We start from the raw sequence: 68,017 nt of genomic DNA, 5'->3' as shown, positions 1-68,017 counted from the left end.
CTGTTAGTGCGTGCCTCCTCGGGGCCTCCTTCTTTGCTGTCTGTCCTGAACAGGCGGCCCCCAGTTCTGCACCTCTCTCTCCTGCACAGGGAGCCTCGGCCTCTCTGAGGGTTGCCAGCTTTTGACATCTCACCTGCCTCCCCATTGTCTGTGTTCTCCCTTACCCTCCCAGGCTTCAGCTTTCCCCACTCTCCTGACATTTCCTTCTCCCGTGTCCCCAGGGGAGTCCCACAGGCCCGGGTGACTTGTCATTGCATGTCTCTCTTCAAATCTTTGCTCAGTCCCATCCCTCAAAAAGCTTTCAAAACATCACCACACCCACCCCTGCCCATGCCCACAGCTTGCCTGTGGCAGCATCTCAGTGCTCGGTTCTGGGGGTTGGGGGGGTGTGGGTCCTTGAGACTTGAGGTGTTTCAGTGCTCTGTTATCCAGTACTGAGGGAGGCACCCCTCAGGTGCAGGGGACCGTGTGGGAGGTTGGGGAAAGAGGAGGTGCTGGGGGGGCACCCAAAGACACAGAGGACTCAGTCTTGCTTTCAGAAGGTTTGCAGAGCAATTGAGGGACCAGTACACACACACACACATGCACACACACAGTGAAAATGAGCCAATCGATACCTCAATGTGCACTTGATTTTGGTAGCAACTGAGATGAGAAAAAGAAACCAACGGAGCAGCTGAGTGGTGTCAATCAAGGTAAACTGCCTGGAGGAGCAGGCCTGTCCACAGCTGGCGGAGCAGAGATGCAGGCATTTGCCCTCAAGGCCTGATGGACTGACAATAGATTCAGGCCCAAGTGCTCAGGAACTGAGACCTTAGGTAGCCTGGAGCTCAACTATGGGTAGGAGTTTGAAGAGAGTTGCCGAGGCAACTGGAGGGCCTTTAGAGAAGAGCAGAGGAGAAGTGGGCTTGGAAGGCAGAGAGGAACAGAAGAGGAATGAACAGTCTGTGCAAAGCCTGGGAGTGGAAAGGTCGAGTGCAAGGCTTCGTGACGGGGATCAGGAAAGCCACAGGTGATGCAGGGGCCGGAGGCCGGCCAGCGGCAAGAGGAGGCCCACGGGAGGAAGGCAGGAGGCAGTTGGGGTCTGACAAGCTTGGGTGTCAGTGACCACCTGGGGGAAGTGGGGCACATATTTTAACCTTTATGAACCTACCTTGTCTTTTCTTTAAAACGGGGCTAATAACTACCATCACATGGGCTTAAATGAGATCTACTCCTAGCACACAGTTGGTGCTTGTAGATGTTAGTGCCTCTTTCATCTTCCATTTTGTCTTTATTTTATAAATGCAGAGCACACAAATAAGCCAGGAATAGGGGCGTGTGGTTAACACCTCTCTCCCATTCTCCATGTGCTTTTTCATATCACCATGCACCCACCACACTCCTAGGACACCGCAGGACACGATGCACTTGGATAGCTGGCAGCACTGCAGTTTCCGGCCCTCCTGAGTCCCCTCAGAAGTGAGCAATGGAGAGAGAACAGGAGTGTGATTCAGAAATTGGAGGATTCCCAGGAATTGATTGCATGACTTGGAGACATTTTTTCCTCTGTTGGGTCTGCCTGCTCACTTCTTCGAGAGGCAGGTTAAACAGGGTGGGGGGTGGGGGGTGGTCTTTCAGTCCCTGTACCTGGGAACATCCTGTGATTCTCTATGCACTCATTTACAGGAACCAGCTCCACTCGCCTGTCCTGGAGCCTCTTCTCCAGTTTGGGAGGAAGAACACTTGAAATGAAACCAGAAAACTCAGGTTCTAGTCCCAGATGTGTCTTTTCCTGGCTGGAGTGTCTAAGCCAGTCACTTCATCTCTCTGAACCTCGGTTTTCTGTTTTGTAAAGTGGGTGGGAAACAGCTTGACCGCCTAGTTCTCAGGGGCTCCCAGGGATCGTGTTTCTGTATGTTCTTGGTGAGGTGAACTGTGCCATGTAAGCTAATGGTGATTTTTATGCCTTCTTTTCCTGCTAGTTCCTGTGCAGCTAGAGAAGTTTTGCACCTCCGTAAATTGTCTATTAGTTTCCTGACCATCCACCTCTTTGATTTCTCTCTCTGTCACTTTCTTAGTTTGGGGATGGAAGCACTATGGCAGTGAAGATCTGTTGCTGGCTGGCAGAGGTGAGAGAATGAACACACATGCGCATGCACACACATGCGCATGCCCTCCAAAATGCTAGAAGGAATTGGTCATGCAGAGTGACATGTCCCATGGGGGAGTATGCTGAGCTAAAAGCATTTTGATCGCCTGTCAGAAGGTGATTAGGCAACAGTCATCACCACGCCAAGACGATCCCAGGTCCCATTGTTCCTAGTCAGAAACAAGATCTGGATTACTCATTCCCCACGAAGATGGTTGGTTTAGCAGCCCAGGGATGTCAGTGTCAGGACAGAGTCCCCGACAGCAGTGCCGTGGAGATGGGGTGAAGGAGGGGAGCAGTGGAGAAGCGAGGGGAACTTTCTGGAGGAGGGTGTGGGAAGTGTGGAGGAAGCGGAGGGACAGGCTCAGGGATGAGGGGTAGGCTGGAGAGGGCTGGTGCTGCTGGTTGGGAACCACAGGGCGACGGGCCCAGAGGGTCTTCACAGACTCCCCTCCTCCTGTGTATCTGTGCTCCACAGTGGAGACCTTCCACGTGGGTCTGACTTACACCTCAGAGTTGCTCAGAGCTGGCTACACTTGGCGCTGGCTTCTCCTCACTGTCTTCAATTCTGTGTTCACATGCAAGTGTGGAGAGCATGCCGGGCTTCTAGGAAGTCTCAGAATGGAAGTCTGTGTGGGGTTCAGGTCTTTCCAGATCTCAATGTCACTACTACCCAGTAAGAAGGATTGAGTGCTGCTCTCCAGGAAGGCCTCTGGGGTTTCCTGGTCCATAGTAATGCCTGCTGGGTACTCCTAGGGCTCTCTGCGGTGGGACCGCTCCCCACACTGTCTGCCTTTACACACAGCGGCAGCACACACCGAGGTCAGTTGTCGTGCTGCTGCACCACATGCTGGTTAAGATCTTGTGTACTGTGGCTCGGCGTTCTCAGTTCAAACCCCAGCCATGCTACTTACTATCTATGTAAACTGGGGCAGGCTATTCGACCTCTGGGCCTCAGTTTCCTCATTTTACAAATGGGTAGCATAAGGGGCCGGGCCCGTGGCCCAGTGGTTAAGTCCACATACTCTGCTTCAGTGGCTTGGCTTTGCGGGTTCAGATCCCAGGTGCGGACTTACCATGTTGTGAAGGCATCCCACGTACAAAATGGAGGACGACTGGCACAGATGTTAGCTCAGGGTGAATCTTCCTCACCAAAAAAATAAAAATAAAAAATGGGTGGCATCAAGCGAAATAAATCAGATGGCGAAACTCAAATATGATACTCAAATGTGAATACGATCTCATTCACAAGTGGAAGATAAAAACAACAATGACAAACACACAGATACAGAGACTAGATTGGGGGTTACCAGAGGAGAAGAGGGGAGGGGAGAGGGCAAAAGGGATAATAGGGCCCATGCGTGTGGTGACAGATGGAATTAGACTTCTGGGTGGTGAACATGACGTCATCTACAGAGAAATCAACATGTAATGATGTACACCTGAGATTTATATAATGTTATAAACCAACGTTACCTCAATAAAAAAATACAAACATAAATGGCCCTGTTTCAGCAGAACAGTGCCTGGTACACGGTCAGTTTTTGATGCGTTAGCTATTACTATTCTTTTTACTATTGCCATTACTATCGCCCAGAAACAATTTTAACTTCTCAAATCAGGCTTTCCAGGCCCCCATCACTATCCTCCCTTCTAAGTTGACACCCGTCTCTCCATTGAGTCTAGCTCGAAGCTTGACCACCCCCCACCCCCGCAAGTCTCACCTCCACCCCTGTCCTTTCTAAATGTATGAAACAGCTTCTCTCTGCTCAGCTCGCTGCTCCAGATGCTTTTGTCAACCAGCATGTGCCTGCCACCTGTTTGCACCTGTTTTCTGTTGCTGGTGCCTCTATCTTCCGCCCTGGTCTGTCTTTGAGGAAAAGGAACAACTGGAAACTCAGAAAAGAACATGTCTTTCCCCCTGGTCCTTCTCGAGCACCTGCCCGTCCATCCTGTCCGACACTAGCTTCTCCCCTTCTCATATTAAGGCAGTACACTTAGGAAGCTTACATTTAATAAAATAACTTCCTTTAATTTTTCACTTATTAAAGCGTTTACTCTCTATCAGGAGATCTAACTTGGTGAGCTCTGAGGTGAGGAGGGAAGATCTCAGAAACAGGCAGGAGAGCTCCGTTCTGAGATTCGAGGGTGGAGAATGGCAGCTGCTGTGCCTGAGGAGAGAACGTGCTGAGCAGCTTACCGGGCAAGGCAAGGATGGAAAAGTACATATCTTTGTGACAGGAGGTTATGAAATCCTGCCAAGAAACACCAGGGGTCCTATTTTCCTAAAGTCCCAAGCAATTGAAGAGAGATTTTGCCTGATAAAATGATTGCCACATGAGCGATCTTGCATGCACAGCAACTTGGAGAGGCATCCTGGGAGCTAGGTGTGTAGTGTTTACCGTATTGTTGAGGCTCGTAAAAATCTTGTATGGCTGCAGGCAAGCCAAACCCTTGAGAGGCGCTGCATCCCGCTGACTCGAGGACCAAGCCCAATTTGCTCCCTGTATATAAGGCGAAGTCTCTGTGCTTGGGGTAGAGGAGTGCGAGCTCCTGCCCTTCCTCGACTCTGCTTCTACTCTCTCTAAGTCAACATGAGCCGAAACTTTAGTTCCAGGTCTGGCCGCCGGATTGGAGGGGGCTTCAGCTCTGGCTCTGCTGGGGTGGTCAGCTTCCAGCGCAGGACCACTAGCAGCTCTGTGTGCCGTGGTGGGGGAGGTGGCGGGGGATTTTCAGGGGGAAGATATGGTGCTGGCTGTGCTGGCGGTGGTTTTGGAAGTCGGAGTCTTGTTAACCTCGGTGGCAATAAGAGCATCTCCATAAGTGTGGCTAGAGGAGGTGGACGTAGTGGTTTTGGTGGTGGTTATGGCGGTGGTGGCTTTGGGGTTGGTGGCTATGGCGGTGGTGGCTTTGGGGGTGGTGGCTTTGGCAGTGGTGGCTTTGGGGGTGGTGGCTTTGGCAGTGGTGGCTTTGGGGGTGGTTTTGGCAGTGGCGGTTTTGGGGGTGGCTTTGGCAGTGGAGGTGGTTTTGGTGGAGGTGGTTTTCGGGGTGGTTTTGGGCCTGTCTGCCCCCCTGGTGGCATACAGGAAGTCACCATCAATCAGAGCCTTCTGCAACCACTCAATGTGGAGATTGATCCTGAGATCCAAAGAGTAAAGTCTCAAGAAAGGGAGCAAATTAAGACCCTCAACAACCAATTTGCCTCCTTTATTGACAAGGTGAGTTGGTCTGCTCACTGCCCTGGGAGAGCTGCTCCTGGTTCATTTGAGATCAGTGCAGCCAAGACATGTGTGGGTTTGAGCCTTGAGTTTCAGTTCAGTGTCTGAATGACTAAAAGGATATTTTGTGGAATTGTCTTCAAGGAGATACATTAGAAGTGTGCTTGTGAATGATGCTAATAACTAAACTCTCTCTTGGTCAAAGGGGTCTGCTGTCTACATAAACGTGGTCGATTTGACATCACCTAGAAGTGATTTTTTATTCCGCCCTTGCGCTGAATTGGGACTCAGATATGTTGAATGAAGATAATAGAAATGGGATAAATCAACCTTTTAGGGTGCAAATGAGGACCCTGGAGAGGTCTTCCTAACCGTAAAAGGGAGCGGGATGTGCACAGATGCACGGGACATTGTGGCAGTGCTAGAGAACCTTTCGCTGTCAGAAGGAGAGCTCTCCTCTCTGAGACTTCTACGTTGGGACTAGATCAGGGCAGGGATCTTTTTCTACTCATGTTTCCGAGTATCTGCTCTGGAAAAACATGTAAACCACTTTTTATTTTTTTGCTAGGTCATCAGTACTATCAACTCAAGGTTATCCACCATCAACTTGGAATTCAACTTAGGATTTTCCCAACATACTTTTGAACTGTGTGTATGCTTAGGGAATGCAAACCAATTTTCATGGTAATCTACCAAAAAAAAATTGGAAGGCAAATCTCTGAAGTATCATGAATCTATTTCAAAGTGTAATTTCAGTAATTTTCTATGTGCTTTGCTCTTTGATATTCGTGTAGCTGATCCCTTCTGAAGTTCCGGCTGAAATAGTATGACAGTGACTGTTCTCAGAGAAATCAAAGCGTCTCTGAGTTAACAGCGAGTTGGGTTTTGTTATGATGATGATGCTAACTTGATCATCTTCTTCCTATTTCTCTGTTTGTCATGGCCAGGAGAGCAAGAATTGGAATTCTTTTCCAAATGAGGCACGGGCCTCCTGTGTGTGAGCCCTTGGCACTCAGTGGACTCCGTTTCTGCTCCGGTGGGTGATGGACTCTTGTGTTCTCAGGTGCGGTTCCTGGAGCAGCAGAACCAGGTGCTGCAGACAAAATGGGAGCTGCTGCAGCAGGTGGACACCCCTACGAGAACCCAGAGCCTAGAACCCATTTTTGAGGCGTATATCAGCAGTCTTAGACGGCAAGTGGACCAGCTGAAGAGCGACCAATCTCGGATGGATTCAGAACTGAAGAACATGCAAGACGTGGTGGAAGATTACCGGAACAAGTAAGGAAAGCTGCCCAGGCACTTCTTGATTTTCATTCTAAAATATTTCCAGAAAGTGGCAAGCTAAGACTAGGCACCGTATGTGACAATGTGTTTTCTTAGGTTAGAGGCAAATCAATTTGGCATTTTCAGACATCTTCATCTTCTCAGAAGCTGGGAATAGTTTAGTGGCTCTATTGCTCAGAAGAAAGGGGTGGCTGACATGTCCCAGGCTGGGAACAGGAAAGCAACGACAGGCAACACCAATTTTAGTCTAGAGAGCTGAACTTCAGGCCTCATTTTCTCTGAATCTCTGAATCACTTCTGATTTCCTTGCAGGTACGAGGAAGAGATCAACAAGCGGACAAATGCAGAGAATGAATTTGTGACCATCAAGAAGGTGAGCAAATTCTGTAGGATGGACCTCACATCTGAAATAAATAGGAGAAGAGGGTCTCCAATTACTAAACAGAACAAAGTCACGGTGAGGAGAACCAGGGAGCAGGCCTGACGAATATCTGCGGTAGAGGTTTCGCCCCACATTATGATGGACCTGGACTGCCCAGGCACTTGCCTCTCCAGATATCTCAGCACTTCATGTAGTAAGTGGGGAGGCAGGTTCTCAGCAAATCAGGCACCCTCCCTTGTGACTGTGATACCAAGGAGGGGGGCAATCCAAGGATTGTGATCCACCTGCAGGATAAAGGTGTAGAGTAGACCCCAACACCTCTTCTACTTGGAAAACCCCCTGTCAGCTGACGAGAGGGATTTGCCCTGGAAAAAATTTGACTTCATGATGCCCATTGTTCCTCTAGGACGTGGATGCTGCTTATATAACCAAGGTGGACCTGCAGGCCAAAGTTGACAACTTGCGTCAGGAAATTGAGTTCCTCAGAATACTCTACCAAGAGGTAAGTCCTCTAATTTCAACCAAGTTTACCCAAATGGAGAGCCTTCAAGCCCGAACCAACTGCTACCCAGAAGAATAGAGATATATCTTCCACTTCTTGACCCTTCCTCTGTCTAAGTTGTTTTTTGTCTTGCCACTGTAAGAGTCACTCAACTATTATACTCTGCAGGAGCTGTCTCAGTTGCAGACACACATCAGTGACACTAATGTCATCCTGTCCATGGACAACAACCGGCACCTGGACCTGGACAGCATTATCGCTGAGGTCCGTGCCCAGTATGAGGACATCGCCCAGAAGAGCAAGGCGGAGGCTGAGGCGCTGTACCAGAGCAAGGTGAATAGGCTGAATGCCTGGCCAGCTTTCTCGAAGTGTCTTGTTTTTCCATCCTATATTGTGTGCCTATATTTCCATCCTATAGTGTCTTCTCCGATATTTGTGTGCGTGAGCCGTGGTGCGCTCTGTCACATCTAATTCACTTGATCTTTAGTATGAAGAGCTCCAGATCACTGCTGGCAGCCATGGGGACAGTTTGAAAAGTTCAAAGATGGAGATTTCTGAGCTGAATCGGGTGATCCAGAGACTTAGATCTGAAATTGACAGCGTCAAGAAGCAGGTACTTGCTTCCTCCTCCTGTTGTTCAGCTCTATGGAATGGGGGTGGGGCATCCTCAGGTAACTGGAGGACACTTTCTTAGTTTTGCATCTTGCAATCCATACTAAGGTTATATCATTATCCCTAGTTCCTTTGGTGACTATGGTGATTCCCAGAATTCGGTCATTAGGCTGGGTTCTCTTTATGGAAACCTGGGAAAATGATCTAGTAGAGAAATAGATGTGATGGGCATGAGTGGTCCAGCCCATGATGCAAAGGGAGACTTCGGAGGCGGAGAGTGAGAGGACAGGCAGCCAGGAGGTTTCAGGGCAGGCGTTTAGAAGAGCGTCAAGTCTGTAAGGGGTGGAACAGCCTCAACTAGGGCCAAGAGAGGCTGCTGTGTCACCTTTAAGGGCTTCTAAGGAAGTCAACACAATTGAGATAAGAAGGCCAAGGTGAAACTGGATAACTGAGCGTGTAATGTGCTGGCGCCTCTCCTCTCAGATCGCTGCGCTGCAGCAGTCCATCACTGAAGCTGAGCAGCGTGGGGAGAACGCCCTCAAAGACGCCCAGAACAAGCTGAACGAGCTGGAGGATGCCCTGCAGAGGGCCAAGGAGGACCTGGCCCGGCTGCTGCGTGACTACCAGGAGCTGATGAGCACCAAGCTGGCCCTGGATGTGGAGATTGCCACCTACAGGACCCTCTTGGAAGGAGAGGAGAGCAGGTGGGGAAGGGACCCCAGGCAGTTTGGCCACCTCGTAAGGGCGAGTGTAAGGGCGTCCTCCCTTGTGAGCTGACTGCGACTGAGGAAGCAGCCATGTGCCTGCAGCTGGTCCTGAGGATCGGGAGGGGAAGGTCCACGGAGCAGGAGGAAAGACTTGGTTTCACAGTGGGAGCCGGGGTCCCCACTTTTATTTTCTGAGGACTGTAGCATCTGTGTGAAGCTCTTTGAGATGGAGTGATTTCTTCCTCATCTGGGCTGGCTCAGATGTCATCCAGGCCAATGTGAAGGCCTCTAGAGGTGGCCTGCATTAGCTGCAAGACTCTTGTCTCGTTTATATGGAGATTCCCTGTTTGTAGTCACTGTGAGAACAATGACAGAGGTTCAGACACCAGAGGGGACGGGATTAGGATTCAGAGGAAGTGGATTGGAGGAGCCCCAGATGGGGACAGGCCTGGACATGTCTGAGAGGGCCTGGGGAGTGGTTTGAGAAGCTGGAGAGTCAGGAGAGCTCTGCATTCCTTTCTCTTACAGGATGTCTGGAGAGTGCGCCCCGAACGTGAGCGTGTGTAAGTACAAGCCGATCTCAGGGGCCTGTGCGGGTGTGCTGGGTGGGCGGGGAGCTCAGTGCAGATCACTGAGTGTTCCCTTGCAGCTGTGAGCACCAGCCACACGAGCATCAGTGGAGGAGGAGTCCGAGGAGGCGGCGGTTTCAGCTCTGGCGGCGGAGGGAGCTACAGCTCTGGAGGAGGCAGTTACAGCTCTGGAGGCGGCGGTGGTGGCTTCGGCTCCGGAGGCAGCAGTAGGGGCCACAGAGGCGGCTCTGGAGGTGGAGGCGGCAGCTCTGGCGGCTGGGGTTCTGGTGGCGGCGGCTCTGGAGGCAGCTTCAGCTCGTCCGGAGGCCGGGGAGTCAGCTCTGGGGGCAGCAAGTCCTCTGGTGGCAGTTCCAGCGTGAAATTTGTTTCCAGCAGCTACTCCCGAGGGAGCAGATAAAGAGGTGCTGTCTTTCCTGTTAGCTCTCCCTCCCACCACTACCTTAATGCTTGGCGAGACCGAGGTCAACTGCCGCAGCCTTAGTGGAGAGCTGAGCTATGGTCAGTTCCACTGGTTCCTCCCAGCTCCCCCGCTCTCTCCTTTCTCCTCTGCTTCCCAAAGAAGGTTTCAGATCAGAGGCAATCCCAGTCCCCGGCTATGACCCTGCCTTGTGCTTTGCCTGCGAGACAGCTCAGCCATCCCATGACACACATTCCATTTCAAAGCATCTCCTTCAGTCAGCCAGAGCCCGGCTGGTGAGACCCACAGCTTCTTGCTGCGTGGAGACACGCTCTGGACAGCTCGTTGGGCTCCCGTGTCTTGCAGCAAGCTCTGTGCTGCTTTGGTTTTGTATAGAAGGTGTAAGCAAGTTGATTGTCTCTTGTGAAGAGGTCTTAACTCCCCTTTTCCTCGTGTTGCTGCAATAAACTGCATTTGAAATTCTCCACGAGTCTCAAGCTCCTTTGTTCACAGTGCTGTCCATCCTGGACGAGTGCTTTGTGGGCGGGAAAGAAGGCCCTGGAGCCCCATGGTGTATGGGGAAGTTGGGACCCATGAAGACGACGGGACAGTGAGGAGGCTGGTCAGGCAACATTTGAGCTTAAACATTTAATGTTTAATGAGCAGAAGCGCTTTCTCAGAGGGTGGCGATGTCATAGGGAATTGGAGGGTTTGAAGTGTTCATCTGAGAAGGCTCTGGTGAAAAGGACAGTGAGCAAGCAGGTTGGGAAGAAGGAGTCTGGCATTGAGAAGAGGGGACAGTATTGCATGCTGAAGTCTGCCCATGTGGAACAGCCTATGAAGAGAGGGATGTGGGTCAGGCAGTACCGGCAGCTGCCACAGCCAGAATACAGACTTTGGCCTGGGGAGTTCAAGAACCAAGAGTGCTACTGGAGAGCTGGCTATCCATTTCCCCTCTACTTCAGGCCACTCCCCAAAACGCTGCTTAATCTAACAAGTTCATTTGCGCACATGTGGCCTGTACTTGAGGAGAAGTAGAAAGGGACAGCATAGTGATCAGAAGCATTGGACTCAGATACGCCTGGGCTTGGACCTTACCACTATCGTTTACCAGCCCTGTGACAACGTGTCAGTTAAGGACCTCTCTGCACCTCAGTTTTATTTTCTCTCAAAAAATGGGGATAAGAATGCCTTCCTCATGGGAATTTTGATGAGGATTGAAGGAGATGATGAATGAACATCGCTTGGCATGTAGCAAGACTCAGCGAGTGACGATTTTAGTGATAATGGTGGTGATGATGATCATGATCTGTCTATTATGACTTTGCTTGTTGGCCTGCAGACAGCTCAGCAGATGCTGACTCTAAGGAGCAAATGAAATGAGCCTCCCAGTGGTTCCGTGACCATGAAAAACTCAGTTCACTTCTCCTAAGTTCAATTTTCTTAGCTTCACTAGGCAAAGTCTTGGTAGCTGCAGTGTCCACCAGAGCTGAGGGGAATAAAGAGGGTGTAAATTAACAGGGGTGTCGCGTCCATACGGCATGGGGAGCTCTCTCTCCTCTCCAGTCACTCTCACCAGAGCTGCCTCCTGTTTGAACCGATGTGAAAGTCTGGACAGCATTACATTGGATGGAAAGAAAGCAGAACTTTGATTCAGTGAGCACTCTGGCATGTACGGTGTAGGCAGAGAAAAATAATCCACAGCTTCCGGGATGTGTGGATCAGTGGACAAGTCACTTGACCATTTGGAGCTTCTGGGGTAGGTGAAACGAGGATGAGAATATTTGCCTCTAGACATCAGGAGGATAAAATCTATAATGTGAAAATTCCTTGTGAGCTGTGAATGTGTCATACACAAGTAGTTAAATGCAGTTAAAAGGGAGTGACAAAGAAGCAGAGGAAGGCAGCCGGCTGTCTCGGCCACCAACGAGGGAAGCACCTGATACGGTCACTGTGGCCTAGAGACAGCTCTGAAATGACATGAAATTGATTTTGTTACTGCACCGAAGTTGACTGTGCCTTTGAGGCCTGCTATGTGTGCACCAAACACTCAAGTAATGGATGTGTGACCCAGAAGACCCATGTATTTGCTTGTGGGGGAACCTACATTTTCAGTGACTGAAATACCAGAGCCCCCATCCTGTTGTCAAGATACCTGGGAAACTGAATTAGTCCTAGAAGGCGGCGTGGTGCTTGTGGATTTAGAACAATGGGAGTGGGGTGGCCTTGGGGGAGACGGTTTACGCTCCTCCTTGGGAGAGCAGACCTCTGGAGCCACCAGATACAGTACCTGGGGCATCACTGAATGAGTGGACTGGTGAGAGTATTCTAGCTCTCCGGCATACACTTTCTAAATTCTTTCCTGGGTTCCAACTTCTTTCCATCACATTTCAGTATTGGGAACACCTTGTTCACCTTGTTTGGCCTTGGGTTTTCCTGGTAAGGTCAGATATGAAACACAGACCAACACAATTACAGTGAAGATTCTCAAAACTCGTAAGGTCACAGGACTAAATGAAAACCCCATATAAGCTAGTATGTAATGAATAATTAAATTGAGGAAGATCAAGTACTCAGTGCCTAGGACTAGAAAGACATCAAAGGAAAAATCTGGATTTCATCCAGTTCAACAGACAGTTCCTGCATACACATTATATGTCAGGGGCAAGGTCGAACACTGGGGACATTATGATGAGTGAGACATGGTTCTTGCACTCAAAGAGTCTGAAGACTTGGTGATGGTGAGTATGCAAACGTGTCGTTAGATGCACATGACCCGTGCAATGATAGAACCCCATACAAGGGATAGACATGGTGTAGACGGAAGCGAGGGTGATTAAAAGTGATGTCTGGCAGGGTTTCAGAGGATAAATAGGAGTTTGTGAGACAGACAAGGATATTTAAGGCAGATAAGGACACTCTAGGCAGAAGGAATAACATGGGTAAAGACATAGCCGAGTAAAATTGCGTGACGTAATTGATCATCTGAAGGAGCATCAAGTTAGTGACAAGAAATGAGAGTGAAGAGTCAGTCAGATTGAGTCAAGAAGAACCTCGTGGGCATTCAACGGAGTCTGGCCTCAAGTTTGTGGGTCAGAAGTTCTCAGCTGTGGTTTTGGGACCTATTGGCTTGTTACAACCTACTCGGTACTGGGGCAGTGGGAGAGAAAGGGGCTGCCTTACTGCCAGGGGAAGAAGAATGGAGCATGAGACAGAGTCTGTTCTGTGCTTTATCCTCTAAGCTATCCGGTCTGCCTGTGTGAGATCTTATCATGGAAATGTCAATTTTCAGGTATTTTATGGCTGAAATAGTTGTGATAGTTGAGGAGGAGCCAGTAAAGGGCTTTAAATCGGAGAGTGACGTGGTCAGATCCGTGTTTTCGAGGCAGCACTAGGCCAGATTGGACGGCCCGTCCTGGAGGCAGGAAGACATCTCAGGGGATCATTGCACAGGTGCGGGCCAAAGGCCATCACGGCTCGCCCCTCGGTTCAAGTGCTTAGAGGTGGCCGAGTGGCCGGAAACAAGGATGAGGCTCTGCATTCCAGAGCCAGTTAGGAGTCAACTCATCAGACTTGGTGATGGATTGGATGCGGGTCATGAGGGGCTGGGCTGAGGCAAAGGGAACAGTTGAGAGTGTTTCCACATTCCTGGCCTGGGTAATAGCAAAGAATAGAGCAAGAGGGCTAGTGGGGAGAAAGAACGAGTTAGTTCTTTTCAGATGCCTCTACTCTGTCCACGTAAAAACTGGAGCTAGAGGAGTAAACTGCAGAGCCATCAACGTCTGAAAATTAGAGTAAACCATCAGATCCCCCAAGGGGAAGGGGCGGAGGGAGAATTGCAGAGAACTCCTGGCAGGAAAGCCAGAAATATGTGGGGGAAATGTGCTCAAATGGAGAAAAAGCAAAGGCCATGAGACCAGTCATAATTCTTTTGGGGCTGTCCAGCCAAGATACTGAGCTCACTGAGATCTAATGATGACCTCTCAAAATCTTAGAGTCCAAAAGCTCATCCTTGGGTAGATCCAGTGTGGATGTGATGCTTGGTGCTTATCTGAGTAATAACATTCAAAAGGAGGGAAATCCACAAGTACAAGTGTACAATAAAAATTCTCCTGTCCTCCCACATGAGTTCCTTCTCTCTGTGCCAACCATGGTTTCTGGAGTATCCTTTTGAACGTATCTATGCACATGCGAGACTCCTTTCTCAGGTGTCCTGCCACCGTGGCCTTCTCCCTCCCCCTCCAGCTCACCTGACTGTCTCCACTGCTGTACCACAGCCTATGATCAATTTCAGCATCTTGGCCCTTCCCTTAAGACATCTGCACAGACCTCCTCTCCCCGGGTCTAGATCCATGTGTCTTGTTCCTAGTGTCTCAGCGCTAAGACAGAATCGTTCCCACCGCCCATTGGCTGACTGAGCCTTGGCGCTCCCCTGGTGCCATTTCTTCCTTGAATGACATAATGTTGCAGCCGTCAGTTCAGGGGCCAGACTTCCTTCCATAACCAGCCAATATCTATATAATTGTGTCTCTTGCACAGCCACCTCTCTAACAGAGTTCAGAGATTCATCTAACTCTAGGGAAGAATGGACCAGCCACCGTCTCCTCTCCCCACACACGAACTGCCTCCTTTCCCACAGTTCCAGGCCTAAGACAACCATCTAGTGCCCCCGGGAAAACAGTGGACTCCAGCAACTCTTCCTGCACCCATGGCCTGTCGGATCCTAGTTCATTTGGCTCAAGCCTGCCGTCCCCACTCTGTCCCTTGGGGGAGGCTCTTCGCTAGACTCGGGGGCTGTTGACTAGCCCTTGGGAGAAAGAATTCCAAAAGATGATCTTGAACCAGAGCCCATGGTTTTGATGCAATTAGGGAACCATGACCCCCAGGACAGTCTTCACTGGAGGTAGGTCCTTCTGTGGGTCCCTTGGTGGGACTATGAGGCAGTCTCACACAGCGGCCCTGTTCCATCAACGATGTGGTGTGGAAATTGTAACAGGGTCTTTATGGACATTGATAAGAGTTTATTTTGAAAGAGAATATTCTTCCTTTAGATCAGTTGTCCTAAAGGTATCAGTCTCATTGCCCTCTGTTTTATAACAAAAATTAAAGTCACAGGAAGAGAAAAACTGAGATGATATCTCTTGCAATCACATAATTAAAACAAATCAACACAAAGCCGTCACTTCAATTACTAGGAGACACAAAAGGGAGAAAACCGGGAGTGATATCACACACATTTCACTTGTACATTCTCAGGCGGGGCTGTATTATTAAATCTGACACATCAGATGTTTGCCCTGCCAGGCAGAATGACCATGTGTTCATCAGCTCCAGATGCAGGCTGATGCGGGTATGCTGTGTTTGCAGCCTAAATACCATGAGCATGTCTGCCACGGACAACAAAACTTTCCAAAAAGGCGAACTCGACCTTCTCCCGATTTACACAGTAGCTGTATTCCTCCACTACTCAGTATGTCTGAAAAGGGAGCAGAACCACTTCGTGTGTATGTGATATGGAGTTGGGTTCTGGGCTGAAGCATTATATATGCTGTTGTGTTCAGATGCTGTTCGGGCCGGAAGTATAATCTGGATCATGCTCACTAAACGTCAGTGACAGCCCCCTTTTCACAATGAGAAACAAAAAAGTGTCTCCACAGAGTTCCAGAAGATTCACAGGGCAGAACTGCTGCTTTAGGACGTTTTCTGGCTGGGGACCTTTTAAGAAGAGCTTCCAGGGGAGAAGATGTAGCACATCTTTCAACTGCACCTTTTTCTTCACCTATGTGTGTGTCTATGGCTTGTATTGAGGGGGCTGGGTTGTGGAAAGGCCATTTCTCCATCTCAGAGTCTATTATATGGACCCCTGAATAGTGTAACTGTTTCCGTTAGTTTCTGTTTTATTTGCCATTAAAGGAAATTATTCTCTTAAAAAATAGAGAAAGAGGAGAATCCAGAACAGAATCTCAAGACCGCTCTGCCTAAGGACCAGATGAAGAAGCAGAATCCAGGAAAGAGTGTAAAGGAGTATCAGGAGTGTAAAGTCATTGAGGATGGGGCAAGGGAGAGAGCACGGGGTCATGGAAACCAAGAGGGAAGCACATCTCAAGAAGCATCTGGGAAGAGAAGTCAAATGTGAGTGGAAGGTTCCTGGAGGAGCGACAAGTTGAGAAGATTCTAGTAATACGGTTAGGACTTGGCGGAGGCGGGTGGGGCGGGGGCGCGGTAGAAGGGATGAAGTGGGCACTGCAGGCCCCTTTCCTTGGGGCGGGGGCATGGGTAATAGGCTGACTACAGTTGGAGGCCAGAGGAGTGCTCTATAGAGTTACTTTCTGGAGCCGCAGTTGGCTGGAGTCTTGTACCAGATGAAGGGAAAGGTAGAGATGTGTCAGGAGACATTTGGGTGGTGTCAGCAATGTTTGGCTTTTGATTGGAAGGATGGATACCCAAGCTGCCCTGGGATGCTGTGTGTCACTGTGTTTGCCCCTCCCATATCTGCTGGAGGGAACCTGACACTCCCTGCCAATCCATTATCAGAAAAATGGCTCTGTCTTAGTCAACTGGTGACCTTCCCAGGTTCATGTAGGGTTATTCCCACCCCTCCCTGGTGCCCATGCCCAGTTTCCAATCTGTCAATAGGTCCTGTGAGTTCTGTCTAGACAGTATAGAGTGTCCTCTGCTGGCACAAAGGCTCCTTGACACACAAGGGCGGGACCGGTATTGATCACTGCAAGGCAGCGGCTCCCATGGGCCATGTCTACAAACTTTCGGAAAGGTTCGTGGGAATTGTAAAAGAAAGAGACTTTACTTGGTTCTGTTCCATTGGTGGTAAAGACATAAGGAAGCAGGTAAATCCTTCTTGGGACAGGGCAAGTCTGGTCGTGGGAGAAACGTCTCCCCCCCAGGGCTGAGCTCCGAACTGAGCATTGGGAAAGTTCAAGCCACCCACTGAGAAGCCAGTGTGAGCTCAGGGGCAAGAACTGGGCCACAGCAGGACTTGAAAGGAGGACAAAGATGTCTGAGGGTGGGCGTGATGGTCACTTGCTGTGACGATGGACCACACCGTTGTTGTGCGGGACAGGGTCAGGCTTGTTGTTGCTTAGATGGGACAGGCGTCACTCTGAAGAAGAACTCTCACCCTGGTCCTGTTGTGTGATGGCAGTAGGGGCTGCCTCGTGAGATGTGAGCTCATCTCCGTGGGTGATATAGGAGGAGACAGGCCTTTCCCGAGGCAGAGGAGCTTCAGAAGGGTCAAGCCCTGGCTGGAACCACTTCCAACCCTGAGACCCCATTCCTCCTCTCCCCAACATCTTCCCAAATCCTCCAGATTCTTCTTCCTCTCTTTTCACTCCCCACGTCTCAGGTTCAACGTCTAGAACATTTCAACCACTTATTGAAAAGGGCATGAAAGTTTGGTTTTGGTTAGAGCTGATCTGATAAGGGATTTGGAGAACATTTTAATTTTTTCAGTAAAGAAAATGCTGGATTCTGTCCTTGAGCATGGGCTGTTCATGGCAGGGTGTTCATGAGATGAGGACTGAGGTGAGGCCGTCTTGCCCCTCATCTAACTTGGGTGTTTAATTAACCTCAGTTATTTGCAAGAGAAGAAGCGGACGGCAAGTCCCTGGCTTAGCTTTCTGGATCCAAAAACCTCCACCTTCCTACTCTCCTCACTCCTCCTTTGTACACAACGGCGGTAGTCCATGAGTCCCCTTTGTTATCAGCCTTAAGTTTCTCCTGTTGTCAGCACAGTTGACTTCCTTTTGTCCTACACCTGCTGGAGCTGGAAGAACATTCTGGGCAAGTGGAGAACATAGTGCCCTGCCTCTGTGTCCCTGAAGGAAGCGTGAGAGGGTCCTTCAGTGAAACCATCCCTCATCCACATTCGCGGGTGGACATCTGAGTGTCTTTACCGCCTGTGCTAAGTGCTGGGTGTGCTCGGGGTTGAAGGGTCCCCTCTGGGCTCTGGGAGGGCCCTGGAGTTGGCGTCCCTCTGCTCAGTAATCCTCCCTCCTGGCTGGCAATGCAAAACCAGGTTTCCATGGCGAGGACATCAGGCTTAGAGGCAAGACCGTGGAGCAGGGGCCCTGTGCCACCTCACTGGGGCATGTCACATGCCACGTGCCACCACAGAGGACCAGGGGAAGAAAGGCAGTCTATCCCATGGCAGGACAATCAGCAGCTTGTGGTTACTGAGGTTCAATGGAGTGACGGCTGCATTATCTTGCCCTTGTTCCAACCTCTTAAGGTGTGAATAGGAAGGAGCCTTAACCAGCTGGCGGAGCGTCGCAGTGAAAGATTTGGCAGCCTGGAAAGGACACAGCTGCTGTTTCCTTCCTGCTTTCCATCATTGTGGTTGACTGAGGGTCCATTGTGCTATTTATTAAGCCCCTGCTGTTGGTCCACCTGAGGTCTTTGCTGGCTCTGAAATGCCATATGTCAGGGGTGCTGGGGCTCCGTGGCCGAGATGCTTGGCTGGCTTCTTGCTGTGTCACCGTTTTGTCAGGCGAGCTTGTCAAGTCACTGAACTCAGTTTCTTCATCTTAAAAATGAAGATGTCTGTTGGGCCGGTCTCTGGCACGTTTCTGAGCTGTTAGTTAATGCAGGTACTAGAACAGGGTGGAGGGCCCCTCAGAGGGGCTGACACTCTCGTTAAGTCTCCGTGTTGGGAGCAGGGCTTAGGCGGGAGACGGTGGAGTGGGCACAGTGTGGCTCACAGAAGGATGTGGAGCCTGAAGACGTTGGCGCATGTCCTAGGTCTGCCATGTTACTCGCCTGGGTGTGTCAGGCAGGTCCCAGCACTGTCTTGGAGGCTGAGTTTGCTCATGTGTGAAATGGGCATAATTCTTACCCTACTTATTTCAGAAGGAGCTGGTCCATAGGAAATGACATTGGCGAGGGCGACCAGAAGCATACTCGAGGGGCGCCCTCATTACCATGGTGCCTTCTTCTTGAGAAAGTACTTGAGTTGGGGTGGGGCCAACAAGCAGAGGCCTAGCTGGGGTGCCTGGGAAACTCTGCTTTCTTGGGGACCAAGGTGGAGTCCTGTGCCTCATCCTTCCCTCTGGTTTCATGCTTGTGTGTCTTGAAGCATTGAAGGGTCCTCCTTTCGCTCTTCCCGGTTTATCACACAGCTTCCCTCACGAAAGTCCTGCTGAACAGAGACACGGACAAGGCGTCCAATGCCTGGTGGGCTGTGAAGTGAGCCTGCGCTCATCCCAATGTGACTCGTGTCATGAAGTTAACGCATCGAATGAGTGGCGGTACTAGCTCTCGTCCGCAGTCAGTGCTGGACTGGCAATGATTTCAGTGCATTTTTAGGATCTAAAGGCTTTGAAAGAAGAGTTTGGAACCCATGATTTTTTTATTTGAAACCGAGAAAAGCAGTCCAGAGAGTTCTTTCCTTTTTTTTTTTTGTGATAAAATTCCCTGGAGAGAGCAGGTCGTCCATCATCAAGCTCTGTGGCCATTCATTCCAAAACGTGATGTCCGAGGGCGCTCGGCTCTGAGGCATCTTGAAGAGCTTTGCCGATAGACTGAGAAGCAGGAGTTTCTTGAAATAAGAGTCTATTTATTCAGTGTTTTACAATTCTATTTGTTTTCATGCTTTCCTCTCTTTCTCATTTTTATTTAAGGGGCTGGAGTTTCTCCACCGGCCTCCTCCTAACATTGTTTCTAGCCAACTCAACACAGGAAGCCTTGAAAGAAAAGAGAAGAAAAAAGAAAGAGGTCCCGTGGGAGGGGAGCAGCTTTAAGTGGTGGGGAGGGTGAGGTGGGGCTGAGGGTGGGGGAGACGCGTGGACGGGAAGCATCTGCTGGATCTCCGTGGGCGCGCGGCGGCAGGAATGGCAGGTGTCCGGGTAGAGGCACTGGAGGTGAGCGGTGGCTCTGAAGGGCCGCAGTGCCATGCAGAACTAGCCGGAAGGCTCCCCACAGGAGGGGCTGGGGAAGAAGAGGGCAGCATCCAATCCGGGGACACCGGCAGGAGTCTCTGGACTTCGAGGAAGGCGTGAGTGGTCTGACTACAATAACCCCATTTTTCTGAAGTCACAAATGGGGTGGAACGGAATGCTAAGGGCCGTCTTGTCCTTCCATGTTGGGGTGGCTATTGGGTAAAGGGCGAGAGTGAGGATTTTCAAGCCAGCGTGGGAGTAGAACTTGGCCTGGAAAAATAGTTTGGCTGGAATGGGGGTTGGGGCTCGGAATGGCAAGAACCTTTCATGGAAGACCCTTTTTCGGCTCTCTCTGTGCGAATGAAGACATGTTGCAGGTGAGAACACACAGGTGCACATGTCAGAGCAATACCATTAGCTGGACAGCACATCAGCAAGCCAGGCCCACGCCCCAGTGAGTTGTAGGTACGTTGTAGCCATGATGGGAAGAACTGAGCTCATTGAGCTGTGGATGGATCTATGGAGAACAAAGCTGGGATCCGTGACTTCCCAACGTCTGGGTCTGGTCTGCCAGGGCCCAGTTAGAAAATTAGAACTAAGTGTGGGCATTTGGCCACAGTGGTGGGGAAGGAAGTAACATTTGTGGGCACCTACTGTGTGCCAGGCTCTATGCTGGAGGCTTCCTTGGTTGATTGCTGGATTGCTTCCTTAGTTTCTCCATCATGGTATGAGCCCGTGCTGCGTCCTGGGCAGCGTCCCTGCCCTCGTTCCTCCTCTGTTCCTGGGGTGTGCATGGTTTCCAAGCAGTGGGCAGACCCTGCTATCCTGACACAGCTGGCATGTGTGTCCAGGGAGTCTCTGCATTCGCAATGGAGTTCTGCACCGTGGGGCACTGGGCAATTCATGCTGTGGGTGGCTTGGCTGCCCGCCAGCCTGGCTTCACAGGTAACACTGAGAAGGTCACTGGGGCATCTTAAAATCAACAGCCATGGAGTTCATGGTAAGAAAAGGGATTGACTGAGAAAAAAGCTACCAAGGCCCTGTTGGGTAAGAAATGAGAGGAGGTCCGGGGTTGAGGGAGAGCTGGGCCAGGGGCTGGCACTGCAGCCTGAGTGAGCAGTTTTCGAACAATGGCTTACAGAGGGAAGCCTCAGAGGAGCTATTGAGCAAGGGCCTGCTGCTGGGAGCCTGCAAGGCTCCTGTCCCACCCTCCCTCGGAGCCGCTGAGCTGGAGCTCTTGGAGCAGCAGAGACCTGCCCTATGGGATGCACAGGCTTCGCAGGTGGTGCGCGGTGCGGGCATCATGCCCTGGCCAGGTTGCTGCTGTCTCCAGGCTGCTGTTGCCCACCTCTCTGTTTTTTGATCTACTTTCTCAAGCTTATTAGACTCTGTCTGAGTGTTGGCCCGTGGAGCCGCCTGAACTCAGCAGCAGGGCCCGGAACAGGAGTTTGTTGTTGGTTTTGTTTTGTTTTTGAAATGTAAACACGTGGTTTGCATTCCAGGGCAGTGTGCACCAGAGGGCTGAGGGCTTGGCCAGTAGCTCAGTTCAGTCGATGCTTTCAGTTTTGGGGACAAAGAGACTAACCTGGCTGGCCTGTGGAGGGAAGTGCTGATGGTGGGTGGGACAGAGACCTGAGAGGACTTCCTGGCGGGATCTTCAGGGAACAGGCAGATGGAAGGCTGTGAAGAGTCAGCATTGCTAACATCACCTTTCATGTCAGAGGAAACATGCAGTTCCAAACACCAAACCCTGGCAATGCTTTTTGGATCTTGGGCTTATTCCCTGAGTGACTGCCCTGTGCCTAGGGGACTGAGGTTTGGGGTAAAGATAAACATGACCCTGGCTGTGCTGTGTAGAAGACCAGGGCCACGCTCATTGTACCACAAGGAGGGCTGGGATGAGACCGGAAGAGAGGGGGACACCCAGCTAGGAGACTGTGGGGGAGGGGAAATGAGTTCCTACCAGCAGAGCCTGGTGTCAACGTTCACATCTTTGTCCCACTGGCTAGTCAGTCAGGCCCTGTCTGATCGACACTGGGGCTTGCTTCTCTGCTCTGGCCAAGGGATGTGCTTTTGAAAACCTTTGAGGAAAAGCATTGAGGGGCCGGGGCTTGCCAGCAGCCTGCTGAAAGAAGGATATTATCCTACAGGATCCCTTCTCAGAGACAGCAAAGCTTAAAACCCATTAGTGCAACAGGCCAATATCCTGTGGGACAGGATAAATGTCCCCATTTTATAGATGAAGAAACACAGGACCACAGTGGAAGTCCGCCATGAAGTCCTTTCCAGAATCAAGAATCTTGACTCACATTTGACTCCTTGAACAAATGCCGACCAGTCTCTAAACCTGTCATCTCTTTCATCAGCTGATCTGGGCTGGCGTGCCTGCACAGGCCCGAGTGGCAGCTGGCCTCCCCTGGGCTGGTCCACAGCGGGGAGCAGCATCCTGCAGAAGGTCCCTTTTCAGATTGAGAAACCCACATCCCGATCTCTTTTGATGATTTTACAAAAATCCAATTACATTTCAGATGCCCGGATAAGCAGGAGGAGTTTGCAATCTAAGCAAGTTCTGGGATAAAGCTGATTAGTCGACTTTTTCAATGATTGTTAGCTTGGTAATCACTCACCAGGAGTAGCTTCCAGGTAGACCGAACCCATGCCTAAGTGGGCCCACACCCATGAGCACCAACACCTAGCAGGTGAGTATAAAAGGGGACCCTGACATTCTCCCAACAGCCTTGACTCTCCTCACGAACCTTCCACTGTCCTCGCTGGGCAAAGGCATCATGAGCTGTGGGATTTCAAGCAGATCTCGAGGAAGAGGAGGAGGAGGAGGTGGAGGATTCCGGGGCTTCAGCAGCAGCTCAGCTGTGGGCTCTGGTGGGAGCCGGAGATCCACCAGCAGCTTCTCCTGCTTGAGCCGCCATGGCGGTGGCGGAAGGGGTGTCGGTGGTGGCGGCTTTGGCAGCCGGAGTCTTGTTGGCCTTGGCGGAACCAGGAGCATCTCCATTAGTGTGGCTGGAGGAGGCGGAAGCTTTGGCTCTGGTGGTGGATTTGGTGGCAGAGGAGGTGGCTTCGGAGGTGGCAGTGGCTTCGGAGGTGGCATTGGCTTTGGAGGTGGCAGTGGCTTCGGAGGTGGCATCGGCTTTGGAGGTGGCGGTTTTGGAGGCGGCGGCTTTGGTGGAGGCCGCTTTGGAGGTGGCAGCGGCTTTGGCGGTTTTGGGGGTCCCGGTGGCTTCGGGCCTGGTGGATTCCCTGGTGGTGGCATCCACGAAGTGTCCATCAACCAGAGCCTCCTGCAGCCTCTCAACGTGGGCGTGGACCCAGAGATCCAGAGCGTGAAGGCCCAGGAGCGGGAGCAGATCAAAACTCTCAACAACAAGTTTGCCTCCTTCATTGACAAGGTGAGTCACGAGAAGCGGGCTCCGTCGGATGCTCACGGTGCCCTACTTCCAGCACTAAGTGAAAGGCAAACAACAGGGATTCGTTTCTTTTGCGAGTCGGTGTGTTCCCAGTAGCCTGAACTATGGGCAATATCCAAGCAGGACAGGTGCTTGCTTTGTGGGCTGCCTCTTGCCCGACAGTCTGCAGTTAGGAATTATTTGTGCCTTTGGCTTTATTGTTTCAGGGTAATCAATAACATTTATGCAAAATTCTGAAAGTCTTAGAAACACTGATAGAGACAAGGGATGGAGTGCTGGGTCCAGGCCGCTTGATGGCGGGTCTTGGAAGGGGTTGGGAAGACATCTTCCGAGATAGTCCTTCCTTCCCTGGGAGTCATTACTCTATGAAATTCGGAGAAGCTGAGTCTGAAATATGCTCTTGGGGACGGATGAAGTCCCTCCCTTCAAGAGAAGCATTCTCAGTTTTGTGACCCATAAAGTCCCTGTTGGTGTCGCTCTGGGGTGTTAGAGGATTTTCTCCTATTTCAAGTGTGAGGAGCCTGTATAAGGAACTCACGAGGCTCTTATGAAGCAGACTGAGGCGCCCTGCCCTCCAGGGCCCTCACACTTGGTGCTTTTAGGAGCAGAGCCAATGGATGGCTGTGTTTGGTTTTCCCCAAAATTCCTGGGAGGTTTGCTGGGAATTCAACTCAAATGAGGGAGGGAAATGGCCTGGAGTCCAGGGAGCAGCTGCAAACGGAAAAGTGGGCAGTGAAGTAGGAAAAAGGGTTCTCTCCATGGATAGCGCCAGCTGTCACACAGGAATCTGGAGAAGCTCCCACGTGTGGAGGCAGGAAGCTCCGAAGCTCTGCCCGGCATGAGCTGGCATCCCCCTGGTGAGGACGAAGCTGGGCAGACTTCTCCACTTCCAGGAGCGGGACCAGAGCAGGCTCCGCGAGTGTGGCCAGCTGGCGGGAAGGGCGGCCCAGAACTCATGTGCGTCCCCTCTGTCACGGCAGGTGCGGTTCCTGGAGCAGCAGAACCAGGTGCTGCAGACCAAGTGGGAGCTGCTGCAGCAGGTCCATGTGGGCACCCGCACCTCCAACCTGGAGCCCATCTTCCAGGCGTTCATCGCCCAGCTGAAGAGACAGGTGGACACGCTCTGTGCAGAAAGAACGTCCCAGGACTCAGAGCTGAACAGCATGCAGGATCTCGTGGAGGATTTTAAGAAGAAGTAGGTGGCAGAGCAAATGCTGAGTGGGATAGATATTGATCTGAGCTACCAGACCTTTCCCCGGAAAGGTCCTCATCTTCCAAGTGCCTTTGTGCTCATAGAATCTGTGTCTCCATCCGTTCTTTGTGGGAAAGACATTTAGGGCTTCAGAGATCGTGTGTGTCGCCTGTTTGAGAGTTAATTTACAGAAAAGCATCCTCATTTGGAATATCATAGTTCCAATTTGCACAGGTGAATGGGGTATTTCAGGTGAATCCAGTTGGGAAAGTAGAAGATAGAAATAAGCAAACTGGGACTAACCTAAATGCTTTGTCCTCTGGGTCCCAACAGGTATGAGGATGAAATCAACAGGCGCACGGCTGCTGAGAATGATTTTGTGACGCTTAAAAAGGTGAGCAAGAGAAGGTGAGGGCTGGGGTGGGAGTGAGGGGGCTTCAGAAGCCCGGTGTGTCTGGACCCACGGGTGGAGAACAGCTCTGAGGGTGAACCGCAGTGTCCAGGAAAGCGGCGAGGCGCGGCCACGGCTGGTTCTCAGGGAAACAATGGCATCTCTGGAGCTCAAGCTTCTGGGGATGTTTTGTGAATTTGCTGGAACGTTTCCCACCAATAACTTACTTAAAGTCTGTATTGGACGCTGAAAGATGCAACACAGAAAGCACCTTATTCTTCTTCGAAAGAGCTGGGGAAGGACTGGGACTTTCCTTGGAATGCCTGCTTAAAGAGCCCGTCAGTCGTGCTGACAAAGGTTTGAGCTAGAAGGCAAAAGTGGGTTTTCAGCCCGAATCCTGCAGAAGCTTTGGTGTAAAACCCAGAGAAATTCAGGAGAGTTGGGGCGGACAGGCAGGGTGGGAGAGTGGAGGACTGTTAAACCCCCAGAGGCCATTGTGCCCCATAGTGGGAACACACAGTGTCTCAAGCAGGAGGGAGAGATTGTTGACAAAGCTTGGTCCCATCACAGGTCTTAGGGCAGTGAGCAGTGAACGTGGGCCTGGAGCCCCAAGCAGAGGTGCATTGTGGACTCTATGCCAAATGTGGTCCTGAGGGCAGGTGGGTCACCTGAGACACCTGGGCTGTTGGAGAGCAGCTGACAGGGACTGGGATGAGAGAGAGGCAGAGAGAGGGCAGGGCCCGGACACGGAATGGGCAAGGCGGCCTTGGGGCTGAGTTTCACCAGAGGCCCCTGACCTTTCCCGCAGGACGTGGACAATGCCTACAAGATCAAGGTGGATCTGCAGGCCAAGGTGGACGTGCTGACCCAGGAGCTTGAGTTCCTGCGAATCCTCTATGATGCGGTAAGGAGGCTGCTCCTGGTCGGACCCTTGCCTCCCACCCTTCCCATCAAAGGCAGGTCCTTCCCGATTGGTGAAAAAGAGGTAGCAGTGGGGTTTAAGGCTGTCTGGCTCCAACTTGTCATCCTTTCAGACCCCCAGGGGCCTTGGAAGAGAGGAACTTCTCCCCTGATGCTCATGAAACACCAAGACCACTTTCCCTCACTCTGTCCCCCAAGTGTCCAGCTCCTCTTGGGAAGAGACCCCGCCTGCTCCTGTCCCTATGTCCAATATACTTCCGGGTCAGAATGTAATATACCTCACCCTCCCCGCCCAGGTGCATGCACTTGACCTCTGAAACAGGAAGTATAATTTAAGACTTCTTCCTGGGGAGCGCTTACCAAAACTGCATAAATGGGGAAGGCTGTTAACTAGGAGGCTCAGAAATAGACTTCTCTCTCCTGTATTTCTCAGGCCAACCTTGGTGGAGGCCTAGGAATGGTGATTATGCTGCTTGAAATCTCACCCAGTGGGATTATGATGCTCTGTCTGAGAGTCTGTGCATCTCCCTGACCCCGGGGAGGGGAATGCCTCCTCGCTGCCTTTGGCTGTGGGCAGGGGCGCCATGGCCAGCCCTCCCATGTGTTGCAGGAGCTGTCCCAGATGCAACAGAGTATCAGCGACACATCCGTGGTCCTGTCCATGGACAACAGTCGGCACCTGGACCTGAACAGCATCATTGCCGAGGTCCGCGCCCAGTACGAGGAGATCGCCCAGAAGAGCAAGGCGGAGGCTGAGGCCCTGTACCAGAGCAAGGTGATGGGCTGAATGCCTGGCCAGCTTTCCCGAAGTGTCTTGTCTTTCTATCCTGTGTCTTCTCCTATTTGTGTGTGTGAGCCGTGGTGCGCACTGTCACATCTAATTGACTTGATCTTTAGTATGAAGAGCTCCAGATCACGGCTGGCAGCCATGGGGACAGTTTGAAAAGTACAAAGATGGAGATTTCTGAGCTGAATCGGGTGATCCAGAGACTTAGATCTGAAATTGACAGCGTCAAGAAGCAGGTACTTGCTTCCTCCTCCTGTTGTTCAGCTCTATGGAATGGGGGTGGGGCATCCTCAGGTAATTGCAGGACACTTTCTCAGTTTTGCATCTTGAGATCCATCCCAAGATTGTATTGTTGTGCCTAGTTCCTTTGGTGACTATGGTTATTCCCAGAATTCGGTCATTAGGCTGGGTTCTCTTTAGGGAAGCCTGGGAGAAAATGATCTAGTAGAGAAATAGATGTGATGGGCATGAGTGGTCCAGCCCATGATGCAAAGGGAGACTTCGGAGGCGGAGAGTGAGAGGACAGGCAGCCAGGAGGTTTCAGGGCAGGCGTTTAGAAAAGTGTCAAGTCTGTAAGGGGTGGAGGAGCCTCAACTAGGGCCAAGAGAGGCTGCTGCGTCACCTTTAAGGGCTTCTAAGGAAGTCAACACAATTGAGGTGAGAAGGCCAAGGTGAAGTTGGGTCACTGAGTGTGTAATGTGCTGGCGCCTCTCCTCTCAGATCGCTGCGCTGCAGCAGTCCATCAGCGAAGCTGAGCAGCGTGGGGAGAACGCCCTCAAAGACGCCCGGAACAAGCTGAACGAGCTGGAGGCCGCCCTGCAGAGGGCCAAGGAGGACCTGGCCCGGCTGCTGCGTGACTACCAGGAGCTGATGAGCACCAAGCTGTCCCTGGATGTGGAGATTGCCACCTACAGGACCCTCCTGGAAGGAGAGGAGGGCAGGTGCGGAAGGGACCCCGGGGAGTTTGGCCACTTCTTCAGGGCATCCTCCCTTGTGAGCTGACTGCGACTGAGGAAGCAGCCATGTGCCTGCGGCTGGTCCTGAGGATCGGGAGGGGAAGGTCCATGGCGCAGGAGGAAAGACTTGGTTTCACAGTGGGAGCCGGGGTCCCCACTTTTGTTTTCTGAGGACTGTAGCGTCTGTGTGAAGCTCTTTGAGATGGAGTGATTTCTTCCTCATCTGGGCTGGCTCAGCTGTCATCCAGGCCAATGTGAAGGCCTCTAGAGGTGGCCTGCATTAGCAGCAAGAGTCTTGTCTTGTTTATATGGAGATTCCCTGTTTGTAGTCACACTGAGAACAATGACAGAGGTCGGGACACCCTAGGAGACAGGGTTAGGATTCAGAGGAAGTGGATTAGTGGAGCCCCAGATGGGGACAGGCCTGGACATGTCTGAGAGGGCCTGGGGAGTGGTTTGAGAAGCTGGAGAGTCAGGAGAGCTCTGCATTCCTTTCTCTTACAGGATGTCTGGAGAGTGCGCCCCGAACGTGAGCGTGTGTAAGTACTAGCGGATCTCAGGGGCCTGTGCAGGTGTGCTGGGTGGGCCGGGGAGCTGGGGTGCAGATCACTGAGTGTTCCCTTGCAGCTGTGAGCACCAGCCACACGAGCATCAGTGGAGGAGGAGTCCGAGGAGGCGGCGGTTTCAGCTCTGGCGGCGGAGGGAGCTACATGTCCGGAGGGGGCAGTTACAGCTCTGGAGGTGGTGGTGGTGGCTTCGGCTCCGGAGGCAGCAGTAGGGGCCACAGAGGCGGCTCTGGAGGCGGCAGCGGCAGCTATGGCGTCAGGATTTCTGGTGGCGGCGGCTCTGGAGGCAGCTTCAGCTCGTCAGGAGGCCGGGGAGTCAGCTCTGGGGGCAGCAAGTCCTCTGGTGGCAGTTCCAGCGTGAAATTTGTTTCCAGCAGCTACTCCCAAGGGAGCAGATAAAGAGGTGCTGTCTTTCCTGTTAGCTCTCCCTCCCATCACTACCTTAATGCTTGGCGAGGTCGAGGTCAACTGCCGCAGCCTTAGTGGAGAGCTGAGCTATGGTCAGTTCCACTGGTTCCTCCCAGCTCCCCCGCTCTCTCCTTTCTCCTCTGCTTCCCAAAGAAGGTTTCAGATCAGAGGCAATCCCAGTCCCCGGCTATGACCCTGCCTTGTGCTTTGCCTGCGAGACAGCTCAGCCATCCCACGACACACATTCCATTTCAAAGCATCTCCTTCAGTCAGCCAGAGCCGGGCTGGTGAGACCCACAGCTTCTTGCTGCGTGGAGACACGCTCTGGACAGCTCGTTGGGGTCCCGTGTCTTGCAGCAAGCTCTGTGCTGCTTTGGTTTTGTATAGAAGGTGTAAGCAAGTTGATTGTCTCTTGTGAAGAGGTCTTAACTCCCCTTTTCCTCGTGTTGCTGCAATAAACTGCATTTGAAATTCTCCACGAGTCTCAATCTCCTTTGTTCATGGTGATGTCCACCCTGGACGAGCGCTTTGTGGGCAGGACAGAAGGCCCTAGAGCCCCATGGCGTATGGGGAAGTTGGGACGATGGGACATGTTGGGAGGCTGGTCAGGCAACATCTGAGCTTAAACATTTAACATTTAATGAGCAGAAGCTCTTTCCCAGAGGGTGGAGGTGTCAAGGAGAAATGGAGAGTTTGGGGTACTCGTGGGAGAACGCTCTGGTGGAAAGGCCACTGAGCAAGCAGGTTGGAAGAGAGAGTCTGACACTGAGAGGAGGGGACAGTATTGCATGCTGAAGTCTGCCCATGTGGAACAGCCTATGAAGAGAGGGATGTGGGTCAGGCAGTACCGGCAGCTGCCACAGCCAGAATACAGACTTTGGCCTGGGGAGTTCAAGAACCAAGAGTGCTACTGGAGAGCTGGCTATCCATTTCCCCTCTCCTTCAGGCCACTCCCCAAAACGCTGCTTAATCTAAGAAGTTCATTTGCCCACATGTGGCCTGTACTCGTGGAGAAGTACAATGGGACAGCATAGTGATCAGAAGCATTGGACTCAGATACGCCTGGGCTTGGACCTTACCACCATCATTTACCAGCTCTGTGACAATGTGTCAGTTAAGGACCTCTCTGCACCTCGGTTTTATTTTCTCTCAATAATGGGGATAACAATGCCTTCCTCGTAGGAATTATGGCAAGGACTGAATGAGAGGATGAATGAACATCGCTTAGCAAGTAGTAAGCACTCAGTGAGGGCCAATTTTAGTGATAATGGTGGCGATGATGATGAGGACCTGGCTATTATGACTTTGCTTGTTGGCCTGCAGACAGCAGATGCTTGCTTTAAGGACCAAATGAACATCAGATTCCCAGTGGTTTTATGGCCGTGAAAAACTCAGTTCACTTCTCTGAAGTTCTAGATTTCTTAGCTTTCACTGAGAGAAGTCTTCGTAGCTGCAGTGGCAATCAGATCTCAGGGAAATAAAGAGGGTGTAAATCAACAGGGGTATCGCGTCCATACAAAATGGGGAGCTCTCTCTCTCTCTCTCCAGTCACTCTCACCAGAGCTGCCTCCTTATGAACCGATGCGAAAGTCTGGACAGCATTATGGTGGACAGAAAGAAGACAGAACGTTGGTTCAGAGAACTGTCTGGTATGCAAGATGTAAGCAAAAATAAAAAAAAAATGCACAGTTTCCTGGATGTGTGGACCATTGGACAAGTCACTTGACCATTTGGAGCGTCTGGTGTAGGTGAAACGAGGGTGAGAATATTTGCCTCTAGACAGCAGGACAATAAAATATATATGATGTGAAAATGCCTTGTGAACTGTGAATGTGTCATACACAAGTAGTTAAATGAGGTTAAAAGGGAGTGACAAAGAAGTAGAGGAAGGTGGCCGGCTGTCAGGGTCGCCCACGAGGGAAGTACCTCACACGGTCACTGTGGCACCCTGACAACTCTGAACTGACATAAAATTGATTTTGTTAAGGCATCCAAGTTACATCTGCTCTTGAGGACTGCTATGTGTGCACCACGCACTCAAGCCACGGATGTGTGACCCAGAAGGTCCATGTATTAGTTTGTGGGGGAACCTACATTTTCAGTGACTGAAATACCAGAGCCCCCATCCTGTTGTCAAGATACCTGGGAAACTGACTTAGTCCTAGAAGGCGGCGTGGTGCTCGTGGATTTAGAACAATGGGAGTGGGGTGGCCTTGAGGGTGATGCTGTACTCTCCTCTGAGGGAGAGCAGACGTCTGGGGCCACCATATGGCAGCAGGGACACCACTGAATGAATGAACTGGTGAGAATATTCTAGTACTCTGGTACACACTTTCTAAATTCTCTCTTGGGTTAAAATTTCCTGTAGTCACATTTTAGTATTGGTAATACCCTTGCTCGTCTTGCTTGGGCTGGGTTTTCTTGGTTTGGCCAGACACGAAACGGAGACCACGACAATTTATAGTGAAACTTACCAAACTTGTGATGTCACAGGACTGAATGGAAACATTGTGTAAGTCAGTATATAATGAAGAATTAAATTGAGTAAGATCAAGTACTCAATGTTTTAGTACTAGAAAGACATCAAAGGAAAAATCTGGAGTACATTCAGTTCAACAAACAGCTCCTACAGACACACTATGTGTCAGGGACAAGGATGAACATTGGGGACATTATGATGAATAAGACACGGTTCTTGATGTCAAAGAGTTTGAAGACTTGGTGATGGTGAGTATGCAAACGTGTCGTTACATGCACATGACCCGTGCAATGATAGAAACACATACAAGGGATAGACATGGTGCACACAGAAGTGAGGGCCATTAAAAGTGTTGTCTGGCAGGGTTTCAGTAAATAAATAGGAGTTTGTCAGGCAGATGAGGACATTTAAGGCAGTTAAGGACACTCCAGGCAGAAGGAATAACCTGGGTAAAGACATGGAAGAGTAAAATTACATGAAGTAATTGATCGTCTGCAGCAGCATCAAGTTAGTGACAAGAAATGAGAGTGAAGAGTCAGTCAGATTGAGTCAAGAAGAACCTCGTGGGCATTCAACGGAGTCTGGCCTCAAGTTTGTGAGTCAGAAGTTCTCAGCTGTGGTTTTGGGACCTATTGGCTTGTTACAACCTACTCGGTACTGGGGCAGTGGGAGAGAAAGGGGCTGCCTCACTGCCAGGGGAAGAAGAATGGAGCATGAGACAGAGTCTGTTCTGTGCTTTATCCTCTAAGCTATCCGGTCTGCCCGTGCGAGATCTTCTCAAGGAAATGCCATTTTTTCAGGTATTTTATGGCTGAAACAGTTGTGATAGTTGAGGAGGAGCCAGTAAAGGGCTTTAAATCGGAGAGTGACGTGGTCAGATCCGTGTTTTCGAGGCAGCACTAGGCCAGATTGGAGGGCCCGTCCTGGAGGCAGGAAGACATCTCAGGGGATCATTGCACAGGTGCGGGCCAAAGGCCATCATGTCTCTCCCATCAGTTCAAGTCTTTAGAGGTGGCCGATTGGCCAGAAACGAGAATGAGGCTCTGCGTTCCCGAGCCAGTTAGGAGTCAACTCATCAGACTTGGTGATGGATTGGATGCGGGTCGTGAGGGGCCGGTGCTGAGGCAAAGGGAACAGTTGAGGGTGTTTCCATGTTCCTGGCCTGGGTAATAACAAAGAACACAGCAAGAGGGCTAGTGGGGAGAAAGAACGAGTTAGTTCTTCTGAGGTGCCTCTACTCCACGCATCTAAAACTGGAGCCAGAGGAGTAAACTGCAGAGCCATCAGCGTCTGAAAGTTAGAGTAAACCATCAGCTCACCCAAGGGGAAGAAGGGGCAGAGGGAGAACTGCAGAGAACTCCTGGCAGGAAAGCCAGAAATATGTGGGGGAAATGTGCTCAAATGGAGAAAAAGTAAAGGCCACGAGACCAGTCATAATTCTTCAGGGCTGTCCAGCCAAGATACTGAGCTCACCGAGATCTAGTGATGACCTCTCAAATCTTAGACTCCAATAGCTCGTCCTTGGGTGTGTCCAGTGTGGGTGTGATGCTTGGTGCTTATCTAAGTAATAATGTTCATAAGGAGGGAAATCCACAAGTACAAGTGTACAATGAAGGTTCTCCTGTCCTCCCCCACCGAGGTCCCTTTGTTTGCAGCAGCCATACTTTCTCGAGTGTCCTTCTGAACGTTATCTAAGCACACGCAATCAAAAATCTACGTATATCTTTATTCTCCTTTCTTAGATGTCCTGCCACTCTGGCCTTCCTCCTGCCCCCTCCAGCTGACTTGATTGTCTCCACTGCTGTGCCACAGTCTATGGTCCAATTGCAGCATTTTGGCCCTTCCCTGAAGACGTCTGCACAGACCTCCTCTCCTGGGGTCTAGATCCATGTGTCTTGCTCCTAGCGTCTCAGCACAAAGACAGAATCCTTCTCCCTGCCCGTTGGCTGACTGAGCCCTGTGGCTCCCCTGGGGCCATTTCTTCCTTGAATGACATAATGTTGCAGCCGTCAGTTCAGGGGCCAGTCTTCCTTCCATAACCGGCCAATATCTATATAATTGTGTCTCTTGCACAGCCACCTCTCTAACAGAGTTCAGAGATTCATCTAACTCTAGGGAAGAACGGACCAGCCACCGTCTCCTCTCCCTACACACAAACTGCCTCCTTTCCCACAGTTCCAGGCCTAAGACAACCATCTAGTGCCCCTGAGAAAACAGCGGACTCCAGCAACTCTTCCTGCACCCATGGCCTGTCGGATCCTAGTTCATTTGGCTCAAGCCTGCCGTCCCCACTCTGTCCCTTGGGGGAGGCTCTTCACTAGACTCGGGGGCTGTTGACTAGCCCTTGGGAGAAAGAATTCCAAAAGATGATCTTGAACCAGAGCCAATGGTTTGATGGAATTTGGGAACCATGACCCCCAGGACAGTCTTCACTGGAGGTGGGTCCTTCTATGGGTCCCTTGGAGGGACTATGAGGAAGTCTCACACAGCGGCCCTGTTCCATCAACAATGTGGTGTGGAAATTGTAACAGGGACCTTATGGACATTGATAAGAGTTTATTTTGAAAGAGAATATTCTTCCTTTAGGTCAGTTCTTCTAAAGGGATCAGTCTCATTGGCCTCTGTTTTATAACCAAAATTAAGTAGCATCCTTTTACCGTCAAGAAATAGAAAAACAGAGATGGTGTGCCTTGCAGTCACACATAATTAAAACCAATCAGCACACAGCCTTCACTGCAATTAGCAGGAGACACAAGAGGGAGAAAACTGGGAGTGATACCACACACCTTTCACTTGTACATTCTCAGGCAGGGCTGTATTAGAAAATCTTCTGACACATCAGATGTTTGCCCTGCTGTGCAGAACGACCACGTGTTCATAGGCTCCAGATGCAGGCTGATGCGGGTATGCTGTGTTGGCAGCCTACATACCATGAGCATGTCTGCCACGGACAAGAAAACTTTCCCAAAAGGCGAAGACTCGACCTTCTCCCGATTTACACAGTAGCAGTATTCCTCCACTACTCAGTATATCTGAAAAGGCAGCAGAACCACTTCGTGTGTATGTGATATGGTTTGGGTTCTGGGCTGAAGGGTTATATATGCTGTTGTGTTCACACGCTGTTCGGGCCTGAAGTACAATCTGGATCATGCTCACTAAATGTCAGTAACAGCCCCCCCATATCACAATGAGAAACAAAAAAGTGTCTCCACAGAGTTCCAGGAGATCCACAGGGCAGAACTGCTGCTTTAGGACGTTTTGTGACTGGGGACCTTTTTAGAGCTTCCAGGGGAGAAGACGAGGCACATCTTTCCAACTGTACCTTTTTCTTTGAGTGTGTGTGTGTGTGTGTGTGTGTGTGTATTGAGGGGAGGGGTTGTGGAAAGGACATTACTCCATCTCAGAGTCTATTATATGGACCCCTGAATAGTGCAACTGTTTCCATTGGTTGTTATTGCATTTGCCGTTAAAGGAACTTACTCTCTTTAGAAAAAGAGGAAGAAGAGAATCAAGAAGCAATCCCAAGAACAGTCTGCCTAAAGACCAGACAAAGAAGTAGAAACCAGGAGGGGTGTAAAGGAGCGTAAAGAGTGTAAGTTCATTGAGGGTGGGAGAAGGGAGAGAGCTTGGTGTTGTGGAAACCAAGAGGGAAGCACATCTCAAGCAGCATCCAGGAAGAGAAGTCAAATGTGACTGGAAGGTTCCTGGAGGAGCGACAAGCTGAGAAGTGTCTGGAAATGTGGTTAGGACTTGGGCAGGTGGAAGGGATGAAGTGGGCACTGCAGGCCCCTTTCCTTGTGAAGAAGGCGTGGCTAATAGGCTAATAGTTTGGTGGTCAGAGGAGTGCTCTGTGGAGCTGTTCCCTGGAGCCACAGTTGGCTGGAGTCTTGTACCAGATGAGAGGGAACATAGAGATGTTTCAGGAGACAATTGGGTGGTGTCAGCAATGTCTGGTTTTTGATTGGAAGGATGGATACCCAAGCTGCCCTGGGATGCTGTGTGTCACTGTGTTTGCCCCTCCCATATCTGCTGGAGGGAACATGACACTCCCTGCCAATCCATTATCAGAAAAATGGCTCTTAGTCAACTGGTGACCTTCCCAGGTTCGTGTAGGGTTATTCCCACCCCTCCCTGGTGCCCACGCCCATTTTCCAATCTGTCAATAGGTCCTGTGAGTTCTGTTTAGACAGGATAGAGTGTCCTCTGCTGGCACAAAGGCTCCTTGACACACAATGCCGGGACCTGTATTGATCACCACAAGGCAGCGGCTCCCTTGGGCGGTAAGAGTGAAGATGATGTTCTTTGTATACACAACTTCAGAAAGCTTCTTGGGACCAATAAAGAAAAAGGCTTTTTCACGGTTCTGTTCTGTTGGTCGTAAAGACATAAGGAAGCAGCTAAATCCTTCTTGGGACAGGGCAAGTCTGGTCATGGGAGAGACATCTCCCCCCTCCCAGGGCTGAGCTCCGAACTGAGCATTGGGAAAGTTCAAGCCACCCACTGAGAAGCCAGTGTGAGCTCAGGGGCAAGAACTGGGCCACAGCAGGACTTGAAAGGAGGTCAAAGATGTCTGAGGGTGGGCGTGACAGTCACTTGCACTGAAGATGGACCACACCGTTGTTGTGAGGGAGAGGGTCAAGCTTGTTGTTGCTTAGATGGGACAGGGGTCACTGTGAAGAAGACCTTTCACCCTGGTCCTGTTGTGTGATGGCAGTAGGGGCTGCCTCGTGAGATGTGAGCTCATCTCCATTGGAGATACAGGAGGAGACCAGCCTTTCCCGAGGCAGAGGAGCTTCAGAAGCCCTGGGTGGAACCACTTCCAACCCTGAGACCCCCTTTCTCCTCTTCCCATTATCTTCCCAAATCCTCCATTTCTTCTTCCTCTATTTTCCCTCCGTGGGTTCAATGGAGGGAAACGGGGTTCCTTGTGGGTTCATTTCAGGTTCAATGATTAGAACATTTCAACCACTTATTGACAAGAGCATGAAAGTTTGGTCTTGATTAGAGCTGAGCTGATAGGCGATTTGGAGAACATTGTTGTTTCAATAAAGAAAATGCTGGAATTCTGCCCTTGAGCATGGGTTGTTCATGGCAGGGTGTTCATGAGATGAGGACTGAGGTGAGGCCATCTTGCCCCACCTGTAGCTCAGGTGTTTAATTAACCTCAGGTATTTGCAAGAGGAGAAGCGGAGGGCAGGTCCCTGGCTTAGCTTTCCAGATCCAACAACCTCCACATTCCTACTCTCCTCACTCCTCCTCTGTACACAACAGGGATACTCCTTTAGTCCCGGTTGTTGTTAGCCTTAAGTTTCTCCTGTTGACAGCACAGTTGACTTCCTTTTGTCCTACACCTGGTGGAGCTGGAAGAACATTCTGCGCAAGGGGAGAACATAGTGCCCTGCCTCTGTGTCCCTGAAGGAAGCGTGAGAGGGTCCTGCAGGTGAAACCATCCCTCATCCACATTCGTGGGTGGACATCTGAGTGTCTTCACCGCCTGTGCTAAGTGCTGGGTGTGCTTGTGGTTAGAGGGTCCCCTCTGGGCTCCGGAAGTGCCCTGGAGTTGGCGGCCTTCTGCTCAGTAATCCTCCCTCCTGGCTGGTAACGCAAAACCAGGTTTCCATGGCGAGGACATCAGGCTTAGAGGCAAGACCGTGGAGCAGGGGCCCTGTGCCACCTCATTGGCACTTGTGACCTGCCACGTGCCACCACAGAGGACCAGGGGAAGAAACGCAGTCTATCCCACGGCAGGACAATCAGCAGCTTGTGGTTACTGAGGTTCAGTGGAGCGATGGCTGCATTATCTTGCCCGTGACCCAACCTCATAAGGTGTGAATAGTAAGGAGCCTTAACCACCTCGGGGAGTGTTGCAATAAAAGATTTGGCTGCCTGGAAAGGACACAGCTGCTGTTTCCTTCGTGTTTTCCATCATCGTGGGTGACTGAGGGCTGATTGTGGTGTTTATTAAACCCCTGCTGTTGGTCTGCCTGAGGTCTTTTCTTGCTCTGAATGTCGTGTGTCAGGGGTGCTGTGGCTCAGTGGCTGAGACGCTGGGCCGGCTTCTTGCTGTGTCCCCCTTTTGTCATGTGATTTTGTCAAGTCACTGAACTCAGTTTCTTTTCTTAAAAATGAAGGTGTCCGTCGGGGCTGTCTCGGCACGTTTCTGAGCTGTTCGTTAATGCAGATACTAGAACGGGGTGGAGGGCCTCTCAGAGGGGCTGACACTCTCGTTAAGTCTCTGTGTTGGGAGCAGGGCTTAGGCAGGAGACGGTGGAGTGGGCACAGTGGGGCTCACAGAAGGATACGGAGCCTGAAGACGTTGGCACGTGTCCTAGGTCTGCCACGTTACTCGCCTGGGTACGTCAGGCAGGTCCCAGCACTGTCTTGGAGGCTCAGTTTGCTCATGTGTGAAATGGGCATAATTCTTGCCCTACTTATTTCAGAAGGAGGTGGTCAAAATGAAATGATATCGGCGAGGGCAACCAAAGCATACATGGGGGGAGCCCTCATTACCATGGTGGCTCTTTTTTGAGAAAGTACTTGAGTTGGGGTGGGGCCAACAAGCAGAGGCCTAGCTGGGGTGTCTGGGAAACTCTGCTTTCTTGGGGACCAAGGTGGAGTCCTGTGCCTCATCCTTCCCTCTGGTTTCACGCTTGTGGGACTGGAAGCATTGAAGGGTCCTCCTTTCGCTCTTCCCAGTTTATCACACAACATCCCTTATGAACGGCCTGCTGAACAGGGACGCGGACACGGCGTCCAAGGCCTGGGGGGCTGTGAAGCGCGCCTGTGGCTCATCCCAATGTGACTCGTGTCATGAAGTTAATGCATCCGAATGAGTGGCGGTACTAGCTCTCGTCCGCAGTCAGTGCTGGACTAGCAATGATTTCAGTGTATTTTTCGGATCTAAAGTCTTTTAAAGAAGTGTTTTGAATGCATGATTCTTGATGTGAAAAAGCAGTCCAGAGAGTTCTTTTCTTTTTTTTCCTAATAAAAAACCCTGGAGCAAGCAGCTCATTGATAATCAAGCTCTGTGGCCATCCCTTCCAAAACGGGGTGTTCCAGGGCACACGGCTCTGAAGGCATCTTGAAGAGCATTGCCGATAGACTGAGGAGCAGGAGTCTCTTGAAATAAGAGTGTGTTTATTTGGTCTTTACAATTCTATTTGTTTTCACCCTTTCCTCTCTTTCTCATTTTATTTTCGGGGGTGGGAGTTTCTCCACCAGCCCTGTCCTGTCTTTGTTTCTAGCCAACTCAACACAGGAAGCCTTGAAAGAAACAGAAGAGGTCCCATGGGAGGGGAGCAGCTTTAAGCGGTGGGGAGGGTGAGGTGGGGCTGAGGGTGGGGGAGACGCGTGGACAGGAAGCATCTGCTGGATCTCCGTGGGCGCGCGGCGGCAGGAATGGCAGGTGTCTGGGTAGAGGCACTGGAGGTGAGCAGTGGCTCTGAAGGGCTGCAGTGCCATGCAGAACTAGCTGGAAGGCTCCCCACAGGAGGGGCTGGGGAAGAAGAGGGCAGCATCCAATCCGGGGACACCGGCAGGAGTCTCTGGACTTCGAGGAAGGCGTGAGTGGTCTGACTACAATAACCCCATTTTTCTGAAGTCACTAACGGGGTAGAATGGAATGTTGGGGGCCGTCTTGTCCTTCCATGTTGGGGTGGCTATTGGGTAAAGGGCGAGAGTGAGGATTTTGAAGCCGGAGTGGGAGTAGAACCCGGTCTGGAAAGACAGTTTGGCTGGAATGTGGGCCAGGAACTGCAAGAACCTTTCATGGAAGACTCTTTTTCGGCTCTCGCTGTGCGAATGAAGACATGTTGCAGGTGAGAACACACAGGTGCACATGTCAGAGCAATACCATTAGCTGGACAGCACATCAGCAAGCCAGGCGCACACCCCAGTGAGTTGTAGGTACGTTGTAGCCATGATGGGAAGAACTGAGCTCTGAGTTGTGGATGGATCTATGGAGAACAAAGCTGGGATCCGTGACTTCCCAATGTCTGGGTCTGATCTTCTGGGGCCCAGTTAGAAAATTAGAACTATGTGTGGGAATTTGGCCACAGTGGTGGGGAAGGAAGTAACATTTGTGGGCACCTACTGTGTGCCAGGCTCTATGCTGGAGGCTTCCTTGGTTGATTGCTGGATTGCTTCCTTAGTTTCTCCATCATGGTATGAGCCCGTGCTGCGTCCTGGGCAGCGTCCCTGCCCTCATTCTTGCTCTGTTCCTGGGGTGTGCATGGTTTCCAAGCAGTGGGCAGACCCTGCTATCCTGACACAGCTGGCGTGTGTGTCCGGGACTCTCTGCATTCCCGATGGAGTTCTGCACTGTGGGGCACTGGGCACTTCATGCTGTGGGTGGGCCTGGCTGCCCGCCATCCTGGCTTCGCAGGTAACTCCAGTTTGCCCGGGGCACCTGAAAATCAAAAGCCATGGAGTTTGCGGTAAGAAAAGGGGTTGACTGAGAAAAAAGCTACCAAGGCCCTGTTGGGTAAGAAAGGAAGGGAGGCCCGGGGTTGAGGGAGAGCTGGGCCAGGGGCTGGCACTGCAGCCTGAGTGAGCAGTTTTCGAACAATGGCTTACAGAGGGAAGCCTCAGAGGAGCTATTGAGCAAGGGCCTGCTGCTGGGAGCCTGCGAGGCTCCTGTCCCACCTCCCTCAGAGCCGCTGAGCTGGAGCTCTTGGAGCAGCAGAGACCTGCCCTATGGGATGCACAGGCTTCGCAGGTGGTGCGCGGTGCGGGCATCATGCCCTGGTCAGGTTGCTGCTGTCTCCAGGCTGCTGTTGCCCACCTCTACGGTTTCTGAGCTTCTCACTCAAGGTTATTGGACTCTGAGTGTTGGTCCCTCAAGCAGCCTGAACTCAGCAGCAGGGCCCGGAAGAGCAAAGTTTGTTGTTTGTTTTGTTTCGTTTTTGAAATGTAAACACGTGGTTTGCATTCCAGGGCAGTGTGCACCAGAGGGCTCAGGGCTTGGCCAATAGCTCAGTTCAGTCGATGCTTTCAGTTTTGGGGACAAAGAGACTAACCTGGCTGGCCTGTGGAGGGAAGTGCTGATGGTGGGTGGGACAGAGACCTGAGAGGACGTCCAGGTGGGATCTTCAGGGAGTAAGCGGATGGAAGGCTGTGGAGACTCAGCATTGCTAACATCACCTTTCATGTCAGAGGAAACATGCAGTTCCAAACACCAAACCCTGGCAATGCTTGTTGGATCTTGGGCTTATTCCCTGAGTGACTGCCCTGTGCCTTGGGGACTGAGGTTTGGGGTAAAGATAAACATGACCCTGGCTGTGCTGTGTAGAAGACCAGGGCCACAGCTCATTGTACCACAAGGAGGGCTGGGATGAGGTCAGAAGAGAGGGGGACGCCCAGCTAGGAGACTGTGGGGGAGGGGAAACGAGTTCCTACCAGCAGAGCCTGGTGTCAACGTTCACATCTCTGTCCCACTGGCTAGTCAGTCAGGCCCTGTCTGATCGACACTGGGGCTTGGTTTTCTGCTCTGGCCAAGGGAAGTGCTTTTGAAAACTTTAGAGGAAAATCCTTTAGGGGCCTGGGCTTGCCAGAAGCTTGCTGAAAGAAGGATTTTTTCCTGCTGGATCCCTGTTCTGTTCTCAGAGACAGCAAAGCTTAAAACCCATTTGTGCAACAGACCAATATCCTCTGGGACAGGATAAATGTTCCCATATTTTAGATGAAGAAATGGAGGACTACAGTGGAAGTCAGCCATGAAGTCCTAGCCAGAACCAAGAGTCTTGACTCACATTTGACTCCTTTAATGAATGCAGACCGTGTTATCGAGACAAGCACATGGAAATTATGTAAAAGGCAAAGTTAAAAAAATAAGGAAATAAAATGTTATATAATATCTGAGTCGCGTTAATTCTGCCCTCCACATTTCAAGAGAAAAAGACGTTTGTCTCTCTTCAATTTGACTTTAAAATCTGGCGAATGGGTCTAGAAAGGCAAGGTGCCCAGAGGAGAGAATGGGAAGAAAGACTCCGTATGCAAGTAGAATTGTGGAGAGTAAAGCATGCATACTGTGTGCCCAGCACAAGCCTGGGCACGGGAGATGCTCAATAAATATTCATGTCTTTTTTTCACGGAGGGACCAGGACCCCCCCGTACCTGGGGTGGCCTCAGCACCGTGTGGAGGAGTAATGGGTGACTAGGGTGTTGTTCAGATAGTCGCAGATAACAACACATTTGACTTTGGCTTGAGGCTCTTTCTACAGCATTAGCTTTATGATTTGTTAGCATGATTATGATTATGTAGGCCAGACTGGGAAAAAAAATCAAGGCGACACAGAGATTTGCCTCCTTCAGCATTCTCGTCTTGCAAATCAAACATCCTGAACAGCTAGGTCCTGGTCTTCACCCTCATGCCGCCTGGGCCGAGGAGTTAGGACACAGGGTTGGAGACTCGGGGGAGGGGTGGGAGAGGGTGAGCAGCACTTGGTGGATTCTGCTCCTAACCGGGAACCGCGCGTAGCCTGTGGGCTTATGGTCTTGTTCTGTTTTTACAACAGTCATATTCTTCTCATCCTTCACTCTTTACAGAGGAGGAAACTGAGGCCCAAAGAAGATCGTGAGTAATCCAAGGCCATTTAATTAAAATACAGTGAAACTGGGACTTACACTCAAAGCTTCTGTTTTTTACATTATTTTACGCTAACTGTGTCCTAGGATCTGAGAAATCCTGGTTCTGTAGCTGCTCTGAGCAGTGCCGGGTCACGGCCATCAGAAGAGAGAGGAACACGCCAGGGGAGAAAGGAAAAGGAATGTCTTTGCTTCACCCCGAACAGCAATGATACTTAACACTTGTCTGTGTGTCATGGTTTTCAGAACACTTTGTATGAATTTCCCATTTTACAGCTAAGCATACGGAGTCTCAGAGTTTAGTCCAAAGGCACAGAGCCAGGAAATGGTGAAACTGGGAGTCAAACCCAGAACTTCTGACTTTAAATTCAATTCCAGCATTCCACAGTGCTTCTCCCACGCCTTTGGCCACACGGACAAATGACTGGACTGCGGGTGAGTTGACGTTTGGGTGCTCTGTGCAGTGGGTGGCTCGATGGGTCTTCCGATATTCACCCACCTCTGGGTACCATGAGGAACCTGGCCTCCTAACTCTTAGCAGAATCAGTGATTCCTGACTGAATCAATATACACCGGGACCTTGGAGTTGTGTAAAGCCTTTGGTGGCAACCTTTCGTTGGGTGCCCCGGAATGAGACAGACCGAGGAACAACCCCTCGTTCTCTCGGTTTTCACGTAGAAAAATGACAGAGTTCATGCTTCTATAAACTTCTGGTTACAGGAAAGACAATTCTCCTCTCCTTGGTGCCTGGCTCTTATGCGTTCCTGGTGTGGCATGGGAAGGAAAAAGTCAACATACTTGGAAGAGTGCCAACTCTTCTGTAGCATCCTCGGCCAAATTCTTTCTGTAAGAGGCTTCTTACTTCCGCACATCACATTTATGCTCTACAAAAGCGCTTGGCAACTCTCCCTGGGGCAGAGGGCAAGGCAAGGAGAGTGCTAAGACTAAGAATGAGGGGCTCCGACAGTCTCTAAACCTGTCATCTCTTTCATCAGCTGATCTGGGCTGGCGAGACTGCACAGGCCCGAGTGGCAGCTGGCCTCCCCTGGCCTGGTCCAGAGCGGGGAGCAGCATCCTGCAGAAGGTCCCTTTTCAGATTGAGAAACCTGCATCCCGATCTCTTCTGATGATTTTACAAAAATACAATGGCATGTCAGATGCCCAGATAAAAAGGAAGAGTTTGCAATCAAAGCAAGTTCTGGGATGAAGCTGATTAGTTGATTTTTTAAATGGTTATTAGCTTGGTAATCACTCATTAGGAGTAGCTTCCAGGTAGACCAAACCCATGCATAAGTGGGTCCACACCCATGAGCACCAACACCTAGCCAGCTAGTATAAAAGGGGACCCTGATAGTCTCCCAACAGCCTCAACTCTCCTCAGAACCCTTCCACTGTCCTCGCTGGGCACAGGCATCATGAGCTGTCAGATCTCAAGCAGATCTCGAGGAAGAGGAGGAGGAGGAAGTGGAGGATTCCGGGGCTTCAGCAGCAGCTCGGCTGTGGGCTCTGGTGGGAGCCGGAGATCCACCAGCAGCTTCTCCTGCTTGAGCCGCCATGGCGGTGGCGGAAAGGGCGTCGGTGGAGGCGGCTTTGGCAGCCGGAGTCTTGTTGGCCTTGGCGGAAGCAAGAGCATCTCCATTAGTGTGGCTGGAGGAGGCGGAAGCTTTGGCTCTGGTGGTGGATTTGGTGGCAGAGGAGGTGGCTTCGGAGGTGGCAGTGGCTTCGGAGGTGGCATCGGCTTTGGAGGTGGCAGTGGCTTCGGAGGTGGCATCGGCTTTGGAGGTGGCGGTTTTGGAGGCGGCGGCTTTGGTGGAGGCCGCTTTGGAGGTGGCGGCGGCTTTGGCGGTTTTGGGGGTCCCGGTGGCTTCGGGCCTGGCGGATTCCCTGGTGGTGGCATCCACGAAGTGTCCATCAACCAGAGCCTCCTGCAGCCTCTCAACGTGGGTGTGGACCCAGAGATCCAGAAGGTGAAGGCCCAGGAGCGGGAGCAGATCAAAACTCTCAACAACAAGTTTGCCTCCTTCATTGACAAGGTGAGTCACGAGAAGCGGGCTCCGTCGCATGCTCACGGTGCCCTACTTCCAGCGCTAACTGCAAGGCAAACAACAGGGATTCATTTCTTTTAGGAGTCAGTGTGTTCACAGTAGACTGGGCTATGGGCAATATCCACATAGGACAGATGCTGGCCTCACGGGCTGCCTCTTGCCCTACAGTCTGCAGTTAGGAATTATTTGTGCCTTTGGCTTTGTTGTTTCAACCTTAATGAATAACATTTATGGAAAATTCTGAAAGTCTTAGGAAAACGGATAGAGACAAGGAACGGAGTGACAGGTCCAGACTGTGTGACGGCGAGTCTTAGAAGGGGTTGGGAAGACACCTTCCAAGATAGTCCTTCCTTCCCTGGGAGTCATTGCTCTATAAAATTTGGAGAACCTGAGTCTGAAATATGCGCTTGGGGACGGATGAAGTTCCTCCCTTCAAGAGAAGCATTCTCAGTTTTGTGACCCATAAAGTCCTTGTTGGTGTCGCTCTGGGGTGTTAGAGGATTTTCTCCTATTTCAAGTGTGAGGAGCCTGTATAAGGAACTCACGAGGCTCTTACGAAGCAGACTGAGGCGCCCTGCCCTCCAGGGCCCTCACACTCGGTGCCTTTAGGAGCAGAGCCAATGGATGGCTGCGTTTGGTTTTCCCCAGAATTTCTGGGACCTTTGCAGGGAATTCAGCTCGAATGAGGGAGGGAAATGGCCTGGAGTCCTGGGAGCAGCTGCAAAAGGAAAAGTGGGCGGTGAAGCAGGAAAAAGGGTTCTCTCCATGGAGAGCACCAGCTGTCACACAGGAGTCTGAAGAAGCTCCCACGTGTGGAGGCAGGAAGCTCCGAAGCTCTGCCCGGCATGAGCTGGCATCCCCCTGGTGAGGATGAAGCTGGGCAGACTTCTCCACCTCCAGGAGCAGGACCAGAGCTGACTCTGCGAGTGTGGCCAGCTGGTGGGAAGGGCGGCGCAGCACTCATGTGCGTCCCCTCTGTCACGGCAGGTGCGGTTCCTGGAGCAGCAGAACCAGGTGCTGCAGACCAAGTGGGAGCTGCTGCAGCAGGTCCATGTGGGCACCCGCACCTCCAACCTGGAGCCCATCTTCCAGGCGTTCATCGCCCAGCTGAAGAGACAGGTGGACACGCTCTGTGCAGAAAGAACGTCCCAGGACTCAGAGCTGAACAGCATGCAGGATCTCGTGGAGGATTTTAAGAAGAAGTAGGTGGCAGAGCAAATGCTGAGTGGGATAGATATTGATCTGAGCTACCAGACTTTTCCCAGGAAAGGCCCTCATTTCCCAAGTGCATTTGTGCTCATAGAATCTGTAACTTGTTGATTTTTTGTGAGGATGACATTTAGGGCTTCAGAGATCATGTGTTTTCCCTGTTTGATAGCTAATTTATAGAAAAAAATCCTCATTTGGGATATCATAGTTCCAACTTAGACAGTTGAAGAGTGTTTAATATTCCAGAGAATGGGGTATTTTGGGTGAATCCAGTAGGGAAAGAAGAAAAAAATAAACAAACTAGAAGTAATCGAACAGCTTTGTCCTCTGGGTTTCAACAGGTATGAGGATGAAATCAACAGGCGCACGGCTGCTGAGAATGATTTTGTGACGCTTAAAAAGGTGAGCAAGAGAAGGTGAGGGCTGGGGTGGGAGTGAGGGGGCTTCAGAAGCCCGGTGTGTCTGGACCCACGGGTGGAGAACAGCTCTGAGTGCGAACCGCAGTGTCCAGGAAAGCGGCGAGGCGCGGCCACGGCCGGTTCTCAGGGAACCAAAGGCGTCGCTGTAGCTCAAGCTTCTGGGGATGTTTTGTGAATTTGCTGGAACATTTCCCACGAATAACTTACTTAAAGCCTGTATTAGACGCTGAAAGATGCAAACACAGAAAGCACCTTATTCTTCTTCTAACTGGCTGGGGAAGGACTGGGACTTTGCTTGGAATGCCTGCTTGAAGAGGCCGTCAGTTGTGCTGACAAAGGTTTGAGCTAGAAGGCAAAAGTGGGTCCTCAGCCTGGTTCGGGCAGAAGCTTTGGTGTAAAATGCAGAGAAATTCAAGAGAATTGAGATGGACAGACCGGATGGGAGAGTCGAGGACTGTTAAAGTCACCAGAGGCCATTGTGCCCCATCGTGGGAACACACAGTGTCTCAAGCAGGAGGGAGAGACTGCTGACAAAGCTTGTTCCCATCAGAGCTCTGATGGTCTAGGGGGAGTGAGCAGTGAACGTGGGCCTGGAGCCCGCAGCAGAGGTGCTTTGTGGACTCTATGCCAAATGAGGTCCTTGGGCACGTGGGTCACCTGAGACACCCGGGCTGTTGGAGAGCAGCTGACAGGGACTGGGATGAGGAGATGGGCAGAGAGAGGGCAGGGCCCAGACATGGAAGGCTGTAAGGCGGCCTTGGGGCTGAGTTTCACCAGAGGCCCCTGACCTTTCCCGCAGGACGTGGACAATGCCTACAAGGTCAAGGTGGATCTGCAGGCCAAGGTGGACGTGCTGACCCAGGAGCTTGAGTTCCTGCGAATCCTCTATGATGCGGTAAGGAGGCTGCTCCCGGCCAGACCCCTACTTCCCACCCTTCCCACCAAAGGCAGGTCCTTCCCGATTGGTGAAAAAGTGGTAGGAGTGAGATTTAGGACTGTCTGACGCCAACTTGTCATCATTCCAGGCCACCAGGGGCCTTAGAAGAGAGGAACATCTCCTCTGATGCTCACAAAACACCAAGACCACTTTCCCTCACTCTGTCCCCCAAATGTTCAGCTCCTCTTGGGAAGAGACCCCACCTGCTCCTGTCCCTATGTCCAACATACTTCCGGGTCAGAATGTAACATACCTCCCCCTCCCCATCCAACTGCATACACTTGACCTCTGAAACAGGAAGTAAAATTAAAGGCTTCTTCCTGGGTAGCACTTATGAAAACTGCGTAAGTGGGGAAGGCTGTTAACTAGGAGGCTTAGAAATATGGACTGCTCTCTTCCGTAATTCTTAGGACAATCTTAGCAGAGGCCTAGGAATGGTGGTTATGCTGCTTGAAACCTCATCTGTGGAATTATGATGCTCCGTCTGAGAGTCTGTGTATCTCCCTGACCCCGGGGAGGGGAATGCCTCCTCGCTGCATTTGGCTGTGGGCAGGGGAGCCATGGCCAGCCCTCCCGTGTGTTGCAGGAGCTGTCCCAGATGCAACAGAGTGTCACCGACATGTCTGTGGTTCTGTCGATGGACAACAACCGTCACCTGGATCTGGACAGCATCATTGCTGAGGTCCGCGCCCAGTACGAGGAGATTGCCTTGAAGAGCAAGGCGGAGGCCGAGGCGCTGTACCACAGCAAGGCAAGTGCCAGGACAGCAGGGAGAGCCACAGCTCCTTCTAACAAGCTGGGTTTCACCCCAGCCAGAGAGGGCACAGTAAGATTACTGTTGTTTTTGTCTAATGGATGTTGGGCATTATTCTCAAGAAAGGGGGCCCACAGTACCCCAAATGCCCTCAGTCAAGAACGGTCTTGAGTCCTTTTGAGGGGTGTGTGATGGCCCCCCACGTCCCATGAATGCAGCCATGACATCCAGTGTGGTTGACCCTCCCTGAACCGCTGTCAGACTTTCCTTCGCTCAAGCCCAGCTTCCTCCAACCTGCAACCGTCCCCCTCTTTCCATGCAGTATGAGGAGCTCCAGGTCACTGCTGGGAAGCACGGAGACAGCCTGAAAGAGATCAAGGTGGAGATCAGCGAGCTGAACCGCGTGATCCAGAGACTGAAGGGGGAGATCGCCCACGTGAAGAAGCAGGTGGGGTGTGGCCCTGAGGACCCGTGCAGCTCCACTGGTTGGGTGGGGCTCGGAGTGGGGCAGGTGGTTGTGTGTGTGTGTGTGTGTGTGTGTGAGAGAGAGAGTAACCAAAGTAAGGATCAGTGGAGGGAAAGAATCCTGTTCATTTTTTGGTTGCTTCCACGAGTGAAAGAGAACAATAACAAAGCAGGAGGCCATTTGACTGGCCGTGGCGGGCAGGCGTAGCTGCGTGCTTGTGTGTGGCGCAGCAGCCGGCTGTGTGATGGAGGGCGGCAGTGCTGCAGGGAGCTGGCCTGTGGGTGGACATTAGCTTTGGAAGAGATAATGTGGGGCAGAGAGTCGACTCCCTCAGGAACAGAAGCTCTGTGATGCAGTCCACATGGAATGTTTTCATTCGCAACTATAAAATGGGATAAGGACCCCTGCCCCAGGTGGTGAGGGTCAGAGGTCATTATGCGGAAAGCATAAGGGCGCAGTCAAAGGTGACTTGGGAAGATGATGACAAAGATGGCAGCAAGTCTTAGCACAGTTGTTTGTGTCTTGCCTTAACTCCGAGGGGCCCGATGCTTCCAGGCCCAGTGATTCTGGCTTCTCACACCCTAAACGCCTCTGCTTCTCTTTCGCTGTCTGCCAGGCAGACTCCACTGTGTATAAACAGACACCTTCTCTCCTAGTGTAAGAGTGTGCAAGAAGCCATTGCCGATGCTGAGCAGAGGGGAGAGAACGCCCTCAAAGACGCCCAGCACAAGCTCTCTGAGCTGGAGGAGGCCCTGCAGCAGGCCAAGGAGGACCTCGCCCGGCTGCTGCGTGACTACCAGGAGCTCATGAACGTCAAGCTGGCCCTGGACGTGGAGATCGCCACCTACCGCAAGCTGCTGGAGGGCGAGGAGTGCCGGTGAGGGGCACTGGGAGGGCAGAGGGTACCCTCTGAGAACCAGGGCTGGAGGCAAAGATGGGGAAAGTGGGGGGGGGGGGGCAGGCAGGGCCTGGGACGACCGAGAGCTGACGTCACTCTGTCCCCAAGCTGAGATTCAGGATACAAAGCATTATTGTATACATTTGTAGGCTTATCAGTATGGAACAACTAACAAGGCAAATTAAATGAACTTAAATTAAGCAAGAAATTAATCTTGGTCTTTTCTGAAAGAGGAAGCAAAACGCGATGGAAACAGGTTAGTCGTGGACAGTCTGGAGCATCGGTCTCTGGGTCTGTACGGTGTCTCTTCTCCCACCACCTCGTGACCCAGAACTGGGAGCTCATGTGTTGGAACAGGCTGACCGGCTGAGTCATGCTCACCTGGAGCTGGCGCCAGACCTGGTTCTTTGCAGGTTTCTGGAAGACAAACAGAACCATTATTCAATCTACCCAAAGGGAACTTTTCCTTCCTCTGTGGCCTGAGACCCTTGTCTGTTATCAGCATCCCTAGAGATCTAATCTGGCTAAAGCAACTGGAAGGACAGAGCTGCCCCAGGCCCCCAGCGAGCCGCTGGGACAGGGAGCGAGCGGCTTTGCTCAGGCTGTTGCTCTGTGCCTGTCTGGAGGCCATGCCTCCTGTCACCAGAGGAAGTGGGAAAGATTTCAGACGAAGCAGACAAGGGTGGGGCAGGGGGGCAGGATGGGGAGGCTGCAGGGACATGCAGTTCTTTCCTAATGGAAGGTTCACAGTGTAGCCTCATCTCAAATTTCCTGGCGTGGCTTGGATTCTGAACATATCTCCCTAAGATATAAATGTAAAATGGGTTGCAAAGTCAGAGGTGCATTTCCTTTTTGATCAGTTTTATGAGATTAAACAATGGAGATGGATTGGGATGGCAGGCTGTGCAGAAATGTGGGGCCTGCCGCCTCTCTGTGATCTCGGCAGCGCAGAAGAGGGGGTCTGTAGGTCCCTGGGGGCTGATTTTCGAGGCTAACCGGTACGTTTGTAGGCGGAAGTTGTAAAACAACCTGTATGCAGAACCCAAGTGCTCTGCCACGAGCCACTTTTTCTCTCTCCCTGACAGGATGTCTGGAGACCTCAGCAGCAACGTGACTGTGTGTAAGTGTTGGGGTGCAGTCCTGTCCTGTGGGCATGAGTCGGGGGAGGTGGGCTGAGGCGGTTAGGTCTTCCATGGTAACACAGTCTCTCTCTATGCAGCTGTGACAAGCAGCACGATTTCTTCAAACGTGGCAGCCAAGGCCGGCTTTGGAGGCTATGGTTCTGGAAGTAGAGGATCCAGTTCTGGGGGAGGAAGATACAGCTCTGGAAGTGGCGCTTACAGCTCTGGAGGCAGAGCGTCTAGCTCCAGAGGTGGCAGTGGAGGGGGCTGTGGCTCTGGAGGAGGATATGGTTCTGGAGGCGGCTCCAGAGGAGGCTCTGGCTCTGGAGGAGGATATGGTTCTGGAGGCGGCTCTGGCTCTGGAGGAGGATACGGTTCTGGAGGCGGCTCTAGAGGGGGCTCCAGCTCTGGAAGAGGAGGTTCTAGCTCTGAAAGAGGTGGTTCTGGCTCAGGTGAAGGTTGCGATTCCAGCGTGACCTTCTCTTTTAGATGAAGATGGAGTCCCGCCCTTGACTCTCCCACTCCAGAATGTAGAAGCCTGTCTCTGTACATCTAACTGACGGCAAGTCAAAGGTTGTCATCTACCTCTGATGGCATTTGGAGGAAAGGGATGCCCCCATACAATTTTTGAAATAGCTTCTCTCTAAACCAATTAGTTGCAGCCAGTGACACCCTGTGTCCCCTGGGGACGAATCTGCATTGTCTAGGTTTGTGCTTCCAGCCAGGCCCCCTTCCTGGCCCCTCCTTGCGTTGTTCACTTGGGGGTCCTTTTCCTGAGGAGTGTCCTGTTGAGGCTGCCATCTCCAAGCCTGCGTTCCCCCAGCAGTGCCCCCGGGGAAACAAGTTTCTGTTTATATAGCCTTTCCTGCTGGCTCTGTATCTAAAGTGCTGTGGTCGTGGTGTCTGCACAATAAACTTTGTTTGCAATTCATCACGTGTGATGTGTGTTTCATGTCGAGCCCTGGCAGAAGTAGGGAGCCAGGAGCTATGACTCATCGCTGTCTAACTCAAGACACCAGAAGATGGAGAGATTTAGAAATATGAAAGAGAGGCTTCCTGGAGGAGGGACATATTGCCCTGAGGTAGTATGGCTTGGGGAAGCCAAGGATATTTCCTTGTGGAAGATGTTAAGAACAGAGATGAGGAGGGGCTCGCCCTGGAGTCAGGGGAGCTGTGTGATGTTCTCAGAAAGTATTTGCCAGACCTGGGGACTGAGATATTGCCAGGAGGTTGATAGGGGGATTTGTGGAAATTCTCTTTCCCAGAAAAAGCCATTTTTCTTAACAAATGGAGGAGGATACGGTTCTGGAGGCGGCTCTAGAGGGGGCTCCAGCTCTGGAAGAGGAGGTTCTAGCTCTGAAAGAGGTGGGTTTTTCCCACAGACTGCCCCCCATCCCCTGGCCTTTGTGACAAGAACTCTCATCTGAGGCCCCTTCTCCTCAGGGCAAACTGGCTGAGCCCCCTGAGCGGCCATCCAGGCTGTCTGCAGCTCTGAGCTTCCAAGGCAGAATGTCTTCAGCTCGACGGGTCATGGGCTCCCTGTCCCCCGTGAGGGGGGCGTGGGGCCTCCCAACAAGACAGAAGGAGCGTATCTGGAAAAGTCTCTGGAGGACTGTGCAGTGATAGGACTGCTATTTTCACAGAACATTCAGAACCCCCCTTCCTTCAGAGAAGTCCCCCAACACACTCAGCAGATAGTGGACCCTTCTTCGTCTCCTCCTCCAGCAACCTTCTGGGAGCCTCTACCCGTGACGGCCCAGTCAGGGCAGCCTTCTCCCGTGGGTGTGAAGATGGTTTCAGCTCTTCCCCCAAAATGGCCTTGTCCCCTGACCGGGGCCTCCTGGGAGCTCGGGAATGGCCAGGCAGGTGGGACGGGCTCTTGGGGTTGGTCTTAGACTGGCCAGAGTTGCCCAAATGGGAGTTGGTAGCTTAGGTGGGGTCACGTCAACTTCGTGCATTCAGAAGCAGCAGATGTGGCTCAAAACACCTCAGAAAAAAGAGCCCAGGGGGTTCTTTGCTCTTTCAGTGGACTCCAGCTTCAAACCCTTGGTGAGGACTTCGTTGAGTCTGAGAGCCTCTCCCTGTTCCTAGAGGCTGCGGAGATGGCTTTGAGAAATGCAGAGGCAAGTGTTAGTGGGGAATAGATGGCTTCCCCTATCCCCAGACCACCAGCCCCAGGTGTGAGGGTGCAGGGCAGGAAGGGGTCTGAAGTCTGCAGGTGGCAAGGTGGCAGTACCTGAGGTCGACTATTCTAGGATGATGTGCCACTCAGAGAAGGGCCCTGACTGCTGCCCAGGCCTTGGTCAGGTGGGAGAGGCCTGTGGACGCGAGGGCGCAGGCTGGGAAGGAGAAGTGTAGGGGGCCCGGCTGTTTTAGGGTGTATATACCACACACTCACGAACGTGACCTTAACCAGGGACTACTGTCCCAGACATCTGGGGCCGGAGGGGAGCTTTAGCAGTCTGTGAATCTGAACCTCCCAGGTGGGTAAGGAAATAGATAGGCTCAGGGCGGGCGTGGAAACCAGGCCTCCACCCCCAATTCACACACTGTTTATAAAGGCTTCGGGAACGGTGAGCCGTTCTGGTAACCTTCTGAGGGGAAAGGAGGTGAGGCAGGTAAGACGGCAGGTTTATTGCCTGAGACTCAGTGGTGCGAGTCTCCGTCTGTGGTGAGCAGCTCCTCACTCCTCCTTGCCTGGGCCTCAGTTCCTCTTTTCAGATGGACTCAGACACATGTTATGCTCATGTTGGACTCCAGTAGCTGATTTAGCCTTGCAAGTTAACTCAGGGGTACGGGCCTGGGGCTGAAAGAAATCCGTCTCTAAGCAGGTAATGGACTGAGGGGTCAGCTGGAGGAACAGAGTCCCCTTTCCCTCCTAGGAGTCCCAGGAGACGAGTCCAGCATCTGGGTCACACCCTTCCCGCCAGGGCCTCTGCCGTCCTCCGTCAAACCTGGTAAGTGACTCGTCAGGTCTTGGGCTTCAAAAGGGAGATGGGCGCAGGCAGAAGGATGCTACGAGCTCTATTTCCGTAGGGAACTAGGCTAACTATTCATATCCTGATGAGGTTGCAGAATATGTGGGACACCCTCCCTCTTGTGGTTCCCTCCCTTTCTCTGCTAGTGAGTGAGTCTTAGTAGGAATTTAAATGAGCTTCTTTCCTCCCCTGCACCAAACTCTTTCTTCCCTGTCAACTCAAATGAGAGTCCTTGGACAGCTTGCCTCCTCCAGGAAGCCCACTTGAAGGGAATGCTCATGCTTCTACCTGCTGAGAAGTGGGCAAGGCTTTGTCTCGGGGAGTTGCGAGACTTAAACGCTGAGCTGCTTCTTGGGGGAATCATTGTGCGACACTGGACCAGTCACCTCTCCTCTCAAGGCTGGATTTCTGCACGGGTTAAAGGAGATGGAAGGGGATTATCGCTACATGCCCCCCCAGGTCTGATGAAAGAGCCCTGTCTGTGCTGCTGGGTGGGCCGGTCTCGTTCCTCCAGCCTCCCAGCCCAGTGGGGGATTGGGCACCCAGCCCGAGAGGCACTGCATGTAGATGGGCACGAGTATCTGAAGCTCTGCGTCGTTTTCACCCCACTTCATTGTAGTTCTGTGACTGTCTGTCGGACAATGACTGTGGGCAGGGCACTGCACTTGGCTATTTTGGGGATACCAACACTCACAAGACACCGCATGCCACGGGGAGCTCACAGTCCAGCTAGGGGATGGATGAGAACTTTACAGATAGCTATTGAAATAAGACAGCGTGTAACATAGAGCTACTCCGGGAGTACAGTGGTGCCTTAAAATCACCTGGGGACCTCATTCAGCATGCACTTTCCTGCCTGCAACACCCCCTCTCCTCCCTGAGTTTCCACTACAGAGGATTGGAGTGGGGTCTGGAAATATGCATTTTTAATGAGCTTCTAGGGGCTTCTGATACTGGTGATGCAAGGGCCAGGCTTTGAGAAACACTAAGGGAGGCTGAGCGAGCAGACTGTGCTGGGTTTAGTTCGTGGTACCTTAAAGTTTAGTAGATACTCAATAAAAAATTGATGATCAGATGAAAGAATGTGTGACTTTAGGCAATTTATTTAGCAACTCTGAGCTCAGGGTTTCTGGGGATGTTATGCATAATAATAAACGCCAAATGTTTATTCCATAGGACCTGCGCCGTCATAAGAGTGCGGTGCCGTAGGCCACTTATTGTTGTTACTATCATTACCAGAGTTATAGACAGTACTGTGGGACTGAGGAAAGCTTCATAGGTGACATGATTTTACATGCAGGCACTGAAGGATATGTGGGATTGATTAAGAAATAATTTTTTATTTATTAATTATTAATTATTATTAAGATTAATATTAATTATTGATAAGAAATATTATTAATTATTAAGAAATTTAAAATTTTTAATACTTATTAAATTTTTAAAATAACATTATTTTTAAATAATATTATTAAATTTTAATTATTAATAAGAAATAATTTATTTTATATAAACTTTTCCAGAATATAGAAGAGGGACACATTTCATCTTGTTTTATAAGGCCAGCAGCACCCTGACACCAAAACCAGACAAAGACATTATAGAAAAAGAAACTAAAGACCAAATCTTTCATGAATATAGTTTCAGAAATTCTCAACAAAATATGAGCAAGTAGAATCCAGAAATTATTAAAGAGATAATACATCACGACCAGGTGAGATTTATCCCAGAAATGAAAGGCTGGTTCAACACTCATTGAATCAATGAATGTATTCACCATATTGACATATTATAGAAGAAAAAAATATAAAGTCATCTCAATAGAGGCAAAACATTTTTTTGACAAAATTCAATATCCTTTCATGATTAAAAAACACTTAACAAACTAGGAGTAGAAGGGAACTTCCTTAGCCTGACAAAGGACATCTACAAAAACCTACAGCTAGCATACTTAATGGTAAAAGCCTTAATGCTTGTCCCCTAAGACTGGGAACAGACAAGGATATCTGCTGTTTCTGCTCCTACTCAGCATCATACTAGAATTCCTAAACAGCGCAATAATGCCAGAGAAAGCAATAAAACCATACAGATTGGAAGGAGGAAATAAAACTGATTTCATTTGTTTATGAGGTGATTATGTCAAAGATTCTGTACAAAAGCTTCTGGAACTAATAACATGAATTTCGGCAAGGTTACAGGCTGCAAACTATCAGTAAACAATTGAAAATTGAAATTAATAAGGCAGTATCGTTTACAATAGCACCAAGAAAGTGTAGTTAGACATACAGGTAAAAAAAAATTGTGCATCATGTGTATGCTCAAAACCGAAAAACACTGATAAGAGAAATCAAAGAAGACCGAAATAGATGGAGAGATAAACCATATTCATGGATTGGAAGACTCATATTGCTAAGATGTCAACTCTTCCCAATTTAATCTATGCTCAATAAAATCCCAATCAAAATCGCAGCAAGATTTTTTGTAGAGATTGATAAGAATGTACACGGAAATGCAAAATCCCTGAACTAACCAAAATAATTTTGAAAAAAAATGTTAGAGGACTCAGATTACTTGATTTCAAGACATTATAGTAACCAAGACAGTGTGGTATTGGTTAAAGGGTGGACACATAGATTGATGAAACCGAATACAGAGTCAGATATAGACTATAAATATTCTAGAAGAAACCATAAGAGAAAGTCTTTGTGACCTCGGGTTAGGCAAAGATTTCTTAGATGCAACACCCAAATCATAAACTGTAAGAGAAAAAGATTAAAAATTAAACTTCATCAAGATTAAAAACTTATTCTCTGTGAAATACCCTGTAAAGAGAATGAAAAGACAAGCCACAGCTGGGCAAAAACATTTGCAAAACACATATCTGATAAAGGACTTGTATCTAAAATATATAAAGAATTCTCAAAACTCATTAATAAGAAAACAAAACAAATCAGTATAAATGGGCAAGGCACATTTGTACAGTGATGGAAGGCAACTAGACGTTTGGTGGTGAATATGACGTAAGGAAGTCAAAACATAATGATGCACACCCTGAAATTTACATAACGTTATAAACTTACCTCAATACAAAAGAAAGAAAGAAATAGGCAAAAGATTTGAACAGATGCTTCTTCAGAAAAGCGACAGAGATGGTAAATAAAAACATGAAAAGATCCTCAACAGCTTTAGTCGCTAGAGAAATGCAAACTGAAGCCACAAGGAGACCCTACAAGCTGTTTTAATGTCTAAAACAAAACAAACAAGCGAAAATACCGAGGGCTGGAGAGGATGCGGAGCAACTGGAACTCTCACGCATTGCTGTTGGAAATGCAAAACTGCACAGGTACTGTGGAAAATAATTTGGCATTTTGTTATGAAATTCAATGTCCACTTACCACAAGGCCCAGAACGCCCCCTCCTAGGCAGGGAGTGTCTGGCGTTACATTTCCATCAGCCTTCCAGTTGTTCCACCTCCTCTGCAACAATGGGTATTGCCAGTCTATGGATGTGTATATTAGCTCATTGTAGTTTTAATAACACATCATAACACTTTTCTGATGGCTGGTGATGATCAACATCTTTTCTTGTGCTTATTGGCCATTTGTACACCTTTTGGGAAGTGTCTGTTCCAGTCTTGTGCAGGTTTTTATTGGGTGGCTTGACTTATTATTGAGTTGCAGAGGTTCTTTATATATTCTGGATAACAGTCCTTTGTCAAATAGATGTCTTGCAAATATTTTCTCCCAGTGTGTGGCTTGTCTTTTCATTTTCCTTAATGGCATCTTACAAAGAGCAAAAGTTTTTAATGTTGCTGAATTCCAATTTATCAATATTTAAAAATATTTTGGGCTTTCAGGGTCCTAGCTGAGAAATCTTTGCCTACCTAATGGTCACAAATATTCTCTCCTGGAATAAAAGTCTAAGGAGGAAAAGTTAAAAATAGAGAGGGTTGCACAGGCATGTTCTGCTTCTGCCTGGAGCCCGCAGTACCTACTTCTGTTGCTTTTGTCACCGTTAATTTCTTCCGCCTTGACTTGGCCTGTCCCCTCACCTCTGTCTTACTCACAGCCTTCTTGTTTTCTGTGACCCGCCGCAGACCCCTCTTTCCCACGCCTCACGTCTAGTGGGGCTACTGCCGGCCCCTCCCCCACCCCGGCTCTGTAATGACCCTGCTTCCTCCCCTCCTCTGAAGCCTGCTCGAGGTTTACCACCTCCCAGCAGGGCCCCCAGGCCCTGGCTCTTCAGTTTTTATGGAATCCATTCAACATTTATGTACTCAGTTCTGGAATCAGTCAGCCGTGGTTCAAATCCCGCATCTGCTATTTGACTGGTTGTACCATTTGGGCAAAGCACTTAATCTTTTGAATCTTAGTTTCCACTTCCGAAAAGCAAACAAAAATAATAATAATAACGTCTACCTCATAATGCTGCTGTGAGGATTAAATGAGATTGCTGCTGGGGAAAGACACGGACTTTGACATTTAGCTTTGTCAAATGTCAAAGGTAAAAGCTAACATTTCCTGTCATTCTCTTGGACAGTTTCTATAACTCTGGTTAAGTAGTAAGGACGTGTCATTATCACCCCATTTGACAGATGACAAGACTAGGAAGTAGTGGAGCTAGAATGAAAAATCAAGGCTCTGATCTTACACCCCACATCATTTCCACTATACCCCAGGCTGTTCTCTTCCTTTAGCTGGATCTCCTCCTGGTGACGGGATTAGGGGTGACATACAATGGGTGGGGACGGCTACTGAGGCCTGTCTGAGCAGGGAGGGTACATGATTATAGGGTGGGGGAGACATCTCAGCTTCTCCCTGGGGTCCAGAGAAGGAGACCAACTGAGAGAGGTTGCTGAGCCCTGCCAGTGCAAGTGTGCACATGCAGGTGTGCAAGATGACCTGTGCCGGGCCTGCAGTTTCAGGCAGAAGAGGAGAATTAAAGGCCCAAGATGGGACCCTAGTCAGTGTGGTGATCTACATTTTCCTGGTCTAGGTGACAGCTAGTGAGAGGAGCTTGAGTCCAGAATATTCCTTCCGTCAGCTGCCCTCATAGTTATGGAGTGACCAAAAGAAGGGATCAGGGTCCTTGGCCTGCCTGAGTGTTTTCTAGAGGGGCTTTCTCGGCTGCCTGCAGAGGAGTCTGCAGCCTCACAGGGCTGGACGCTTCCATTATAAAAATACTACCTGCTCATTATTTTAAACTTGGAGAAGGAGAAAGATGGAAAATTTAAAAATCAACCATTGCATGAAACAACTAACACTAACACTTTGATGTATATATTTTTTTAACCTACTTTTCTAAAATATTTAGGCTTAGTCATTTTTAAAAAGAATATAGCTATGCTCACACTGTATCTCCAGTCCTCGTCCAGCCTTCTTTCTCTGCCTGGGTTTTAGCGTTCATATTGATTATTCAATGTTTGCATAAACCCTGTCACCACCATTTTTATCGTCTGTATAATATTGCATCGATAGACACAGTTTATTTAACTATTCTCTATTCTTTGGGGAAAAACAAATGTTTGGCAGGGAGGCAGAAGCAATTCCCACCAACTATAGAAAATTCCATTGAGTGGGTCTCTTTGAATCGCCATTTTTTCTAGATATCAGTTTCTAATTCATCAGCGTCATTGTCCTAAAGCTTCAAGGAGATGTATCTTGAGTTTCAATACCGCTCCGGCAGAAACTGTAAGTGTTGAAACCCCAACAGTCTCAGCAAACACCCTATCTGACAGCTTTGGGTGGGATCACACACACTTCACAGTGCCTAGGTCAGCAGATAGTTGATAGATAAGTAATAATTAGAAAACCCTGCTAACTAAGCAATCATTATTTGACATACTGTTCCCAAGCAGATAGTGTTATTTATTTTCTTGTCACTTTCAGCTTCAGGGGAGCCAAACCCAGGAACCTGTCCTTGGCCAGCTGCCAACTCCAGGAACTATATAAGGGGAGCCCTCCGCACCCCAGCAGGGAAACACCGAGACACCTCCTTCCCACCTTCTTGGTGTCACTCACTCCTCTTGAGTCACCATGAGTAGGCAGGTCTATGCCATGAGGTGCCAGAGGGGAAGCTTCAGCAGTGGCTCGGCCACCCTACCAGGAGGGTGCTGGAGAAGGGCAGGGAGCTTGCTGTCGGTCCGCAAGAGCAGCGGCGGCTGCCACGGCTCTGCCCGCCCTGGAGGTTACAGTAGTCGGAGTCTCATCAGCCTTGGTGGGAGCAAGAGCATCTCCACCCGTGTAGCTGGAGGCCTGGGCCCTGGTGGCAGTCTGGGAAGCTTCAGGGGTGCGTGTTTGGGGAGGGGCAGCCTCTGTGGGGTGGGCTTTGGCCTCGGAGGTGGTTTTGGAGGTCTGGGGTCTGCAGGCCCAGCAGTCTGCCCTCGGGGCATCCAGGAAGTTGTAACCAACCAAAGCTTGTTGGAGCCTCTGGATGTGAAGATTGACCCTGAGGCGCAGGAGGTGAAGCAGCAGGAGCGGGAGCAGATCAAGGAACTCAACAACAAGTTCGCCTCCTTCATTGACGAGGTGAGTGCTAATGCCTGGAGGCCGGCCAGCCAGGCCTGAAATATTCCAGGGACCTGCAGAAAGGTCTTTCTGCAATGGTGGAAATGTGGCCAGTGGCTTCCGTATCGGACAGCGCAGGTCTAGATTATCTGAGGTCAACTAGTTCCGTCCCTGTCTCTTAAAGTTGGCCCTGGTGGAAGGTGCCCACTTTGTTTCCCACATTCTCCAAGCCTCCCTGGGAGACTGGATCTGACCCTCAGCAACCTGTCACTGCCAAGTCAAACTGAGGGCCTTGCAGACTCACCCTGAAATAAAGGTGATCCCTCCTGCATGCATAGTAGGTTAGAGCGGGCTGACAGGTCCAGGCTTAAAGAAGTCGGATGGGTCAGTGGGTGTCTTGTGAGTGGATGCATTGACGTTGACAAATGGTTTCTTCCCCGTAAGTTGCCACAGGATTCTGTGTCTAGGAGGTTATCTCTGAGCAAGCTGACATTTCCATTCTCAAAGCCAGAGAGCAGAGACCACAAAAATCAGACAGTGCCCATTTAATGGGCTCTGGAAAAGGAGCATGGGGCCCATGCAAATGACTTGGCCAGGTGATTTTTCAATGCTGTTGGTCAGGCTGGGAGTGGTGAACGACATTTACAGCCCTGAAGAACGCTGACCTTCAGATCTCATCCAGTCTCGACACCAAAATGAGGCCAGACTTCTTATGCCAGCTATGCCAAACAATTGCTCGGACCAACCTTGGATAGAGGTTTACTTTGAATCTGGGGGGAGGTGAGGGGCAGGAAGGCTGCATCCTGAGTTTGCACCACTGGGAAGGTCAGGACTGTCTGGGAGGAAGGCTCTAGTTCTGCCTACCCCCACCTTTCCCAGGGTGCTCTTCCTTAGGGGGGAGCTGCTAGGGATTTGCACTGCTGCATACACTCAGAGCCGGGAAAACATCAGGAGAAGCCAGTGAGAAGCAAAGTAGAACTGGCGAATGTGCCCAGAGCTCTGGGGTTAGGGCAGCCTTACCAGGTTAGATGGTGCATTAAAGAACTCTGTTCTTTCTTGGTGACCACGCTTGATAATGCTGTACTGTATAAGGGAAATTTGCTGAGAGAGTAGAATTTAAGTGTTCTCACCAAAAAAGAAAAAGAAAAGGTAAATATGCAAGGTGATGGATGTGTTAATAACTTGATTGCGGGAATCCTTTCACGATGGATACCCATGTCAAATCACCACGTTGTACACTTTAAATATATCACACTTTTATTGTCAATTACACCTCAATGAAGCTGAAAAAAGACAAGGTGGGAAAGTGTACAGGTTCCTGCTTCATTAAAGCTCTGGCTGGGGGAAAAAGTGAACTAAACCAGGTTCTTCTTTGGTTTGCTGTGCTGTGAGATGGGGGCGGGAGGAGGGGGAGGAGGAGGGCGGAGGTTTTCTCACTGTGCAGAGAAAGTGTCCCGTGCGCTTTACCAGGAAGGTGCTCAAAAAATTCGAGGTACTTATTAACTGTTAATTCTTCTCTTTTGCCACTCATTGCACTGTCACTTGCAATGTCAGGAAAACACTGAGGAGGGTGAGGAAAGGGACTGTTTTGTCTGCATCAAACAGTCGAGGCTGTTTGGTAAAAGCACATTCCCAAGAGTGAGTGGTTTTCTTGGCTTATTGATGAGTCTTCTGACATCTCCTCTTTCCAAATGATCTGGGCCAGTGGTTCTCATACTTTGGAGGGAATCAGAATCAGCTAGGAATCTTGGTAAACAGTCTAGGAATCTCGGTAGCCTAGACTCCATCCTGCATTAAGACACCTGGTCCTCCATGTTGTGTATGACCTTCCAAGTGATCGATTCTAATATTCTCTAGAGTTTGAGCACCCCTGCTCTAAGCAATTGTCAGTTTCCACATACCTGAAATCTACCCAAATAATAGGGCTAACTAAACTCTACCATAGCATGTTGAGAATTAACGCCTCACTCGTCACTCTTGCCAGGCCAGCAGGGACTTCTCAAGCCCACTCTGGCTGTCTCCTGGGACTGAGCCCGTGGACTTCCTGTTTCCAGGTGCGGTTCCTGGAGCAGCAGAACCAGGTGCTACAGACCAAGTGGGAGCTGCTGCAGCAGCTGGATGTCAGCATTCGCACCCCCAGCCTGCAGCCCGTCTTGGAGGGCTATATCGGCAACCTCAGGAGGCAGATGGACAAGTTCATGGCAGAGAAGACCCGGCAGGAAGCAGAGCTGAAGACCATCCAGGGTTCCGTGGAGGAATACCAGAAGAAGTGAGTGAGCAGGCGAAGGTGGGACAGTTGGTGTTGGGCCAAAATGCATGTGGCTCCCAGGTCTAGGTCTGAAAGAAGTGCTATGGCCTAGAACTGGCCTCTTTACAGGAATCCTTGGGATCTCTTTCTGTTTGTTTTTTTCTTGTGAATCTGTTTGTGGATGTAAGTTCAGGGCAGAGAAAACTGAATGTCTTGAAACCTAACAGTCTTCCTATCTACTGAATCCCACCAGATACAAAGCAGAAATCAACAGCAGGACAAATGCTGAGAATGACTTTGTGGTGTTGAAGAAGGTGAGGCGGCTGGCTTTCTCCCCTAGGTCTCAGTTCTGATATTCTCACCCTGCTGGGCGCTGGGCTCAGTTTCCTCAGCTGTGAATAATCTCCGACCCCAGTTAACCTCCAGGTCAGCACAGTGCTGGGTACAAGACTGCATTAAATAATAAGAATGAAGACATTGATTTCTAGCTCAAAAGTCCTGTTCTCAACTTCTTAAGGATGTCATCGCTCAGCCTCCAAATCCACTTGGCACTGTCCCCACTCTGCTAGTTTCTGGGTGGAGAATTGATCTTCCCTCAGTGCTTGCCTATGGATGCTGTTCTCCCTCTGGCATCCTGACAGCGCAGGTCAAGTTCTTCCAGCCCCCTGGAGCCCGCTCCTTCCTTTCTTTTAGGATGTTGACAGTGCCTACGTGGTCAAGGTGGACCTCAGTGCCAAGGTGGATGCCCTGCAGCAGGAGATCGAATTCCTGCAAGTCCTCTATGCTGCCGTAAGTTTGGGGCTTAAGCTTTCTGGGAGCCCCTGGGCTGCTTGGAAAACCAAGGAAAAGGGAGAAGGTTCCCTGGTCTGCCCCTGGGGGGCTGGTGGTGAGTTGGCTCTGGGAACCCAAAAGGGGGTGCTGAGTGTTTCCTGAGGACTCACCCCTGTCCTACTGCACAGGAGCTGGCCGAGGCACAGCAGGCAGTCAGCACCACCAACGTGGTCCTCTCCATGGACAACAATCGGCACCTGGACCCGGACAGCATCCTTTCTGAGGTCAAGGCCCAGTACAAGGAAATCACCCAGAGGAGCAAGGCTGAAGCCGAGGCCCTGTACCAGACCAAAGTGCGTACCTGGAGAAGTATCCTGTGCTGGGTTATAGCCAGAGGGTGTGTAGGGTCCCCATTCCTGCCATTAGGGATTGACCTGCTCCATTGGCTTTGTGTTTGGTGGGGTCACCTGACCTTATATGTCCTGTGCTGGAGATTAGTGGGGAGGGCTACTGTGGAAGTCTCGGGATCAGCTACCACTGGAAGTTACCAGGGCTCTGGCATCCTGGGGATTTGCCTGTCCTACGCAGGGGTAGCTGACTCAATGCTGCAGACCCAGGCACAATGGGAGACAACAAGGTGGCTTTCAAACCAGTACAGTCAGCTCTTCATTCCATGAACCGTGGGAAGCAATGTTTCAAGCAGGCCTGCTTCCTTCTACCTGCACATGCTCCCCGCTGCCTTCCCAGCCCACGTCTATGGAAGCACATCTTCAGGAAGCCTGACCTTCCTTATACCCAGCTTAGTGGAATGCAGTTTATGGTGGTTCTTTGACAGAAATAATAATGCCGGGTCCACACATGAAATAGTTGGAGCCTTCTTCCCATTGTGGATGGCCTGTTGCTATCGATCCCTTCCAGGTCTGACTGGGAAGGACAGACCAGGGTGTATTCTTGTCTAGATTGGGGTAGGTGATCTTTGCTAGTTCCTATCTAAGCTGTATGGGAATGTTCCGTTCCCTCAGCTAGACCACACATTCCCAGCAGACAGGAATGGGTCTCCTCTTGAGATTGCTTCCAGCCACAGTGACCAGGCTGGGCAGGACTTACGAGTCCTGGTTGAACTTAGAGACTTAGAGAGCCGGGGTGAGGAGCCCTGGGTCGGCTCTCCCTTTGCTATCTTTTCACTCTTGCCTTTTCCGGGTTCCAGTACAAGGACCTCCAGGTCATTGCCGGGAGAAAGAGTGATGACCTCCAAGTGATGAAGATGGAGGTCAGTGAGCTGAACCGAGCTATCCAGAGACTTCAGGCAGAAATCGCCAACCTCAAGAAACAGGTGGGGCAGCAACTTGGCAGTGGTGGCCTTTGGGGGAAGTGGGGAGGTGGGCTTATGATAGATTTTTTCCCCTATTTTTCTGTATTCTCACATCTTCCACAATAAATTATGAAGGTGGGCAAGAGAGAAGCACAGTCAGGTACAGGTAGGTCCCTGATCTCCTGTGCACCACTTACCACCTGCTATTGGCCCTTGGCAGAGCGCCGCCCTGCAAGACGCCATCCTACAGGCAGAGTGGAAGGGTGAGGTGGCCCTTAAAGATGCTCAGGACAAGCTGGCTGAGGTGGAGGCCGCCCTGCAGCAGGCCAAGGGGGAGCTGGCCCGGCTGCTGCGCGACTACCAGGAGCTGCTGGGAGCCAAGCTGTCCCTGGACGTGGAGATTGCCACCTACCGCAAGCTGCTGGAGGGCGAGGAGAGCAGGTGAGCAGCCCAGGCGGGGAGAGGATGGGCGAGTGCCCGTCGGTAGTGACCCTGTGTCAGCCTTCTCACCTGTATCATGGGACAATGCATTAACTCACTCATTCCTGAGACAACACCTGAGCTTCATCAATAGTTGGGGGGTGTCTAATCGGGGCCTTTGTCAAGAATGCCCGTGATTAGCATAGCCCCAGGCCCTGTATGGAGTCCTTAACTCCTCCAAACTTTCCCTCTGGACCTCTGGGTCAAAAGGAAAAGTGGGAAGATGTCCCTGCCTTTGAGAAAGACAGAGCAAAAAGACACAGCTTTCCTTAGTTTTGCCCAGTGTGGCAAGGCTGACTGAGCCCAGGCTGGGGAAGGGATGGAGAGGGGCCAGGCTGGGGGACCGGGGGAGCGAGGAGCAGTGGAGCGAGTCCAGGAACAGTGGCGATGAGCCCCCTGCGGGTGGGGAGCACGGGCAGGGGAATGGAGGACAGCTGTCCTCGTCACTCCAGCGGGGAACTGACACAATTCTGGGGCCCAAGTATTTTTCAGAGTGAGACAATTACAAATTATGCATCGGACCAAGGGTCTCCTTCCTTCTGGGAGTGGTCCTCCCCTGAGCCCCAGTCAGAAGATTTACTGACCATTCTGATTGTTTCTGTGCCAACAGGCTGTCTGGAGAAGTCACCAACAGTGTGAGCTACGGTGAGTAACGGCGGGCTCCCCTTCGCTGGCCAGTCGGGAGTCACCCTTGCCCTTTCTTGACAAAAGGAGGAAAGAGCCCTCCGATAGGAGCCTGGGGGCTGGGGCCCTGACCTCACTGTGTGGACACTGGCTGTGTGGTCTTGTCTTGCGGTCCCAAGGAGGGGATTCGAATAGAGGAGCTCTGAGGTTCCCTTTGCATCTAGGATCGCATGCTCACCTCCAGGCGGGGGAAGCGGAGGTCCTGCCTTCAGGACCCCCTGAGTCTGGTGGTGGAGAGATGGCCCCGATGGAGGGATGGGCATCCGGCATTGGGAGCCGGTGGGAGCCCTGGCATTGGTGGCCATTGTTGCTTTATGAGACGCTTCAGGGAGCTGCCCCTCGACGCTCTGTGAGAGATGGGTGTTAGGGATTGAGAAGGCATGTAGGCATGCCCAGAGCTGCCCTACCCACCTTCTGTCTCCCCACAGCTGTGACGTCAAGCACAGTCTCTATTTCCCGTGCAACCTCTACTTCCCGTGCAACCACGTTTGGCTTCAGCTCAGGGGACAGAGCCTCCTCGAGGGGAGGCAGCGCCCTCAGAGAACCGGGTGTGGCATCTGCATCTGCGTCCAGGGCTGCGGGGTCTGCAGGGGCCAGCGGGAGCTCCCAAGGATCTGGACCTCAAGTTGCGAATTCTGGAGACAGCGATGCTGGCGTAGGAAATGAGGAGTCCGGTTCAACGAGAAACCAGGGCTCCAGCTCAGGGCACAGAAACCTGTAGGTCCCCCACACTCCCCAGAGGCAAAGAGGAATCTTCCAGCCCTGATCTCATGGCATCCAGCGACCCGAGCATTTCACATATCTGCTCTGACCCTACTCCCACCTGTTTATTTTCTTTGGCAATTTGGAGACAGGTTCCAAAACAAATTTTTTTTCCCCACACATCCAAATGTTGGGGCCCCGTAGGAAACCCTTCACAGGCCGCGTCAACGGGTCTGCAGGCCTCAGTCACCTTCTCCCCTGCCCGCCCTGCGCTCCCACAGCGCTCCCAGTCCATGCCCTCCCCTTCTGAGGTGCAGAAGCTAAAGCTCTTCTTCTCCCTCCATCCTGAAGTACCGGCACACGCACGCACACCCCCTTTTCCATCATCACACTCAACTCTCAGTTAGCCACCTTAATGGGGGTCAGCCTTTATACCGACAATCTGCAACGGTTTATCATGATCTTGTTTTGATTTGATTTTCTGAAGCCCCATCTGAGCCATCCTGGGGCTTCCAGACTCTGCCTCCCATAGATTCACAGACCCCGGTGTTCACCAAGGGAGGAGGAGACAGGAAGGTCTGTGGGGACCTGGGGGTGCAGGCATGCCATCCGGGCCCCACCCCTTTCGCTGAGTGGCCAGTGTGGATATCCACCTGGATGTAACGTGAGGGATGGCTGAGTTCATGTTCTCCCCTCCTCCAGGGGGGAGAGTAAAAATACAACAAGAACAAATGTGTCTTAGGACCACGCTCCAGGCGGAGTCCAGTTTGAAATAAACATCCAGTGTGACCTGCTGGGCTAGACAGGGTGCGAACAGAGCCTGGGCCCCAGCTGTCAGTGGAGAAGGTCTTCTCCTGTGTTTCCTTTTAAAGAGTTGCCTGCATTCACCTCCACACGCTCAACCCCCTCCCCGCCGTACTTTCCAATAAACTTCGTGGGAAATTCATTCTGTTTGGGAAGTCATAAAATATGCGCTAATCAGATGAGCCCTGAGTCTGGTTCACCCCCACCACCTCCCTGAAGCACGCGCGCATGCGCACACACGCACGTGTACCCGCTCTGTTCCCCCTACTCCATCACCTGTGCTGACGAAAGGGCCTTGTGTCTCTATTTAGCTTTGGAAGGAGAGCAAAATGACCCGTACTTCCTCTCTTTATTGGGAAAGCTCAGCTTCTGTTTTTAAAATAGTGAACTTCAGGTCCTCAGCCTTGCTTGGCAGCCAAGCTGGGGTCATTATTGCCTAATTAAGGGGTAATGGTGTTGCTCTCATTATTGCTGTGAGGGTTATTATCAGGTAAATGGCCAAAGGTTGTGGAGCGGGGAGCAGCAGCCTGCGGGCTCAAGTCGAGAGTTCAGCTCTGTTGCCCTCTGTTGCCTTGTCTCCTGCCGCGTCCAGAAAGCAGTTCCCAGCCTAGCAGCCGGGGGTCCAGCGGCGTTGGTTGGGAGCGAGGTCATCAGTTCCCCGGTGAGCTCTGTTCTGAGTGCTTGGAGGAGGGAAGAGGGCCAGGGACGGGACGGGGGGCACAGCTACTGGGTCCAGCAAGCCCTAGGCTCCTGGAGAGGAAGCACTCATTCAACCATCATCTATTGAGCACCTACTATGTGCTAGACTGTTCTTGACACTGGTACAAGGTGACAAGACCTTTGTCCAGCAGGAAGCCAGGGGAGCGCGTGTGCAATGGGAGTGCAGTGATCTGAGTGCTGTCCTGGGGAAGTGCGTCAGGAACAAGGCGCCAGACTGGGAGGACGCAGACTTCCCGATGGAGAGCCCCAGAAGCTGAAACCGCAAACCTGAGAGACGAGGAGGAGTCAGCCAGGGGGAGGGGGTGCTTTAGATGGAGGTGCCACATCCTCTGTGACAAGAGCCAAGCACATCGTAGGTGGTCAATCAATATAGGCTGAATAAAGGACAGGAGGCTGACGAGTTCTTTCAAGGACGGGAGGTCTGGTGAAGGCTGGAGAGAGAAGGGGAAGGGGAGGGGGGTGGGGCCAGATCATGAGATGAGAGGCTTCTGGGTAAATTGACAAACTTGTTCTGTTTTCCTGGGACAATCCTGGCTTTAAAAGTGAAAGTCTCGTGTCTCAGGACCCAACTCAGTCGCAGGCAAACCAGCAAGGCTGGTCGTCCGGTCGCTGCGCTCTCAAGCGATTTGGCCTCCGCCGCGCGGTGTTAAACAGCGGAGGGATACGGAGGAGCGCTCCTCCAGCACACGGAGCGCGCCTGAGCCGGCCGCTCCTCGCTCAGCATCGTTTCTCCTTTTCTTCTGCAGGGGTAGAAAGTGTGGAGGCGCGCGTGTCCACCCACCTAAAGACTGTATTTCCAAGCCTCCTTTGAGGATAACGGTGACCGTGAAACTAACTTCTGGACAATGGAATGTGAGCTAAAATCACATCATGCTCCGGATAGTGCCTTTAAAAGGCAGAGCCCCTGCGAGCGGGGTCCCAAGAAGAAAGCGCGAAGAAGTCAAAGAAACCCCACCAGCTCAGGCCCTGCCCTAGACCTTTCGAGTAAGGATCTCAACGTCGGGGAAATGGGTTATTTGAAAAAGACCTCAGGCAGTAGGTTAATAGCATGGGCTCCACAGTGGACTGCCCGGCTTCCATTCCTGGCTCCCAGCTGTGTGATTTTGTCCAAAGCGACTTAACCTCTTTGTGCCTTAGTTTCCTTGTCTGTAAAAAGTATATGTTAATTGCACCTCCTTGATAGGGTTATTTTGAGTGTTAATGTGCTCAGAACAGTACCTGACACCTAGTAAGAGCCCAATAAATGTTGTAAGATGGTAACACCTTGCAAGACGGTAGTACAATATCACAACCAGGATATTGACATTGATGCAGTTAAGGTACAGAACATTTCCATCACAACAAGGATCCCTCATGTTGTTCTTGTATAGATACACCCACACTGCCTGTGACATCCTCTCATTTACCCTTGGCAACCACTGATTGGTTCTCCATTTCTGTATTTCAGGATTGTTATGTAAATGGAATTGTACAGTTCGGAACCCTTTGCTTTTTCCACTCAGCATAATTCTCTGGGGATTCATCCAGGTCCTTGTGTATATCAA

At 50.9% G+C, this 68,017-nt stretch overlaps 4 protein-coding genes across 12 annotated transcripts; all 4 read left to right on the top strand.

Moving 5' to 3' along the window:
• The first annotated feature begins 4,668 nt into the window (after positions 1-4,668).
• Positions 4,669-9,823, top strand: KRT1 (keratin 1). Its single transcript, NM_001346199.1, is given in 9 exon segments — positions 4,669-5,349; positions 6,413-6,627; positions 6,946-7,006; positions 7,422-7,517; positions 7,686-7,850; positions 8,005-8,130; positions 8,613-8,833; positions 9,365-9,399; positions 9,486-9,823. Coding segments are annotated over 9 exon segments (1,881 nt in total). The 5' UTR covers positions 4,669-4,725.
• A 9,756-nt stretch (positions 9,824-19,579) lies between these two features.
• KRT2C (keratin, type II cytoskeletal 2 epidermal) lies at positions 19,580-28,832 on the top strand. 5 transcript variants are annotated; one of them, XM_070271462.1, is made up of 11 exons: positions 20,669-20,713; positions 22,242-22,356; positions 22,450-23,117; positions 24,116-24,330; positions 24,661-24,721; positions 25,527-25,622; positions 26,250-26,414; positions 26,537-26,662; positions 27,147-27,367; positions 27,887-27,921; positions 28,010-28,832. In XM_070271462.1, exons 3-11 carry the CDS (start codon positions 22,500-22,502, stop codon positions 28,345-28,347), a joined length of 1,875 nt encoding a protein of 624 aa, XP_070127563.1. In that variant the 5' UTR covers positions 20,669-20,713; positions 22,242-22,356; positions 22,450-22,499; the 3' UTR covers positions 28,348-28,832. The 5 variants fall into 5 exon arrangements, with proteins under 5 accessions (XP_023499376.2, XP_070127566.1, XP_070127562.1 ...); XM_023643608.2 differs by lacking the exons at positions 20,669-20,713; positions 22,242-22,356 and adding an exon at positions 19,580-19,695; XM_070271465.1 differs by lacking the exons at positions 20,669-20,713; positions 22,242-22,356 and adding an exon at positions 19,652-19,829.
• A 6,192-nt stretch (positions 28,833-35,024) lies between these two features.
• On the top strand, positions 35,025-50,199 carry LOC100063215 (keratin, type II cytoskeletal 2 epidermal). Of its 5 annotated transcripts, none has more exons than XM_070271460.1 (11): positions 41,139-41,408; positions 41,696-41,854; positions 42,140-43,452; positions 44,452-44,666; positions 45,015-45,075; positions 45,892-45,987; positions 46,616-46,780; positions 47,106-47,231; positions 47,906-48,126; positions 49,233-49,267; positions 49,367-50,199. In XM_070271460.1, the coding sequence occupies exons 3-11, from the start codon at positions 42,835-42,837 to the stop codon at positions 49,759-49,761; spliced, it is 1,932 nt and encodes a 643-aa protein (XP_070127561.1). In that variant the 5' UTR covers positions 41,139-41,408; positions 41,696-41,854; positions 42,140-42,834; the 3' UTR covers positions 49,762-50,199. The 5 variants fall into 5 exon arrangements, with proteins under 5 accessions (XP_070127560.1, XP_070127558.1, XP_001504488.4 ...); XM_070271458.1 differs by having other exon boundaries at positions 41,161-41,408; positions 41,507-41,854; XM_070271459.1 differs by lacking the exon at positions 41,139-41,408 and adding an exon at positions 35,025-35,115 and having other exon boundaries at positions 41,798-43,452.
• A 1,654-nt stretch (positions 50,200-51,853) lies between these two features.
• On the top strand, positions 51,854-65,932 carry KRT128 (keratin 128). The gene is made up of 12 exons (XM_023643606.2): positions 51,854-51,886; positions 52,151-52,225; positions 57,852-57,936; positions 58,135-58,773; positions 60,807-61,021; positions 61,254-61,314; positions 61,694-61,789; positions 61,960-62,124; positions 62,979-63,104; positions 63,304-63,524; positions 64,174-64,208; positions 64,676-65,932. Exons 4-12 carry the CDS (start codon positions 58,282-58,284, stop codon positions 64,966-64,968), a joined length of 1,704 nt encoding a protein of 567 aa, XP_023499374.2. The 5' UTR covers positions 51,854-51,886; positions 52,151-52,225; positions 57,852-57,936; positions 58,135-58,281; the 3' UTR covers positions 64,969-65,932.
• Positions 65,933-68,017: the final 2,085 nt, after the last annotated feature.

This window comes from Equus caballus, chromosome 6, assembly GCF_041296265.1.
Source record: "Equus caballus isolate H_3958 breed thoroughbred chromosome 6, TB-T2T, whole genome shotgun sequence".
Taxonomy (NCBI): domain Eukaryota; kingdom Metazoa; phylum Chordata; class Mammalia; order Perissodactyla; family Equidae; genus Equus; species Equus caballus.
This window is presented reverse-complemented; position numbering and strand designations above follow the sequence as displayed.

What these genes read in the sequence shown, in the direction of transcription:
- KRT128 (XM_023643606.2), top strand. Translation starts at nt 58,282, where the DNA reads ATGAGTAGGCAGGTCTATGCCATGAGGTGCCAGAGGGGAAGCTTCAGC. An exon ending in TCGCCTCCTTCATTGACGAG is followed by an intron (nt 58,774 to 60,806) that starts GTGAGTGCTAAT and finishes TCCTGTTTCCAG; the next exon opens with GTGCGGTTCCTGGAGCAGCA. An exon ending in CTGGAGGGCGAGGAGAGCAG is followed by an intron (nt 63,525 to 64,173) that starts GTGAGCAGCCCA and finishes CTGTGCCAACAG; the next exon opens with GCTGTCTGGAGAAGTCACCA.
- KRT2C (XM_070271461.1), top strand. Translation starts at nt 20,617, where the DNA reads ATGCTGTGGGTGGCTTGGCTGCCCGCCAGCCTGGCTTCACAGGTAACA. An exon ending in AGGCCCTGTACCAGAGCAAG is followed by an intron (nt 26,415 to 26,536) that starts GTGATGGGCTGA and finishes CTTGATCTTTAG; the next exon opens with TATGAAGAGCTCCAGATCAC. An exon ending in CGCCCCGAACGTGAGCGTGT is followed by an intron (nt 27,922 to 28,009) that starts GTAAGTACTAGC and finishes GTTCCCTTGCAG; the next exon opens with CTGTGAGCACCAGCCACACG.
- LOC100063215 (XM_070271459.1), top strand. Translation starts at nt 42,835, where the DNA reads ATGAGCTGTCAGATCTCAAGCAGATCTCGAGGAAGAGGAGGAGGAGGA. An exon ending in TTGCCTCCTTCATTGACAAG is followed by an intron (nt 43,453 to 44,451) that starts GTGAGTCACGAG and finishes CTGTCACGGCAG; the next exon opens with GTGCGGTTCCTGGAGCAGCA. An exon ending in AGGCGCTGTACCACAGCAAG is followed by an intron (nt 46,781 to 47,105) that starts GCAAGTGCCAGG and finishes CTTTCCATGCAG; the next exon opens with TATGAGGAGCTCCAGGTCAC.